At 43.2% G+C, this 70778-nt stretch overlaps 5 protein-coding genes and 1 long non-coding RNA gene across 9 annotated transcripts; 3 read left to right on the top strand and 3 right to left on the bottom strand.

The window, feature by feature from the left end:
* Window positions 1-23225: 23225 nt before the first annotated feature.
* On the bottom strand, window positions 23226-35357 carry enc1 (ectodermal-neural cortex 1). Of its 2 annotated transcripts, none has more exons than XM_053411370.1 (3): window positions 35074-35357; window positions 27147-28962; window positions 23226-23665 (listed from the first exon to the last, which is right to left on the bottom strand). In XM_053411370.1, the coding sequence occupies exon 2, from the start codon at window positions 28954-28956 to the stop codon at window positions 27181-27183; it is 1776 nt and encodes a 591-aa protein (XP_053267345.1). In that variant the 5' UTR covers window positions 28957-28962; window positions 35074-35357; the 3' UTR covers window positions 23226-23665; window positions 27147-27180. The 2 variants fall into 2 exon arrangements, with proteins under 2 accessions (XP_053267345.1, XP_053267344.1); XM_053411369.1 differs by lacking the exon at window positions 35074-35357 and adding an exon at window positions 34883-35040.
* On the top strand, window positions 34547-37397 carry LOC128424924 (uncharacterized). The gene is made up of 2 exons (XR_008333069.1): window positions 34547-34860; window positions 37114-37397. It is a non-coding gene; the product is annotated as an uncharacterized LOC128424924 (long non-coding RNA).
* A 3264-nt stretch (window positions 37398-40661) lies between these two features.
* Window positions 40662-48857, top strand: hexb (hexosaminidase B (beta polypeptide)). 2 transcript variants are annotated; one of them, XM_053410766.1, is made up of 14 exons: window positions 40662-40971; window positions 41065-41216; window positions 42395-42460; window positions 43064-43110; window positions 43216-43326; window positions 43416-43517; window positions 43601-43733; window positions 43854-44034; window positions 44118-44204; window positions 44300-44372; window positions 47107-47287; window positions 47645-47735; window positions 48256-48360; window positions 48509-48857. In XM_053410766.1, the coding sequence occupies exons 1-14, from the start codon at window positions 40712-40714 to the stop codon at window positions 48570-48572; spliced, it is 1653 nt and encodes a 550-aa protein (XP_053266741.1). In that variant the 5' UTR covers window positions 40662-40711; the 3' UTR covers window positions 48573-48857. The 2 variants fall into 2 exon arrangements, with proteins under 2 accessions (XP_053266741.1, XP_053266742.1); XM_053410767.1 differs by lacking the exon at window positions 47107-47287 and adding an exon at window positions 46419-46593 and having other exon boundaries at window positions 40667-40971.
* gfm2 (GTP dependent ribosome recycling factor mitochondrial 2) lies at window positions 48832-56331 on the bottom strand. Its single transcript, XM_053410765.1, has 20 exons — window positions 56057-56331; window positions 55901-55964; window positions 54460-54505; window positions 54287-54384; window positions 54066-54191; window positions 53887-53975; window positions 53670-53758; window positions 53530-53590; window positions 52756-52941; window positions 52579-52659; window positions 52340-52488; window positions 51575-51715; window positions 51371-51470; window positions 51102-51288; window positions 50930-51006; window positions 50700-50838; window positions 50079-50264; window positions 49541-49656; window positions 49257-49439; window positions 48832-49174 (listed from the first exon to the last, which is right to left on the bottom strand). Exons 1-20 carry the CDS (start codon window positions 56096-56098, stop codon window positions 49046-49048), a joined length of 2289 nt encoding a protein of 762 aa, XP_053266740.1. The 5' UTR covers window positions 56099-56331; the 3' UTR covers window positions 48832-49045.
* Window positions 56332-56542: 211 nt separating this feature from the next.
* Window positions 56543-59685, top strand: nsa2 (NSA2 ribosome biogenesis homolog (S. cerevisiae)). The gene is made up of 6 exons (XM_053411823.1): window positions 56543-56703; window positions 57724-57911; window positions 58034-58184; window positions 58324-58503; window positions 58654-58846; window positions 59428-59685. Exons 1-6 carry the CDS (start codon window positions 56701-56703, stop codon window positions 59493-59495), a joined length of 783 nt encoding a protein of 260 aa, XP_053267798.1. The 5' UTR covers window positions 56543-56700; the 3' UTR covers window positions 59496-59685.
* Window positions 59686-63232: 3547 nt separating this feature from the next.
* tor1 (torsin family 1) lies at window positions 63233-70376 on the bottom strand. Of its 2 annotated transcripts, none has more exons than XM_053411442.1 (5): window positions 70073-70376; window positions 67680-67945; window positions 67395-67570; window positions 64654-64781; window positions 63233-64566 (listed from the first exon to the last, which is right to left on the bottom strand). In XM_053411442.1, the coding sequence occupies exons 1-5, from the start codon at window positions 70314-70316 to the stop codon at window positions 64322-64324; spliced, it is 1059 nt and encodes a 352-aa protein (XP_053267417.1). In that variant the 5' UTR covers window positions 70317-70376; the 3' UTR covers window positions 63233-64321. The 2 variants fall into 2 exon arrangements, with proteins under 2 accessions (XP_053267417.1, XP_053267418.1); XM_053411443.1 differs by lacking the exon at window positions 70073-70376 and adding an exon at window positions 69541-69850.
* Window positions 70377-70778: the final 402 nt, after the last annotated feature.

Raw genomic sequence — 70778 nt, 5'->3', positions numbered from 1 at the left:
AGCACATCGGGAGTTCATGCCTGTCTGAGTGAAATATGAAGCTCACATCACCTGATACTTTAGAGTTTGCCAGCCTGTAGCTGTCACATATTCAGATTTTGCAGACTATTATTTATTACTAACACACATTGAAGTCCAAATTAATCCTGATCCTGAACTTAGAGGTTGTGTATTTGTCGTATAAGGTTTCCTCACAGGTTTGATATGTTTCACCATGGAAACATTGAGGTTCTTTCTTATGCATTATTTGTTGTTTACTTCTTCTCGTTTCCATTCCAGTCGGTAGCTCGGCCTTAGCCACAGACAAACCCTCGCAGGTGGAAGCGAAAGGTTCACAATCTATTATTCATGATTTATCTGTAGGATGGGTTCGTTAACAATTGATTACTCCGAGGCGGGCCGCTGAAGAAAGAGAGAAGGCGAGAGAAACTTGTCTGACCCGAGACGGCCTAGATGAGTCGCCGAGTCTTTCTTCCTGTCTCCCACATTAGTTTGATGAATAACACTGACACACACCAACACCGCGGGTCATCCATCAGCCTCGTACCGGCTCACACGCGGAAAGGAGGTCATCAAATATTTACGCCCACGACTCCTCCCTGCGCATAACAGAACCCTGACATATACGCTGTAGTGAATTATTGAAACTCTCCAGCAACTGTACATTTAAAAGCACCCCCACAGTGGTGGATGGGCAGGTTAGGTGGAGCGTCTGCCCGGCATAATGGTACAGATACTGAGCTGAGGTCAGGAATATCTTAGGTTAGGTTAGGTTAGTTTATTGGTCTCCACCAGGGAGAAATTTGTCGTGAAGACAGGGAACATGTTGCATACATAAAAACACATACAGTACAAAAAGAACATCAAGTTAAAAGTCTGGTGGAGTAAACAGACCACTAGACAATCCTGCACATGCAGCAAGCCTCTCCGTCTTTGTACAGAGAGAATCGTTGTCCTGTAAGTAATGGAAGCATTATTCCTCTCACTAATAATAAAACTGTACTTATCCAGTTACCTGAAAACAGAAAAACAGCAACATTGCTAGAAGAAGTTCTATGGGGAGAAAACCACTTCAGCAGTCAGAGGATCAGAGAGGCCTGATTATCTAAGACTAAGAATTTGGTGATAAAACTAAAAGATCCACAACTGTAGGCTAATTGCACTGGGGAAAAAACATATATAAAACAGTAAGTGCAGTATGTCAAAGTTCAACTGGGTAAGGTTTATCCATAAACCATTGACTATTTATAAAGATGCATTACACATTTCCACATCCTCCCACTATCCACGAATGAGGCAAAAAGTCTGAACAATAGCGTTCAAGCGAGTAGAGCCGTGGTAATGAGGTCCCACCTATACACGGGCTCAACCAACTGCAAGTCAGTCCCCGCTGTCAAGGGAAAACATGCCAGATTTTTTTCTCGAAGAACCATGAATTAATTATTGAGAAATCAACGGAAATATTGAAAAATGCCTTTAGCATTAGCATTTAACTCAAGGCACAAATGTACCGGCATAGAAGATCACAGAAGCTGTTCCACCTCAGGAACCTTTAGGAGCTCCATAGGAACCAGGTACTAAATTCATTTCCAGGGAAACCTTTTGATCCCCGAAAAAGTCCCTGCTTGGGGGATAGTGCTTTACGAGTCGGGCTTGCAACACTCAAGATGCCTGATTAGTTTAGTTCTAAAGTACTGAAGTACTCTAGTATTTTAGATTGTCGCAGTAGTTCAAAGGTCTGCTTCCTTACTCTAAGTCTAGCATTTTGTTTGGTATGAATGTGTTTTCTCCAGGGCTTCTCCTTTGCAGCATAAATTGGATCACCTCCATTTCATCGTTTTTATAGCCCCATCGTTGTGTATTCTTTTTGCATTACCACCATGGGGTGGAGTGGAGTGGAGCAGCTTGATGTAGCTCTCAGTTGTTCAGACGTCAACAGGCGTAATTGCCTTATCTCCCCTGATTCATCGTCTGCAGGAACATTTATTTCCTAAGACCAAAAGTCCCATGTAAACTGATTCAGTGGTTCACTGTACATTGGAACCTTCCAACATCGAAAGGCAGTTCACATGGAAATCAATCCACATGTAACAGAGTTTCCAAATTCTCCTTATCAATGTGGACATAGTGTTAAACTAGCCAGGCAGGAGTTCCCACAATGCGTTTTGTTCATGCACAAAAGGTGATGATTAACAGAGTTAATGAGAAACTGGCCTTCACTGGTGCATGTGTGTGTATCGAAAGCCAATAGTCCAGCCCATGAGAAAAAAGAAACACGAGTAAAAGTGTGTGATTCACACCTTAACTGATCCTTGTCTACCTCCTTCCGTGGTTTTCTCAATTGCAAAAGCTGCTCTGGCATCATCCCACTGTGTTGTTGCCCGCAGCCTCCCAAATAGGCGCCCGGCGGTGAGCTAACAAGTAGATGACAATCTGTCCCAGCGGGGGGGACGACAGCACCATCAAATCCCGAAGCGGGTGAAGAGGTTAGGGGGGGGGGGATGTGTATCAGTGGTAGAAGAGGTGAGAGAACACTGGGGTCTGAGCACAGGGGAACCAAACCGCTCAACCTCTTCCAATTAAGACCCAGCGGGGGGGGGGGGGGGGGGGGGGGCCAGGAGCTCCCACTGATGAAGCTGCTCGTACTGCATCAGAAGCTTCTACAATGATATTCCACGCGTATTCCAAGTGTATGCATTGTTACAGTGCATTTTCTCACCTCGTTTTTTTTTATGAATGAACCGTGTGGTGGTGGAGGGGTGGGGTAGGGTGGGAGGGGCCTGTTCCCGCCGCCCGGGCCAATCAGAGGTGTCGTGGCAGAGCAGAAGTGTGTGTGTTACTGGGGCGTTAAGCATCCTGCAGCCTGTCGTCTCTGTGTGGGACTAATGAGGAGGGGCTGGGTTTGTTTGGGTGCCTTTAGAGGACGCCCCCCCCCCCCCCCCCGGCCCTTTCCCAAAACATATGTGAGCGATTATGACAGATGGGGCCCTCGACCGGGGCTGGAGGAGGGAGATGGAAGAGCGCGATGTCAGGTTCTGGAAGGCCAGCGTTAAAATGTGACTCTCAGTGTTTTGGAACTGATATACTGGTGTGACTAATTCAGCTCCGGGACTCTGTTTTTCTGACAATAAGTCAGCTCTTACCATTCTCTCCATCCACCCACAGACAACGCTTTCTTTCTGACTCAGTGCTTTACGGTCTCATACATCTGGGCACGTACGCAAGAGGCTGAAAGCAATGTTTTTACAATGATGTCACTTAACCATTATTCACCACCTTTCTTTTTAAGTGTGCGGGAGAAATATATGAGTCCATAAGCTGTCTCATTATCCCCTGTCTACTTTTAATACCCAGTGTTATCCACACAGTGTTTTAAGTAGTCACAATAACCATTTACATTTATAAACTCTTCATTGGCAAGGTACTGTTTGTCAAACACTCGCTTACTCCTTTCAAAACATTGAACCATCCACCTTACGGAGATGATTGCGTTTCAACATAAAAGGATACGCACACACACATACATACACACACACACACACACACACACACACACACACACACACACACCTTATATATACAGTGCCTTGCATAAGTATTCACCCCCTTTGGACTTTTCTACATTTTGTCATGGTATAACCACAGATTAAAATTTATTTCATCGTGAGTTTATGTAATGGACCAACACAAAATAGTGCATCATTTGGAAGTGGGGGGAAATATTACATGGATTTCACAATTATTTACAAATAAAAATCTGAAAAGTGTTGAGTGCATATGTATTCACCCCCTTTACTGTGAAACCCCTAACAAAGATCTGGTGCGACCAATTGCATTCACAAGTCACATTTGCAAGTCACATAATTAGTAAATAGGGTCCACCTGTCTGCAATTTAATCTCAGTATAAATACACCTGTTCTGTGACGGACTCAGAGTTTGTTGGAGATCATTACTGAACAAACAGCATCATGAAGACCAAGGAGCTCACCAAACAGGTCAGGGATAAAGTTGTGGAGAAATATGAAGCAGGGTTAGGTTATAAAAAAATATCCAGAGCTTTGAACATCTCTCTGAGCACCATAAAATCCATCATAAGAAAATGGAAAGAATATGGCACAACCGCAAACCTACCAAGAGGAGGCCGTCCACCCAAACTGAAGAGTCGGACAAGGAGAAAATTAATCAGAGAAGCAACCAGGAGGCCCATGGTTACTCTGGAGGAGTTGCAGAGATCCACAGCTGAGGTGGGAGAATCTGTCCACAGGACAACTATTAGTCGTCTACTCCACAAATCTGGCCTTTATGGAAGAGTGGCAAGAAGAAAGCCATTGTTGAAAGGGATCCATAAAAAATCCCGTTTGGAGTTTGCCAGAAGCCATGTGGGAGACACAGCAAACATGTGGAAGAAGGTGCTCTGGTCAGATGAGACCAAAATTGAACTTTTTGGCCTCAATGCAAAACGCTATGTGTGGCGAAAACCCAACACTGCCCATCACCCTGAGCACACCATCCCAACAGTGAAACATGGTGGTGGTAGCATCATGCTGTGGGGATGCTTCTCTTCAGCAGGTACAGGGAAACTGGTCAGAATAGAGGGAAAGATGGATGGAGCCAAATACAGGGAAATCCTTGAAGAAAATCTGATGCAGTCTGCAAAAGACTTGAGACTGGGGCGGAGGTTCATTTTCCAGCAGGACAATGACCCTAAACATACAGCCAGAGCTACAAAGGAATGGTTTGGATTAAAGAATGTTAATGTCTTAAAATGGCCCAGTCAAAGCCCAGACCTCAATCCAATAGAGAATCTATGGCAAGACTTGAAGATTGCGGTTCACAGACGGTCTCCATCCAATCTGACTGAGCTTCATCTTTTTTGCCAAGAAGAATGGACAAACCTTTCCATCTCTAGATGTGCAAAGCTGGTAGAGACATACCCCAAAAGACTTGCAGCTGTAATTGCAGCGAAAGGGGGTTCTACCAAGTATTGACACAGGGGGGTGAATACTTATGCACCCAACAGATGTCAACTTTTTTGTTCTCATTTTTGTTTGTGTCACAATAAAATTTATTTTGCACCTCCAAAGTACTATGCATGTTTTGTTGATCAAACGGGAAAAAGTTTATTTAAGTCTATTTGAATTCCAGTTAGTAACAGTACATAATGGGAAAAAGTCCAAGGGGGGTGAATACTTATGCAAGGCACTGTAGATCTTGAGCTTGAGTTTACTTGATGCCTATTGGCTTACATCCATCGCACATTTACAACATTATTTTCTTGTCAATGACTCGCTTGACTAGCTTTTTCGCTAAGGCTAGTGCTTGATTTTGAGTTCCTTTCGTCCTTTTTTTTCTGAACGTCTACACAAATAGTATATAGGTAATAATAGTCATTTGAAATAAATAGAAATAAGGCAGAAAAATAACAACTAATAAAAGTGGAATATGATAAAAATAATAAGACATTTTTCAATGAGAATGGCGTTTGCAGCCAGGCAGGGTCAGATATAGGGAACATCACACTAAGATTGCAGTTCTCCTTATAAAAAACCTGTAGCCCATGTCCACCTTGGTGTAAAAATGTCCGTTTTCATTTGTGAACATAAAGTCATTCATTCCATTATGAAGCCTCAGTTAAGTCTCTGCTATTAATGAGTTATGGTTGGTGGTCTTACATATTTCCACTTCACAGCTGTCTATTTTTTTCTTTCCTGCCAATAGTATATGTAGGAGTTTTACTTCTCTCAATAAACTCTACATTTAAAACAACTTTATTGGAGAATTTGTCAACATACCAGCTGGGAAGTATGTGTCATTTTACGACGGTTATTTCATGAACTGGAGAAATCTAGTTAGGCCTTAATCTCACTCGGGTTGTTCCAGCTCTAGAAGTGTTGATGCCAGTGAACTTGTGTTTCAATGATAACTCGTGACTCATTCTTCAACCCTGCAGTGGCATCTTTCCATCTCATGACTGATGATTGATTTGTTCCATTTTTTATTTAAGACTCCCTTTAAACTGCGAGCAGGAATTTGTACGAGTTTCAAGACCAAACCAGGCCAATAAACAACAAATGACAATAAGCTGCCCAACCCACACTGCTGCAGGATGAGTCATTTTATCCCATTACTTCTCCTCACCAGAGGACGACCAGTAATGAGTAAACAAGGCATTATGTTCTTTTCTCAAAGGCTTCAGACGCAGGCACAGCAGAATGATGCAAAACCAACAGACAAGCAACACCACTTATTGTTGTTCACCATAAAGTTTCATTTCTGGGGAACTGCAGCCGTTTCTCTCTATTCAAATGTGCTGGAAATGGTCTCGAAGCTTGGGGGAAAGGCAGCGGAAATCTCATTACAGTGTACACATGCTGGAAAAAATGTTGGCTCCGGGGCAAATTAAACACTCTCTCCTGAATCGCAATAGGCTTGTTAGGATTTCAGTGTGGAAATGTAGCACAGGGGGAGGAGGCGGGGGGGTGCTTGCTGACAGTTCAGACACTACCTGACTGCTTTAACAAGCAGGGTTAAACTGTAACCTGTGGACCACTGTGCCCCCTCGCAGCAGCGGCTGCACACACTGATTTACATGATATGTGACTGCTGGAATTTCCATCTACAGTCGAGACAGTGGCCTGAAGCTCACTGGTAGTTGTGTTTGTGTGCGTGTGAGTGTGTGTGCGTGTGTGCGTGTGTGCGTGTGTGTGTGTGTGTGTGTGTGTGTGTGTGTGTGTGTGTGTGTGTGTGTGTGTGTGTGTGTGTGTGCGTGTGTGTGTGTGTGTGTGTGTGTGTGTGTGTCTGTGTATAAACAGTCATTGATATTTGGGTCAATTCACATTCCAGCAAGCTGTGATCCGCCCACCGTGACTGTGATTGTTCAGAAGTTTCACAGAGTACAGCAGATTGTATTGGGTGCTAATGAATAGTAGCAAAGTGCTCACCCTTAAGAATTTTATAAATAGTTTCAAAGCTTCAAAAAACTATTGACACTATCAATCGATACTGAGTCAAGTTCAGAGGAAAGAAAATATCAGATCCTTGAGCAGCCATGAGGAGACTGTTCCTCAAATACATCCACCAATCAAACAGAAATGTCACATTCAAATCATCCTCCCAGATGGTTTTGCATCAGTTAAGGCCTGACTGTCGTTCTTTTTGCTATGTCATCTCTTGGTGTCCTTTGGTTAAATGTCACCCGACGGGAGGTTCGGAGCCGCCAGCCGTTTTATTCTTATTTCCGCCAAGTTCTAACATTTGCATAACAATGTGGTGGAGTCACACAAAAAAGAAAATCTCAGGTGGTGAGATGCCTTAAGGCTACAGGAAAATAAAACAAGATGTCTGCTAACACACCAAATACTATAAACTAGTGTAAAATAAGTTGAATCTTTTTAAATTAGTTTGTTTTCCTCATATTTATTGTTAAATTGAATTAAGGGTAATTACATACAGAGGACAATATAAATATTGTATGAAAAGACCAAAACCAACAATGACTCTAAAAAGTATTGTCTATGTATCCAAGGCCTGATATGTTATTGCTGTTCCCTCGTTGCAATAAATGTGAATAATGCGGTTTGTTTTTGAATCAATGCCACATTCTGCAGTTGTAAACATTCACCAGACATGCACCATTTAAACTGTGTTAACTCTTGTTTTCAAAAAAAAAAAAGAAAAAAAAAAGCATATATCTGTGACCCATTTTCATCTTTCATTGGAATAAAAGGGATAAGCTGGAGGAGTCAGAGGAGCGTACAGGGAGATCGATTAGAGCAGCGCTGCTTTTTGTCTTTTCATGCTGGAATATCATCAGACTTTTCCTTTGACAGGAATAGATCGATAAAACTGTGTAGATGTGAGTATAGTTTACTGATTAGTATTTTTCCATGTGATGTTTGCAGTAGTTTTCTCTACTGACTGTACTGGGAAAACACACATTAAGAGGATGTGCAGGTATTTGTATTAAGATTGGATGAATTTTTTATATCTATATCTATATTAGATGCATCGGTGATGGTTCCTGTTTAAGTTTATCTACAAATAGTCAAATGTATACAGGTAATAAACAAATTTAGGTCTGTATGTGTCGCAGGTTCTCTGGAGCTTAACAGGACAACACCTAGTGATTTCCAGGTCAATTAAAATTCTAGTGTCATTTCACAGAGAGTGCGCGAGAGCCCCAGGGGCATTCTGGGATAACGGATGCTCACAGGACAGAGCCATACCAAATCAAACTGCGTTCACAAGCTGATGATAAAAGCCCCAAGAAGATAGGTCTTCAGGACATTGATGACACTGACTAAAGATCCGGTTCTCTCGGTGGTCAGATACAGCGAAGGGGAAAAAAATAATCTAAAAACCTGCCTCAGGAAACAGTAATATGAGTGTTGAGCGGTGACCTTGAGGGATTTCCAAGGTATCGAACTTGCTTCATCACAAGTGGACCAACGGTGGGACAGAGCCATCGCTCTGGGGACTGGGAGAGTGTTATCATTCCATAATGGTAAAGAAGAGAGAGACAATCATTATGTTGTTGAGCTTGTTAATATTCAAATATATACAGGGAAAAATGGCGATAGTTCTTGTTTATTTTATGGATCATTTTGATACTTTTTTCAATCACTAAATCTTTCAATGAACAGGTTAATTTGTGACCCATATGTGCACACAGCTGTCAACCACATCTCCTGGCTTCCATCAACAGAGGGAGCATGAGGGGTTGCCAAGCAAAGTCAATCCGCTGCTGAAGACTGTGAGATGAGGATGAAAGCCCTGCAGGATTTTGTGAGGTTGAGTATTTTTCCTTTGTAACTGATTTTTTTAAAATAATTTAGTCATGTAATGGTTGTTGGTTGGCTGAAAATGATGAAGAATGCCTTTCATACACTTCAATTATAAATGTGTTGTTATTTATTTTGTGTCAGCACCATTTCTAAAAACTGTAGCAGCATGTCCCCTCAGTGTGAGGTAAGGTCAAGAGGTCGCAGTCCGTGGGAGACGGTGCTTTCGCAATGATTAGGGAAGAAAAAGTGTTCCGGCTGATTAGTCATGAACAAGGGGGAGTGGAGCTGTGTGTGCTCCCTGCATGTGATCTGATAGATGGAGAAGTTCTGCTGCTGAAAAAAAGTCAGGAAGAGTTGAAAGTTGAACAGTGGGTCAAGGTCCGGATGTAAATGCAGAAAGAAAGAGAGCAAGGCAGAGGGACACGGTGGGCGTTTGAGATGGATAGAATAAAGATGGACGGTGAAACAAAAACATTTGCTCATTGGGTGAACGGCACATTTTGTTCCTGTGTTAAGTGAAAGCAGCTGAAAACTGTGAAATGCTGAAGCGTGAGCGCAGGGAAACAAGAGATCAAATGTAAAACAAACTGTAAACTGTGGATTTGCAACTAGATGATTGGCAAAGGTACAAAATGCTTTTCATGACTTCGGAGGAGATTTTTCTTTTGTGCTTCACAAATTCGGCGACCTCCCAGCGCTTCACAAGTTTGATATGAGGTGCTCTGTTTCTGAAGATTAAACACTGTGAAGTTGTTATTTAGGATAAGGGGAATTTCTTTGACTGCAGCCACACATCCAGAAAGAACCATTAAATGACTCAGATTTCCCCCAATTCCCTGGAATCAATGTCCATTAATACCAGAGGGAATTTATGTATCTTTATAGGTAACATGAGATATTTAAAGCAAGTTTCACATTTTGGAAACAAGACCTTTTCTCCTTTTTTTGCACAGATGCTGTCAATAATACCTATTTTACATCAGAATTAATAGCAGGTATACACAGATTTTGATTTTTTTTAAGGCGGTTGACTCTTTTCTTACCTCGCTGTCTTGCCAAATTAGTGTGTCATGACCCAATTTAAACCTGTGTGTCAACGCTGATTGTATCTTTTCCCTTTGCAAAAGCCAGATGTTGGTGAGTCTTAGGTGGAAAAGGAAGAGAATACAGCGTAACCCTGGTTCGCTTAGCATGAGGACTGCTGCATGGCCAAGAAATGGTCCAGTGCATCATCTACAAGATAAGATACATTTATTGTCCCACACACATGCAAGGGGGGAAATTTGTTTTCTGCTATGACACATCTGGTGTACACAGGAGGACACACAGAGCAGTGGGCAGCCATGCACGGAGCCCCGGGGAGCAGGTGTTAGGGGAGTAAGGTGCCTTGCTCAGGGGCACTTAGACATTGGGGTGGGGTAGGCACTTTGACAGTGGGGAACATATCCAGGTGATGTCCGTCCAGGTATGTTGTTTTTGTTGTCACTCCGTGGATTCGAACCAGAGACCACCGTCGGGTTTTCTGCCCACAGTCCAAATTTCTACCGCCTCTCATCTACTCCGTAAACAAAATGTTGTTATGAATCAAACACATATGATAACGTCTTTATGAATCCGTTTTGCTTGTACTGGGTTTATGTTTAGATCTGAATTGTGCCAGGATCGCTTTTCACCTGTTGTCAGTGTCAATCATCAGCGGACTCATCTCTGTGTTCAACTTTCATAATTAGAGAACAGAGAGTCGTATTGATATTTTCTCTCAGTGAGAAAGCCAGCGAGGGTATTTCCCAACATGTTCATCTATTCATTTTAAAAACACATTTTCCTACAGAGTATGAAATCTGCCCCCGGCTGTAGCCTGTTGAACAAAGGGAGCACTCATTCCCTGACCTCCCTGCAATGTCTTAAAAAGGTTTAAACCTTTAAGAAATCAGTTGAACAACAGAGTTGAGAATGGGAGGGTTGGGAGGACAGTGAGAGATGAGAAGGGGGAAGTGGAGAGAGAGATCTGGAGAAGAGACAGTTGTGGGAAAAGAGCTTAATAGGCAAGATATAAGGATTTTTTTTTTGCAAGCACATTAACCCTGTGAAGCCTCAGTATATCATGCTAAATCCCCATCAGCTCTCCTGCCTATAGCTATTATCACTGAGGGCCATGTGTGTTATCAGGCTCCAGCACACCAAGACCAAGGTTATATCCCTGCATGTTTATGACAGTGCCCTTTCCAGCAATTCAAACATGCAAGATTAAACAGAGTCCACGTTTCAGCTTGGAACCAGTAGTCACAAGTTCACAGCTGCAGGTGCGGTATTTGAGATAACCGAAAAAAATAAAAAACTCTTTATCCATTAACACCTGTACTATGGCTGCTGATTCACCCAGTGAAAATGATAATGAAGAAAAAAATATCAAAAAAGGAGGACAATCAAAAGAAATTGTCGATAAAACAACATTGGAGTGGAAATGAGCACAATGTGCAGATGAGAATAAAATACAAATTGTAAAATGAACAATGAAAACAGTGAATTCTGACCCCAAGCCCTGATAAAGCACCCCTGTGTCTTTAAGAGGGATTTAAAAGAGAGTGAATCAACCTTTGGTTACTCGGCACAAGTGGCATCACAAGTTCTGAGATGTACCAATAGTCCGGAACGGGCCTTAAAGGTCAACAGCAGAATCGTAAACCTTTCTAATACTGCAAGCCACTGAAGTGAATCTAAACTGAGAGGAAATGTGGCATTTGTTTTGGTTTTTGGTAAGAAGTCTCGATGCTGCTGGAAGACAAGCTGTCCTAGATTCTGTTGGATCAAACGTGTATAGCGAGAGTTACAGCTCTCAAGAGGATCTGAAAATATGTATGACAGCCTCTAGATTTCTACTGGATTAAAGCGAACAAGACTGGACAACCATATTAACATGCTTTTTCAAGCTGACTTCAAGATCTGTGCAGTTATGTGCTACATTTTGGGGCAGAGGGCCCAGATGTTTGAGGTATAAGCACTGACTGCCTGAGGGATAATAGTAAATAAATTACCCCTGTCCTATCAATATTTTATTGCAGGAAATTCTTTTCACTTTTGAGGTCAATGCAGTCGTTAAGTACACTAATCTGACAGGAGTCATTAGGTTTAAGAGAGATTCAATTGAGTGTCATCTGCATGGAAGTTGATTTATGCCTGTGGATGATATACCCCAGAGGTGACATGTGGTGTGAGAACAAGAGACCAAAGAATCTAGTTTATAAATATGAGTATGGAGGATGGACTCAAAAATGAAAAAAAAAGAATACAAATATATCAGGATGAAAGAAGAGACAGGTGAAGTCTTCGAGAGAGCTTTTAGCGATAAGGGCCGACCCAGGTGTCGCTCTGTTGTAAACAAAAAATATCTGATCTCCACAGCTAAATGTATACGTTCCGTCCTGCCTCCTGCGTGCCGCCCCACATCTAAACTTTCTGGGGATTTGTGTGTTGTTGTGAACACGTCGGACCAGAGGAACTACCTACCCAGTTGTCCGAGTTCATGTGTGAAAACGGCTCAAGAGTGTTTGAAGGAGTGGCACGGAGGTTTATTATAATGAGCTGTGGTTGTGTTTGGCAGGGTACAGCAGAATGCTGCCCAGATTCCTGAGATTAATTTATAATCGTGTTCTACACTGTGCTCTAAATATAACAATTGGAACTATGTTATTGAATGCACCTTAACAAAGGGAAGAGCTAGTGGCTGGACACCGGGATGAGATGATGCTAGTGCAGAAGGGAAGTAGTAGACCTGCCTTTAAAGACTGGACTTTTTCTATGCGCATTACCAATGGCATAGCTTCCTTTAAAGGAACAGTTCAAGATTCTGCAGTTGCTCACTTTCTTGCCGATAGCTTGATGAACTGATCAATGCCACTATACTAAATATGAAGCTACTCGATCACCTGATTAGTATAGCTTCCAAGCTTAAGATGGGAAACAAGAGATTCTGCCCCCCTGCACCTATAGGCTCGCTAATCAAAGTGAAGCATACAGACAACACTTTGTGGTTTTGCAGGGTTTTGGGGAATCCACTGAAAGAATATGGGCTGTGACTATCAAAGGGTAAACTCATTTTGAACAGTAATTTGTCTGTTTTGGGAGACGGAGAAATGAAAAAAAAAACTCTCAGCGCTCCTTAAATAGACTATCATCTTCTTCTTTTTTCTTCTCTGCATTGAGCATAAACAGATTTACAGGCTTATAAATCGTACCCATTGCTGTCTGCTTCCCTGCAGACTCCGCGGCTAAATCCTCCCACTAATCTCCAATTAAAATGGTGATAATAGGTGTTTGCCCAACTCAGTGCCCACCACTGCTCCCCTGCTCTGTCCTCCCTTCTTACAACCTCCCATCAAATCTGTCATGGGGGACTCACACACACACACACACACACACACACACACACACACACACACACACACACACACACACACACACACACACACACACACACAACCCCTGTCAGACTCTTTCCAAAGTGCCCGGAGGATTGACCTAGATTGAGCCCACTTCACAAACTAATTTCTGCAAACACAAAGGAGGATTAGCCAAGATTAAGATGACAAGGTCTGGGGATTGAGGAGTAGCTGGCATAGGCCAATTATAATTACTGCCCTGACAAACAGAGGACTGTGGCAAATCCAGTCACTTGTGTTTAGATCTGCTTGACTCCCAAACTCTTATATATCTGAAACCATTCACATTGACTGTACATTAATGGCTATACATGACTCCATTATTGGAAGCAAAAGCACACTATGCACTTAACAGTGGCAATTATTCATCTGAAAGGATGGAGATATCTCCTTTGATTGCATCTCCCTGGTTAACTGATTAAGTTGCACATTTTATTTTGTTATCCTGGTCTGCTCTCGTTTCGAGTTGTTGCAGCACTCCTTCCTGACTCTACACAGGTTGCCTGCTAAGAGTGGCTTATGATGCTTAAGCAATAATTTCCCCTAACATTTTCCATATGTGGCTGTGCTTTGTCGAAAAACACATCTACTCCGCCAGTATGATTCATTAAATAATTCATGAATGCATTTTCGAATATTCACAGTATTCGTGTTGAACAGTGAGATTAGGAAATTCTAATGAAAATGGAAAAATTCAATCCTCTCAGGATCACTTGAATGGCTTAAATTTCGTCTGTGTGCCGTACATCTTAAAGGAGCCTTGGCAGCTTCGTACTGCTGCTCTGAAAATAAGACTTCTTCATGTAGAGCCCCTTTTTTACCAATGATGAGAGCACAAACATAAGCCCCGGCTCCATCTCCTTTACTCGATCCACACGAAGCAAAATGCTGGAGAGGGAAACATCTGTGAGGAAAACACCAGAACCAAAGTTTGATGTGGTCACTGAAGCCGTCAGCAAATCCGCGTGATAAAGCCCCTCTGAAATGCCAGCCCACTTTTCATCGTTTCCGACTCAGCTTTGGGTGTTTTGCAAAGTTTTTTCATAGCCCATCGAGGACTGAGTGTCTGGGTGACTGCGGCTGACTGAGTGTGTCTGTGGGTGTTTGGAAGGGGCTTCAAATGCATGTGCGGTTTGCAGTGTTTCTGTATGTGTTTATGTACATGTGTGTCTGTGTGTGTCTGTGTGTGGTCCAGTGCAGAACAAACGCGGACACTCATCAGCAGAGTTGGCGTGTGCACAGCACATTCGGAGCAGGAAAGAGAGGCAAGGCTTTCATCTTCGCTCATGCCTGCCGAGACCCCAATGGGGACCACATGCCTGAGTCAGGCAAGGAATCCTTTTGTGTGATTAATACTAAAAAGTTTAGGGGTCTCCCGCTGTTGCACCCTGAGATACAGCTCCGAAACACCCATCAGGGGGGCCAGAGGAAGCCAATGAAATCTCTTTATGGCACAGATAACAACCAGGCACGGGGGAAAGGCGGGCAAAGAATGAAACAGTCAAAATCTCAACCGGCTGTAAGACGTGCTGCTTTCCTCCGCTAATTACAAACTCGGTCTCTCTCATCCCCGTCTCCCCACCCACTGCTGTCCCGGCCTCACCTCTGCTCCATCTGTGAGCCCGGCGTTTAATTAAGGAGGCTCTTCTAATTGATAGAAGAGACGGAGAAAATGCAGCTTCCAACCGCAGTCTGACTCCACATGCTTACACAAATGCCAGAGAACTTGAAGTTCTGCGCAGCCCTCGGCCTCATTCATTAGCTGCGGCTAGGCTTGAGTTAAGCACACATTCATCTATCAGCCGGTGAGCATGCCTCAGTAAAAACGCGCTTGCCTGTCTTTAGGCTATCTTTTCTATCTATTTTTAATCGTTTTCTTGATATCTTTTTTTCTAGCAAAGTTGTTTTGGCTTGCAGATTAAGATCTTAGCCGGGGGGTTGTTTGTGCAGACATGCTGTCAGAGTAAGAGCAGATCTGACCTTTATCTGACAGGTAGTTTCAGGGGATCAGGGAGGGTCAGTGTGCTGAGCAGGATGAGTAATACAGCTCGGATCATGTCTCCCACCTGCAAGATTACAACAACCAGCTCCATGTTGTTCATTCGAAAAAGTTAGAGGACAAAATGCATTATTGTCAGTTTCGAAGTATAACTACTTTGACGTACTTGTACTTTACTTGAGTCTTTTCTAATTTATGGATTATTCATTTGTCAGTAAGTTACTATTCATTTGATGGTGATTCCAAGCGTCGTTCTGTATGTGGAACGCTTATCCTGAGAAATGTTCAATATGAATAAAAACAAGATATTTTTGATAATTTGATTATTTCCATTTCATCATTTAAACTGAAACAGCTGTCACAGGCGTTGCAGCTGCTGATCTCCGTCATGGCAACAACATGCATGGAATCACTTCTGCAAGTTGTCTTAAAGTAAAAGCATGCTTAGTATTGAGCTTTTATTTTGAAAAGTTGTAAACTTGGGTCTAGAGATTGTGTCACTTGCTTAACAGGCCTCTGAAATAGTCAATATGGAATGTATTAAGAAATAACAGCAGTTCGGTAAATCTTTTAAATTTATATAAAAACCACCCACGAACAGTAATGAAGCAAATTCGGTTTCATTTTATGAAAAACATTGATTGTAAAATCTTCACTGCAGATGAACCAGGTAGGATGAACACAACGTTTTCTAACTTCACTCTGAAGCATACACTGTTCATAAAAAGCTCTGCACACAATGTCCAGCACACAACCAATACAAAAAGTGAGAGTGTATTGTAGAACTGTTTGAGGAGGACTCAGTAATGACAAGGAATAATTCTGACGTAGCTCTGGAGCCTCTTATATTTCCATCTCATGACCCCAAATGCCATCTCTTGTGACTTTTCAAACTGTGCATAGAGTAATTTAAACTTACTGGTCCTCAGCAAACCAATAAAGTTCTACTCATGCATGGGTGCATCAGTATTATCAATTTAAAAATCTATACATAATATTACATGTAATCACACCAGGCCCTCTTTCTCAGACACAGACGCGATTTTGAATGCAGAGCTTGTAATGCAGTATTTCTAGGATATAATTCTTCTTCCACCACATTTTTGAAGGATTTCTCAAGTCATACATGTTATCGGAATGATATAGCGACTGCAGCTCAGCGCTCACATACTCTCATGCAGTGTCCTTCTGCTGAAAGTGAGGAGTTGTGGAAGATAACAGTGCACTAGAACACCCGCCTCCTCACTTGTGAATTCCCCTCCTTAATGAGAAGGCAGCAGCTAATTGATTGTTTTGGCTTCCCATTCACGTCGAGAGAGAAAAATGTTTACTGTTTACGCAGACATCACCCGAGCTATGCCACTTTAGCGCTGAGGCGAGTTCACGCCATCAACCCGCCTGAACCTCCCTCCCCCACCACCCCCCCCTCCCCCCTTCTCTCTAGCCAACCTCAAACCACACCCCGGGTTAAAATCCGTACAACAGCAGAAATTGCAGGGGCAAATGCCTTTGAGCCACGCTGATTAAAAAGACCCAGCAACCCCGTTTCAAAGAGAACGTAAACAATGTTATGAGCACGCCGCCTGCAGTGACTCACCCCAAACGGTTATTACATCTACCTCGTCGAGCCGCACCGCGTTTCATCTCCCTGCGGTCTCCAGCGCCGAGATAAGCCCTGAGATCGCTGAGGTAGGCTAAGTGGCCTTAAAAGCATCCCTGAGCGGTTAATAAGTATGTGCTAATGACCCCCAAACACATCTTATCAACATGAAGAAGTCTGATAAAGCTGTGGCACATCCAAAGGGTGAAGTTGTGTTGTAATTCACAGGCTCGTAAATCCGCAGCTGTTGGGGGGAAAAAAAATGAGAGCAGGTTTTCGGGACAGTTGCATGCAGGTATTGAGACGGCTGCTTAACAAAACACATCCGTCTTCTTATCTCCAGTCTTAACCAGGCATCGTCACCTCATCACGAACCCACCCTGCCTGAAATCCTTCACCTCTATTGTGCCAGGCTTCTCCGCACACGTCTCACTTGCTTTTGTCTCACGTACTGTCTTCAGCTTTGAAACTGTCTAACAAGTGTGGGAGGCAGCCGAGGAGGATTACCATGGCTCCAGATGCCCCTTCCCAGAGATAAAGTGTGCCGGCTCCGACTCCGATAAGCAGGAGAACGGTGGCACCAGTTCCTTCCTGTTTTCCCCTTGTCTGGTTCCTTCCTGTTGCATCTCATCTGTTTATCCAAACTGATTGAACAAAAATTATGTGAGCTTTGTCATGCATCATCCATTATCCACTTTGACATTTTGGCTTATGCTTATACGCTTTCGTGCCGATCCTGTCTCTGAGAAATTCCTTAAAACATATTTTATCAAAATGTAGCATCATTGTGTTTAAATGACTGCGGGAACTTTGATGCCATTTGCATTTTTCAGAGTATGGTTTTTGGTGTCGCATCCCCATTGTTGTCCACAGTGCCTCCGTGCAAACAGGGGAAGCAATAAAAATGCATTTCTTACACCACATCCATGTCAGCCAACTCTGTTTCTCATAACAAGAGATGATCCGGGTTTAAGCTCATCCTCATCACTTGCTGGTGAATCTGTAAATGGCGTCGATCCGGACCAAGCTCCTTTATCCTCCTTTTTTCTTGCTGGGGTGTTTTTGTAAAGACTTTACCGGATTTGCCGCACTTGAAGACGCCATATCTTTGCCGGTCAGCTCACAGCGGAAGTAAGAGACAGCGTTCGATTGAAATGTATGTCAATACCTATTGGCTGTAAATAAAAGTGGGAGTGTCCGGGGGGCAGAGGGCTGCTTCCTGTGGAAACCTGGCAAACAACCAGTTAAAGAGCAGCCTCAGGTCCCTTTCAGTTGGCCAGCACCCCACACCAGAAAGTATTTACTAGTATTTAGACAACTTATATTGAATGCCCACAGGCGATCACAGTCTATGGGGCATTGTACGAGTAAACTATTATTACCTAATTAAATTATGTTTAACATTTTTATACAGGCTTTTTTGCCCCAGTGCCCTGTATTAACCTGCCACTACCGTGTTCTCATCAGTCGCGACACTTTGTCTCAAGTGCTAATCAGCTAATGTTAGCATGCTAACACGGCAAACCGTGAACGAGGTAAACATTATATCGGCCATGTATCATGTTTGCAACTTGTTATGTTTACTAGCAACATTTCCTTGAATCCCCAAATGTCCAAGTATCCCTTTAGGTTGAAGTCTGTTGCTGTTAAATGTCTGGAGTTCTTTCAAAAACAGTCAAAGGCGAGTAGTCAAGGTCAGTCACGTATTTGTTGCACCCCAGTGTACCATTAATTACGGCAGTTTTCTGAATGTCCTCATCCGATGGAAAATCACTTCAGGTGATGTTCAAGCAGTAAATTGGCTCCTGGCCGCATGGGAACCCAATCAGCACGGGTTATCGGCCAGTTTTAAGGATGGTGGTCAGCGGGATTACCCAGGGAAGAGGCTGAAGTAATGACACGAGTGACAGACAAAGGCACGGGGGGGGGGGAGAAAGAAGAGAGGTGCCATTGTGTATCAGAGCAGACCTCCTCAGACCTAATTACCTCTCATTCATTTTCATTCACCCTTGTTATGATAACGCAAGGGGAAGGCGGCCTGCTGTGGAGGATAAAGAGGACTAATGAAGGTGTGTTACTCATGCAACATAAATCTGAGCCACAGCAGACGAAAAGCTGGAAGAACTCCACCTTGTTAATATCGCTGCAGCCAGGCGACTCACTGCAGGTTCAGGAAATGCTCTGATAAGAGGAGGGGAAGAGCTGGAAATCTTGGCTGATCTGAGTCCAGCAGATTATATATATTTTCCCCAGTATTTTATTTCCCCAGTCTCCCTCATGGTCCAAATACAAAGGGTCGGATGTAGGGCTTTTACTTTTTTTACAGGAAACTTAAGGGACACATTAAAACAACAACTATTGCCATTGCCATTACATGTCCATAAACACCTACTCATAAGTACAGAGCTTTTAGTGTGACATTTCAAAAGAAAAGATGTTGTTCGGCTCGTATATGGCAAGTGTGCTCAAGTATTTATAGGATGTAGTTTTTAAAAACTGACAGGAAATTTGTATCTGAATTTAAAGTTGTCTTTTCCACATGAAGATTTTTGTGTTATATTCAATCTCAGGACATCTGGTAGCGACACACTGGCCCCTGACACATTCCCCTGGCCTGAGGGGGACCGGTCTTCAGTTGTCGGCCGGAGTGCTGATGTAACTCAGAGGTCAGAGCGAGCATGAGCCTGTGGACGGCTCTCTCATTTAGAAAATATCACCCACTTGAACCCAGTATCAGTGTGTGTGTGTGTGTGTGTATGTGTCTGGAATTGTTTAAAGCAGCTCCACCCTGTATGTGCATGTTTTTAAGGGTGGTTGGGAGAACTCAGCAGGCTTCTTCATTTTTGTGTACACCTTTGTGTGCCTCCGCCCCCACACACCCAAAATCCTCAGGGAAAAGCTCTGGATTCTGACTGTGTTCTGTGTGTAATGAAGACCATCGAAGACATCCTATGGCACGATGTGTGCAACTAATATGCAGTTCATTTTATTTGAAAACATCTATATGTGTGTGTGTGTGTGTGTGTGCATGACTGAGCTGCAGCTAAAGCCTGATGCGTTGCCAGGCGACGGCGACACGGAGGTACACTGTTTTATCACACTCGGCCACACATAGACTGCCCACACAAAATACAAGACTCTGGTCTGTTGAGCCAAGCGCTGCATAAGTTAAGAGCACCCAAAGGATTCACAGCGTTGACGGGCTGAGCCATCGGTGGTATGTTCTGGGAGGGGGATGCGGGGGTGGAGGATAAGACCTACTTCCTGGCGGACAGGAAATTCAACTTCCTGCCTTGATTAATGTGTGGGGGGGCTGCTGGATCACAAAGGGCCGCTGAGGGGGCCCTCCCACACAGAGCTCCCACCCCCCCCCCCGGTGTCAAACTGGTTTTTTCCCCCTTTCCTGTTTCTCAGACATGCTTGAGAAAGATCATCTTGTGATTGAATTATCTCGAAATAGCGCAGACAAGATGGTTTCAACATCCCATGCACATATTGTGGACAGCCAGACAAATGCTTGTTTATTTCCCAAGCCTCCCCCCCCACCCAGAGTGATTGGGTGTATTTTGTTTGTGAGTGCACGAGGGTCAGGATCCAGACAAATTGGTGTTTCTCAACTTGGTGTCAACGGTCAGGGGTTGTGTCAGGGCAAGGAATGTAAACAGTGAACAGAGCTGGAGGAACACAGCTCACTAATGGGATGTTAGAACTGTTGCAAAACCAGGAGGGGGGGGGGGGGGGGCGCTCCACCACCGCTGAGCCCGCTTCGCAATGCATTTCACTGATGAAAAGTGTGAGAGGGGGGCGTAGGAAGTGAGAGGGGAGGCAGGCCAAGGGGGGAGGGAGGAGGAGAACAGCGAGAGGTGCCTTTTTAAGATTTCATGTTCTCCTCCAGCCCCCACAGTTTGCCAGATAAAGGTTGCCGTTGCCAAGGTGACTTGACAGAGAAAGGGAAAGTATCTGGCCGTGTGTTGCCTGTTTCGTGTGCAGGAAGCCTCGGAGCCAGAGGCACAGATAAGATGATTTCAGTCCCGCATCCACAGAACAAAAGCTGTACGCATGATATACTGCCTGAAATACCTCTGGACTCTCTGGCTGCTGCATTCACTCCAGAGCCGCCGAAATATGTGAAACATGCAGAGATGAGAACGCACCCATACGCCGGGTTGAAGCTGCTTTCCCCTGCTAAATCCGCACAATCATATTTAGGTAGACGGACAAATGATCTCAGAATCAGAAACAAAGAGGCAGAGAGCTTTACAGTCAAGAGGAAAAAACTCTTATGTTTATTAGCCATGAATTTCACATTGTGAAAAAAATCACATGTACAAAATAATGTCATAAAAATAGAAAATAAACTCTTACATGACAAAAGAAAAAAGCAAAACCGATGCACACTGACAGGGTCGCTGTCGAATTTACATCACGATGTGAAGGAGGATGCTGTGCCCCAATCGGAGCCGGCTGGATTTCCAGAGAAAACAGAGAATAAGAGGAGGGCAAGAGTGGAAAGGGGAAACGCCACTCAGCAATTAGGAGTGAATTTAAGGGGCATTCATTACTCGCTGTTGTCAGGGTAACTTGTGCTCTATGGGAAAGAAATGCCCTTATCTGATTGGTGGGGGCCAGAGGATCTGTGTTCAATGGCCGGAGGAGGTGAACATTAGGGAGCCACGAGGGTCTCTGTGAAGTCCAGAGCCCGTAGATAAAAGGATGGACTGTTGGGTGGCTTAAGAAAGAGGGGGGGCAGGAATTTACTGGGCTGTTTCCCGGATGATCTCCACCGATCTGAATTTATTCATGAATCCATGAGGAGGGACGCGAGGAAGAAACAATACACATTGCACTGAGACATTACCTCTTACATTGAAATTCAATGAGTCCATTTTATATCCAATTGTAAAATGTCAATGTTCAGGTCACATAGACAGACACACAGAAAAAAACACACATTAGATTTACCAAGCATTTGATATGCATGTGTTTAAGGACATTCTCACTGTTTGTTCCTGAAGAACCTGCAGGGATTTTTCTTTTTCTTTTGTGTGTCCATCATTAACACTATGATGAAAAGCACTGCGGTGTCTGCCCTTATCAATGCAAAGTTTGCTGGATTCAACTCTCTCTCTCTCTCTCCCCTTAATGGTGAAGAATACTGTGGATTTACACCCCAAAGAGCCAAGTTAGCACATGTGACAGTTCTCCAGCTGTCTCGAAGGACAGCTGCACAGGCCATCGCATTCTTAACCATGTCAGGACTCCTCTGTGATGTCCCTGATAGTCACTGGATCACACACACCGCACCGGTCCAGCTGCCTTATGGCTCATATCTTCTTTTCTGTTTTGGTACAACGGTCAAATTAGGTTAGGACCGAGGTCAGAGCTTAAAGAGAGTCTATGTAAAGTAAAAATGAATGCTTCTTTCAACCTAATTGAATCTTCCTTTCCAAGCAGAAGCATAAACTGCTTTACGTCATCAGTTATCAGAGCCATTCTTCCTCTTCCGTCCGCACTCTGACGAGTTGCCCCCCTGCCCTCTTTCAAAATACCAAGTTGCTCCTGCATAGGACTGACCTGTGCAAAATGCAGCCCAACTGAGGTCAAATAAAAACACAACACGTGGCCATGCACGACACAACCCAAACATAGTTTCACACATGAATGCAGGCAGAGAGGAAATAAATAGGATTAAAACATATGAACATAACAGAGTAAACAACGTCATATAAATTAAGACTACATTGCAGCAAGTTTGAAAAAGAAGAAACCGATTCTATTCTCAGTTTAGGTTAAGGTGACAAAATTCCGGTGACCATAGAGAAGAGGTCATGCCAGTTGCACTGAATCACTACGAGTGGACATGCTCTAAAAGGCTTTATCTATGACTCAGCAAGCAAGCCACTGCTTTTATCTGAAGTAGCGCAGCCGCTCTTTTACAGCATTGAGTGTACAGCTGAATATGACAACACTGAATTGTTACAGTGGGTCTGTTAACCGGCACTCAGAGGGCGTTAGTGGGTAGCCGCAAAAAAGCAAACATGTACGGTCATGACCCTCAAGGCACATTGACCCCCCCCCGCCCCCATGGCCACGCACAGATCCCCCCCCTCCGTCCTCCTCAACTGGTGTTCGGCATCAACACCTCGCAACTGGCAGTGACAGCGGACTGCCAGAGCCTTCATGGGAGGAACACTGAGAGGTTTGTTTTTTGTGTGTGAGCTGTTAGAAGCACGCCTTTGAAAACAAAACAAAAAAAGAAATGCATACAAAGGGTAAAATAAAAGAGCTTATCAGAGGAAAGAAAGGGAAGGTTTACTCCTTCATTGTGCATTTTATAAATCAACTGTATTCAGTCCAACCTAGTTGCTTTCTGTTCCTCCGCACACCCATCGCTGCATTCTCCTTCCCTCGATCTAAACAGAACATTCATCATGCTATGAGTGTTTATTTTATTTTTTTCCAGTTTTTTTTTTTATCATAGAGAAAAACCTCAACACAGAGCCACACAAGCCTGCCATGTCTGAAAGGGAAAGACGCAGGTTGTGTCGTATGCTTGCAGTCCTCATGTGGCAGCATGAAAGCCTGATATGCTGGATGTGTACAAGGCTGATCCTCAAATTACAAGCAGCGGTTTGTTTGGTTTGTTTGCGTGAATTACTGTCCCTGTGCGTCTCCTCTTCCTTCCCCGCAACAGGAGGTGACATCATTCTGGCGAAGCGTCCGGCTTTACGCGTTAAAATGAATGTGGGCGTCTGTACATCACCGCTCAATGTCTCTTTCAGAGGATGAGAACGTGTGCTTCTTCACAGTTGGAGTCCAGAAGATGATGCAAAACAGGGAAATCTGCGGGAAAGAAAAAGTAAATGACTCATTAAACAGGCTAATATGACGTATGAAGATGACTTTTTTCATTATTCCAAGAACAAAGGAAGTAAAAAAAGAGAAAGAAAATGAAGGGGGAAAAAACGCTAGGGCATAAAGCTCCTGGGTTATCTCTCAACGTTAATGAAATTCTTAATTATTCTGTGTTTTTCCTTTTTCAAAGTGGGGGATTTAACGAGGGTGGATAAAAATCTAATCAAAACCTGGACAGAGAAATCCATTCCAAGGCAATAGCTTCCCATTTGATACTGTTTTGAGCTGCATTGTATGAACTTCTTATCCAACACGAACCCAAACTGCAATAACACTCAACAATCACCGGCGAAATTTAAGAATTTCTCCCTGATTAGGTCGGAACAAGGATTTAACACCCTGAGCATCACATTACTATATATCCAAGTTACTGTCTTACATCCTGTCTCTCGAACAGATCTGGTAAATTGTTCAACTCTGTACAGTCTGTTCTCAACAAGCCTTTCTATCCGAGTGAAGGTTCTTCTTCCCTGGTGCATTAAAAACAACTATTGCTCTTGCACTTATCTCTAACAAAATGACCTCCCTAAACCATCCAATCGGTAGTGGCAAGGGGCGGTGTGTACAAAGGGCAGGGACTTGATCAACGCCAGCACATTCCCCATCCATTTATTCCCTGTAAACAATGATCCAGGTGCTCATGCAGGACGTTGGTTCAGCTCAGTATTTATTATTCGGTCTGAAATTTGTCTTGCCGTAAAACTAGACTGTGTGTCCAGTGATTTTCTTGTTTTCCTCTGTACCAGCACCGTGCAGGTTGTTGACAAAAGAGGAAAACTATCCTATTTTGCTTGCCTCGACATGTTTTGTTTTGCCGAGTCATCATTTGGGGCATCGTGTATTGTTGAAGTTAAAAATTCATTTCTACTTTTGTACTCTAGTACATTTTGGGGCCTGTACTTTCTCACGTTTACTTGAGTAAAGGAGTTGACTCAGTACTTCTACTTTTCCCAGAGTTTTTTTTTTACACAAGTATCTACTTCAGTAAAAAATTTGAGTACTTTTGCCACCTCTGCATACACAATTCATTTATTTTAACGGGCATTTAAAGTGCCATGAGGCTGATCAGCTTTATTCAGCTCAGTGTGTGTAGAGACTGACTCGTTTGTGGTGGCGCTGCATTCATTCACTTGGTTCTTATCCCTGGACTATTTGGCAAATGTCAGGCCATATATCAGTATGGTGTTATGAGGCAAGATGCAGTGAGCTTTAAATTCAAATTCTAGAGTTGTAATAGAGATTCAATGTGACGTTTTCCTGGCCCTAACATTGCATTTGAGTTCAATTCATTATACCGTCCTGTCGAAGTGAAGTGGTCGATGTCGTGCAAGATTTACATTTATAGCTTTTTTCGTGCATTAAAAAAAACTAACTAAAACAGTACTGTCCTTACAGTAATGCTACAATATTAACATTAATAACGTCAGTCAAAATTAATGTGTTATTTGAATTGTCCGCACCACTAGCCCCAGCTAAAAGCTTTCCAAGCAAACAAAAGAGAAGTTTGGAATTGTTCCCCTGGGAGAAATCTAGAACTGTTTCTCTCGCAGTTACAGTCTCCTTCTGTGAGGTCTAACATACTTCCTTTCCCCCTTTCATTCCTAAACAGTCAGCCTTCTTTTCTATTCCTCCACATTCTGTCTTTTCAGCGCGTTCACTGAGTAGACAGTCAGTTGCCATGACCGGCAGACCCACAAAAAACAAATTCCATATTAAATTAGTGGCAGGATTATATCCTTCACCGAGCCCTGTGTTGCACTGGCTTAGAGATGGTTCAAACCTTCAGTGTAGTCTCTCCTTTTCAGAGATGAGCCGGTGAAAAGAAAGGGAATGATAAGTCTTCAAAAAATATTTCATCCTGTAGAGAGGAAGGACATCGAGGTATCGGAGCAGTGAAGCTGCTCTGAGCTGCTTCCTGGCTGAATCTAATAGGAGAGTACTGGACAGTGGGGACTCACTCTAGAGCTGAGGGCTGCCAACCGTTTTAACAAAGACAGAGAAATAAACGGGGACTGTCTGCCTGTTTTATGTTTGAGAGCATGGGATTAGGATGTAAGGTTTGTGTGATGTGATGTGATCTTCCTGCAGCATGCAGGAAGATCAGGTTTGCCAGATGACTACACACGTTCTACATACGCCTGCACCGCTCATCATCATAGCAGGGGAGCGGGGTTAGAATGAGGCCAAGAAGACATCGATGGAACCAGAAGAGACTGCCGACTTTAACCGTAAATCTTTAGAGGGAGACCCTGACTATCAAGGATGACGTGGGTCTGACTGGGCTTTGGCAGTGTTGGTGGTTGTGGGGGGGGGGGGGGGGGGGGGGGGGGGGCTCCTCATTTCCTCTTTTGACACTTCTCCCAGTCACCTCCACTTGGAACTGATGATGAATGTTTTCCGACACTGCGTGAGTCGCTGGCTGCCTCCCTCACGCCCCAACGCAAAGACCAAGCCCCGCAACAAAGGAAGGTGACTGAGAGTGGATTAGCCTCGCCAGGGTGTTGTAGCCTGCTGGTGTGGGGCTTGTCTAATTGGCAGACCCCCTTTTGCCTCTTAGAACGATTTCCCCCACAGGAGCAATAAAAGTATCCCATTCTCTTTCAATTACCTCCTCTGTCCTTCAGCCCATCCCCATAGCGACATAACTCACTTAGCTAACACACACAAGCCCCTATCAATCCCCCGGCCGTCCACCCTCCCTCTGCTACATTTCCCTCCGCTCTTCTCCTGAGAAGACACTACCTACCCACAGGGACTAACAATTGGATATCAATGCCTGGATTGCAAGTATCAGCATTTAAAATATGTTGGGTGATGTGCATATATAAATTGCAGTTCAGGAATATTTTATTCGTTTATTTTTGTTCATATTCACACTCATTTTTCTCCATTTAACTTTATTTTTGTTGCATTTGTGTCCATTTGTAGGAATAATCTATAATGACTTACTCTTGTGTGAAGGCTACTCACAGCTCAAATTGAACCCTTGAAAGTAAAATGTATTGACTTTAAAATGTGCTGCTTCAATATGTATCTCTGTGATTCTGATGTTTGATGTTTAAAGAGATATTGTGGAAAAGGGAATATCAGCCAGAATACAATTATCTCTGCCCCTTGAAAATACAAAGTAGATACGTACGATCTTAGTATCCGCCTACTTACTGCACCAAACCAGAAATCCATGAGTGAAGTTATAAAAAAATTGCTACTGAATCACTGTTGTACAGATCGTTTAGCCTAAATTTTCAAAAACACATTTAGTTTGTAGCATCACATAAAATAATCTCACTTCTTTGAAGCGCCAGATACCCAGATTATTAAAATGTTCAAGCTCTAGAGCAAAGGGCTTAAATTGTTTTCTCCACATGCAGTAGAAAGCAGACAAAGAGACATGATAGGTCGGACATACCTTATGAAAACGGTGCAGGTCGAGGGTTTGGGGCTCAAGCAGGCAGATGTTTCCAGGTGCTGACGAAAGCAGTGGGGATGAGCGAGTACGGCACAGTAGTGATGCTGTTCCAAGCATCCAGTGTGGGGTCATAGCAGTCCAGAGTTTTACACCGTTGTGTGCCAAAGTACCCACCCACCACATAGAGTTTGTTCCCCGATGCTACAGCCTGGCAGCTCATCCGCTTGGCTGTCACATCGCCCACTTTAGTCCACTGGTAGGTGTCGCAGCTGAATTTATACGCCGAGCATGCTGAAAACTCTGTATCCCCGCCCATGACGAAGATCTGGTTTCCCAGCACGGCGGCAGCTGTGTAGCGCCAGGGTTGCGGGCAAGACGCGGGCACTGTCCATCGATTCTCCTGCGGATCGTAGCACTGCACCTTGGGCAGCTTGTCGTGGGTGACGCTGGTTCCTCCGAAGGCAAACAGCTTGAGTTTGACGCTGACTACCGCTGCATTGCTCACGCCTTCTCTCAAGGGAGCCACCATGGTCCACTTGTTCGCCACTGGGTCGAATTGCTCCACCTGTTTGAGTGACACGGACGGAGAAGCCGGGAGGCAGCCCGTTGCTGCAGTGTGGCCCCCTACTACATAGAGGCAATGTTTTAACTCTGCAGAACCATGGCCAAACCTAGCGATGAGCATTGGAGCTGCTTTGGACCACTCCTCTTGGACAGTGTCGTAGACCCATACATCTTTAGACACACCGTTCTCCGAGCCTCTCCCGCCAGTGATGTACACCTTACAGCCGATGGCGCAGGCACTGAACTCCTTCCTGGGGCTGGGGATGTCGGCTTTGGGGATGATCTCTTTGGCCTTCTGGTCTACCAGGTACAACTTGTCACACATGAAAGTCGACCCTCCGAGAAGAAAGAGAGCATGGCTGGTTTTTCTTGGTCGAGCACAGGGGCTGTTTACAACACCATCATTCTGCAGGATTTTCAGCTTACAGCGGATAGCTTCATCCACCAGTTCCCTGCTCTTGGCCTGGGCGTTGATCAACTCTTCTGTAGAGACATTCTCCATCAGAAAGATGGCCGGCAGCAGGGCGAGGCGGACCGTTCTCAGAAGCTCCGATAGGTGGCAGTGCCTCTTTTCCACATCATAGTTGATCCAGTTAAGAGCAGCTTCATAAACAAGTCTCTCATCTTCGGTCTCTAGCTCCTCGTGTGACAAAAGCTGCACCACCATGTCTTTGGGCAATTGGAGGAAGTCCTCTGTCTTGCAAATAGCTGGGAAGTTGCTGAGGCACATGCCCCAGGAGAGCTCTGACAGCTTGGTACACTGGTGGGCATCAGAGAGTAACAACATGCCAAGACAGTTAGTCGGATGAAGGTTTCTCTCTAGGAATTCAGCACAGGCATCTCGGATGTCCTGAAATTCCAACATGTCCCCTGCTTCCAGAAGTGACTCTGCGTTCTCCTCGTTGATGACTACACGTGACGAGTATGCATAATCCAGCAGAAGTTCTAAAACCTCCGGGTGGATGGAGTCATGGAAGTTGACTTCGCTGGCCTGGCTCTCCATCAGCCCACCACTGAACATGGCCTCAAAGTAGCGGCTGCAGGCAGCCAGCACTGCACGATGGCAGGGGAAGGAGCGGCTGCCGGCATGAAGCAGGACATCCGTGAAAAGCCTTTGCTGCCGCAGTGAGTTGAGGTGCATGAGGACACTGTCGGCATAGGAAGACTTGTGGAACAGGTAGATGTTCATAGAGCCGGTGCTGGCTCTTGATTTCCGGTTCTCATGGACGCACACAGACATTTTCATTGAATCCTGGGAGAGAAAAGACAAGAAAAATCTTTCTTTAATGCAATTACTATTTTGAGTAAATTATTATACAGTGTCTGCTTGCTGTAGAACATTTAGCAGTCCTCTTCGAAACAATTTGGACATTTTACTATCGTTAAAATGATTTTCTTTTGAAGAGAAAGCAGGTTTTCAGTAATAATATAGTTAAGGAGTTTGTTAAGGAAATCATTTTGTCATAACAATTTATCTTGTATGATTAGACATCTAACCAAATTCAACCAAGATCTCCCCTGCTGGTAGAATGTAAAAGACTGAAACTCAAGTTAGTGTATTTGTGAAACTTGATTAAAAGTCTAAGTGTAAAAAGCAGGTTTTGTTTTTTATTTAGGGCTGCATTATTACATTGCATCCTCAGCAGGGGCTACTGCAGGTTGCCACACTGTGATGCAAATGCTAAAATATTACATTGTTGAGCCCTAGCATGTTCCTTTCTAAGAAATAGTTAGACATTTGATGATTAAAAGTACGAGCAGCATGTATCTGGTAATTGTGAAGGTAAAGAAGATAACAATTGTCTTCCCTTCAGAGAGCAGGAGGCTTTTCCACTGTCATCTCTTACCAGTACTAATCCCCCTCTAGTTGAGATGCCATGATTTATAAGAAAAAAAGAGGTAAAAAAAAAAGGGAGAGCAGGATTTCTTTTAAGCTTCTGAGAAATGCACAGAATTTACTCCTTCTCCAAAGTCACAGCTCCAATCCTCACAGTCCTTGCCCTGTCCTCGCTCGGGGCTCACTTTCATCCCACCCAATTTCAAGACATGTCAAGTGCCTGCGGCCGTGCGTTTCCAGAAATACAGAGTCGCTGTCTGACCTATTAAATCCACAACTGACAGATTCTTCAAGCAGACGTTTAAAGGTCTCACCCTAACCCTCTATAGTTTTGGGGGAAATTATTTGAGCAGTGAAAGAAGATTCCTAAATCTTAACAGTAAACCTTCAGAATGGATTATACTCATCTAATTCTGCAGGCTTCAGTCGATTCCACTGACGAATAATGTTCAAGGCAAGGTTGTTAGGAAAACATCCTTCGTCATCCATGCTAACTGACAAGGTCAAGTCGAACCACAATTTTACTGTGCACACTCAAAAGAAAGAATTTCCCTTCAACACTTCCAGAGTTCAACCATTCAGAGGTGTCATACACCCAGCTGCGGAGCACATTTTCCATTTTCCACCAGTTGCACCATCTGCTACAGAATCCCCAGAATGCTGTCACGTGAACACACAATCAGGCGTCCCTTGCACCTTTGGCTTCAACGGAGCTGCATTTCAAATAACATGATCAAAGTACTGTTAAAGGTAAACTAAAGCAAAGAAACAAGAAACTTTGTGTTTTTCCTCCACAACACTCAGGTTGGTTGTTGTGTTGCTGCTGCCTCACAAACCTGCCGCATGCAAAATGATGTATCTGAGCTAATTACAAAGCATTATTACAAAATGTAGCTCCTGCTAAACACCGGAAAGTTGGGCCGGGCATCGCATACGTGTATGGCATCTCTTTTTCATCTTGAGATATTTGTATTCTGTTCATTTGGGTTGTGTTATGATTCCGTCACTTGTTATCAACCCGCTCTGTCACTGTGCATTTTACTAGGGATCTGGAAGGAGAAACTCCGGAGAAGGTCCAGAGCAGGTCACTCAAACATTTATATTCTCGCCATCAGGCCCAGTTCAGGGCATGTCTGAAAGCCGGATCTCTGAATGCTTTGCTCATTACACAGAACCTATCAAACCAACATATTTCTGCCCTGTGTAGGATTTTAAATCTGCTAATATGGAAATTAGCGGTGTGACATGTAGCACAACATCCTCACCGACCTGTTCCCCCATTCAGCTTTGTTTCCAGACATCGATTATGCCCTGGGACGACCTACCCTGCCAGCATACTGGTGGAGCAACAACAGCCCAACTATCATTCCATGCATTCGTACCTTTTATGCCTTTACAGTGAGGCTGAATAGTGCAAGGAGAGAAAGATACTGAGGATGTAAGATGCCCGATTTCAATTTTATTATGAACCACAACGATAAAAAAAAGCACATCCTGTGGTTATGTCATGAAATAAATCTGTCCAATTGAATTCAAGAGACGCGAGCCAATAAAGCGGCTTCCGATGAATAGTTTGACTCTTATTTATCACTCTCTTGCCCTTGGTGAGATTAGAAGATGGATCCCACTCTCATGCATGCTGAATATAAAGCAACAGCCAGCAGCCTGTTAGCTTAAATTAAGACTTGGAAAGGCTATATGTACCAACAGCTTTCCAGTTATAATTGACAATAATAATAAGAGGGAGAATATTAGTCAACTTAATGAAATGCAGGATTTATTGCATTCCAGTGACAATACTAGCAACCCGTCATCTCATAGCCTCTGGCGCAACTATAATGAGACTCTCACCTGCTACACATGTCACATTTCACACGCACATACACACACCCACAACCAAGACTGGAGCTCAGGTATTCTGGAAGTCCTAAGTGGGTTGATTTAAGGAATTGACCCAAATAAATAGGCCAGTGATCTTGCAAGGGTTTGCGTATCCCAATGATTTGCATGTTAATAAGTATCCCCTTCAGCGGTGCAGGACAAAGGCACGGTAGCTGTTGCACATGTTCGAATAGATTAATTTGATGACAACGGCAGTGCTTATTACGAATGTGGTCATTTTCGTCTCATGGGGGAGAACAGTGATGAGACTGAAAACCAAAGACTTTCCTGCAGTGAGTAAAAGTCACTGTTGCTGCCCTGTTGTTGCTGAAAATTGGGTCTGGATATTTTCTGTTTTTTATATTTCGGGAACGCAGCATGGGATTGTCCAAAACATACGGCACATCAACTCCAGCATCGGTTCTTATCATCAAAACTCTCAAATCTCGCTGTCCTTCCAAGTTTCCTTCTTTATCATTCTGAGATATGTGTCTGACTTTTAAGCGAAACTCCCGCTGTGCATGCGTGAAGGGCAAACTGCGAGAAAACTCTGAAGCCAAGTCTCTGAAAACAGAGAATCAGGAATTTCTAAATGTCTTAAAGTCTTATTTTTCAACACAGCTTCTAATCATCAACCCCACCTTTTATAATACCTGATATTTTTCATTTATTACCTCATGGCCTAAATCATGATAATGTGAGTTCACACATTGCTGTATTATCCCGCTGCCACTGTCCCATTCGAATACATACCGCCCCCACACAGTAACCAGAGGTGATCTGCTTACATAATCTAAGTTTTGCATTTTATCAAACAACCAACAAACTCTTTACCAGAGTTAAATGAGCTCACTCATACATGCAGTGAGTGCGGGAGAGCTAGAGAAGGAGAAGAGCAGAAAGCCCCATACTTACACCATTTGCATTTCAAATTATAAAGCCTGGGAAACAAGTAGGCCTGCAGGTCATGAAAACCTTTCGTTCATCCATTTGTAATTTAAATGTGACTTTGTCCTATGTTATAAATAAGCTTGTTCCCAACATTTTTTTCTTACAGATGTTTCACTACTTTCTCACACCTATATATTCTAGTAAAAATATGTATACTTTACCTATCTGTACATGTATGCCATATTTCATTCTATTGTTCTTCTTGTTCTATTGCAGGGAAGTGTGCTTCTTCTGCATCCTCAAATAAACCACATCAGTGGTCGGTAACTGGGTCAAACCACCATGTAGGACTGTTACAGACACAGATGGACTGACCCTGCAACCGGTGCAGATCTCAGTCATGTCATGCTTTTATTTAAAAAAGTTGTGAACTTGGGTCTGAAGATTGTGTCGACAGTCCTCTGGAATAGCCAAAAGGCAACGTGTATAAAAATAAAAGCATCTATTTAAACCCAGTTTTCTTACTTCCCTCTGCATCATTGACGGTTTAGTTAAAGGCCCTGCAAACAGTGTTCAGCAAACAAACAATAAAAAGTGACAGTTTAAGCAGGACTAGCTCTGAAGAAGCTCCGCAGCATTATCACAGGCCAAGCTCACGGGCAGGTTTAGAACTGCTGTTAATGTGATCGTGACTGAGAAAACGGGTTACAGCAACATCAGTGTTAACATCCTAAGTCAAAACACAAAAGCTATGGAGGGAATTGTCGCCGACTTAGTTTGACGTAGTAGCCAATATATTATTTTATTATAATATGCATCACGTCCCCAATCCAGAGTTTATAGTAACTTGCAGCTCAACATGGAAGCTCTGATGACAGCCTGCTCTCTGTTGCTGAGGATTTCTTGCAACCACCCTGACCAACGTCTGCAGATTTAAGCAGTGAAGCAGACAGCGCAGTCCTGCAGCACCAGTCAGTAACTGGCTGAGTTTTTAGTCATATCGAGGGAGTTGAAAATGACAAACTTTGAAAGAATAGTGAAAATGACATGTTGTGTTTTCATTATTATAGAAAAACATTTGAATTGTTTGCTTAATGTCGCGATCTTACCACTGACATTATTATTTTTAAATCTCATCTCTAACCAAGGATAAATCAATGACTTTTTTTCAGCTGCATCCACTGGAGGAAACGTAACATCCTCAACATTTTGGTCACCTCACTTTGCTTGAAAGATCCTTTGAGGTATGATTTAAAAACATTTTCAAATGGAATGACAATTTGGTTATCAATTACCTAACTTGTACTTGAACTTTCCACATACTGGACTTCACCCGGTTGCTCGTGTTGCACTCATAATGTGATAGTGGGGCTGTTTGGTTTTTGGCCTCATCTTGCGCTCTCATTATTTACCTGATGAGCGTACGCATTCACTTCCATTCCAGTTGTAATAATTAATGTCAAGAGTGGTTACTAAGGCGTATTCATTGTAATGTATAACTTTAATAAATATATAAAATAAAACCGAAAACATAATTATTTTGCCACGTAAACCAACAAGCACTGAAATGCTCATGAATTAAATGACTGACAAAAAAATGATCTGATGGTTTCAGTCGTTTTCAAGCACAAATAGTCAAAGGGACACTACCCACTCTCTGCTTCAGACCCTCGTTGCTTTTCTTTGTCACATATGCGAATAGCTTTAAGTGGCTGGCTGCTGGTCGCAGACTAAACATGCACATATCAATGGAGTGTCACTGATCAATACACCAACAAATGTTATTACTAATTCCAGCCCCGAGGCCAACCAGAAGTAACGGTCAACGACCAGTGTCCATGGTAGTTAGCCCATGATTGATTTCACAGCCCCAGTTTCTGTGACAACACCCCAGCCAGTACGTTCACTCCAACGTGCCCCGGGAGTGTGTGTGGATGTGTGTGAGAGATGTCCACACCGCCAGAAAGAACACGGTGTATGACAAGGAGAACAGACACATGCACGAGCTGCGGACTGACTGTGGCCTCGCCTGGCTGCACTCTGTATAAAAATCATTGCCAGGTGTTCACAGTCATCCGTGGGGCTGCAGGGAGAGGGATGGAGGGGGGGGGGGGGGACTTCGAAAGTAAACAACCGGCTTATATGGGCCAAGTGTATACATCTGCCGTTTTCAAGGGGAGGGAGGGAGGGGGTGGGGGGCGGAGGGGGCTGAAACGATATTCAAAAACAAGAGCAGAGCAGCAACTATCGATCTGCTCGTCTGCATCCATCTTCATTCAAATCGAACCGAATGAGATTCAGTCTCACGCCAGCTGTCCGCGGGGGAAACTGGGATTAAACCAGCCCCACTAACTACTGGCTATCAGGGGATAATGGAGGAGAGAGGGGAGACACGGTCACACCTGATGTCGCCTTCAAAACATCTCGGGCGTGCATGAGTTCGGAGGAGCGAGGCGCTCCGGAGAGGACACCCGGGAGGAGAGGAGGAGATTCGGGGACACATTTCACACAAATACACGCATACAACAATCAGTGTGCTGGGTAGGTGGCCGCAATAACATACCCCTGACATGATCACAACAATCTTTTGTGTGTTCGCCTGTGTCCTGCTGCGCGCTCTCTCCCTCTTGTGTCTCTGTTAGTTTCCCATCGTCAGGGATGCAGCAGCGGCTCCATGAAAACCACGGTGTGGGTGTGGAGCAGCCCGCGCTGGGAGCTGATCGCTAGTAAAAAGAAAAAGAAAGAAGAAGGTACCTCTTCGGGTGAGAGCAGGAGGTCAATAGCGCCCGCGGTGTCGCCGGAACATGCCACTCGTGAAAAAAGCCACGATGCGATCCCTGCGATCGGGGGGCGGAGGGCTGGGGGAGTGGGCTGGTAAGTCCGTGCTCGTTCCCGTGGAAAGCCGGAAACTCGGTCGCGCTGAGGCCGCTCTCCTCCGCACTTCAGGTCACACGTGTGCGGGTAGACTCGCGGGCATCGGGGCTTCCGCGCGCACTGAGAGACGAGGCTGCTGCTACCGAGGTCGGGCAGAGTTGTGCGGAGACCGGACTCTGCTGCTGGGTGACAGTCCTCCTCCTCCTCCTCCTTCTGGTCCCCCCCACCTCTCTCTCTCTCTCTCTCTCTCTCTCTCTCTCTCTCATCAATGGGTGTGTTTACTGTGGGGGGAGGACCGCCACCTCGTGCAGGACACGTGGTGGGGGAGGGGAGGGAAGGGACAGGGATAGGAGGGTCTTCGATGTAGCCCCCCCACCCCTACACGCACGCGCACGCAACACACTAGTGATGGGAAGCTCGGATAATTTTACCGCCTCGGTTCTTTGAATCTCGGAAGAAATTCCTGCATGAAATTCCTGCATTAAAATAATGTATCATGACAGTTTGAATGATTTGAAATGGTCATTTATTATCACACTAGCATTTACTTATCACGGCAAACAATTACGCTGCACTGAACTCTAAGTTAAGTACAGAAAAGTTAAAATAATTAAACCTGTAATTATTACTTGTGAACGAATATCATTCACGTCTTACAAGACCTAGTCACGCGAAATTGAACGAGGTAAACAAATCCTTTCTGTTTCCTCTTCTGAGCCTATGCAGGTCAAGTGAAAAATGATCCAAAGACTCGTACCCGGCAGATGAACGTATGGTTCACCTCCCGACCGTGTCTTCAGATCAATGATTCGCTCTTCTGCCGGATATGATTCTTTGGACCCTTTTTCACGTGACCTGCATCAGCCTATGCAACAGTCCCGATGCGCGGGCACGAGAAAATTAACGAATCTCTATCATGTACCCTATGCCATACCCTGACTTGCACCTCACATAAAAAGGTAACCACATGCTGAGGGATGCAGGCTGCAAGAGCTGTGATTTGTCCACTTGTTGGCATTGCATTTCCAGCAAACAGTATTTCCGAAAATCTCCTAGGAATTCCAACCTTAACCCGTTCTTAACCATACCCAAACCATAGTTACACTTGCCCATCCCTTACATTTACCCTAACCTTTATCTAAAGCTAACCTGAGCCTAAACCTAACCCTAACAAAAGGTACAACTTGCCTAACTATCAAACGTAGCCTATTTTAACCTAAACCCAATCTTTATCAAAACCAAACCTTAACCCAGCCTTGTCCATATTTTCTGCTACACACACATAAACTTTCCTTAACCTGTCCTGAACCTAAACGTAGCCTAACCTTGGAGCATGTCTTCACCTTAAAGTACGTTGATTTTGGTTACTTGTTTTTGCCCCCATACACATTCACACCTTCTTGTAATTACATCTTTGTGAGGACACTCATAACCATCAAAATTGATTGCCTAAACCTTTCCATATCCTTACCCTAACCCTAAAAGTAAGTCGTAACCCTCAAACAGCCCTTTGAAAAAGTGATGACCGTTTAAAATCCCTTCTTCTTCTTCATTCTGTTTATTGGGGGGTGGCAACCAACATCAGGGTGCATTACGACCATCCACTGTCTTCTTCTTCCTCTTTGTTGAATCCGCTGTGATACTTTTGTCTCTCTCTTGTCAAATTTGTCCTTTAACTGCTTAAGTTGTCTTTTACCTCAACTTCATCTTCGTAGTAGTCACATTTGAACCAACTCAGTCATTTGAATGAGGCTGCCTGGATAGGTTTCAATCATTTATTTCATTAAAAGTGGCAGAATTAGGGTTTTGCTGTCATAATTGTCAGTTTTTTTACAAAGGCCTTTACCCATCTCTAGTTCGTTGTCCTACTGTGTTTCTTTCCTCGCATGACACTACGCTTGTTGTTGTTGCATACAACAGTACAAGACCCTTTGGATTGGATCAGCTGTCCGGGCTTCGCTGGAGGACAGCTTCTCACCCGTTGGGAGGAATTAGATGTTCCAAGTGGGACCTGCTGTCCTTTCCTCGGTGTGCCCAGATCACGCGTCCAATCCCATCCTCGTCGCCAAGTTTTGTGATGGAAATTCTTTGTTTAAGAATAAGAATTCTCAGATCGGCCTGTGTTTTGTGAATTTATTCAAGCAGGAAATACAACAGAGAATATAACAGAAAATAACAAAGAATAAATCTAAGAAATGTAATTACATTAGACTCCTCAGTGTGGTTTAATGATCAGTTGTAAGGTCCTACATTTTGTTTTTAGAAGAAAAAAAAAAATGTATTACCTGCCACCAGACCTTGGTCATGGATATGAAGTCTTATGCTTATGTACTTCACAATTCAAATTAATCTTAAGAATCATTTGCAAAAAAGTGTAAAAGGTTATTTACTTATTCTAGGAACACATCAATAAGTACGCAAGAAAAATTTGACACTTTGTTAAAGCGTCAAGTAAAGTATGAGGTTAGCATTATTATTCTTACTTAATTGTTCTATCGGCTTTAGAATTTATATGATTCATTGGCAAGACTTTGTGTCAAATATTGGAGGAAGGGAAACTAGAGGGATTTTTTTGTGAAGGGTCACAAGCCAAAAATCTTGGGAAACACTGGTTTCATTTGTTTTTTATAAAACTGTAAATCAGGACATACTCAAGTAAAGTGTGAATAACTTGAATACAGTACTTAGCAAAAAGTTCTTAGTTACTGCTTTTAAGATGCACATTGAAAATATAAAACGGTTGTTGTAAGCAGTAGCTGTAAAAAGTATTTGACCAAGTAAGAGCAAACCTACCACTTGATGCCAAAGACCAACAGGACTATTAAGACATTGCAGCGCTTGGTGGGGGTAATTGGAAACGATGAGCTCCATTTCCTTCCTGGATATCATGTGTGAGTCACATCTGCAGACTTTGTTGATCATATCAACTCTTTAGCAGAACCTTGAGAAAATGTCTGTTTGTTTTTATGTCCAGTGCATGAGTGGTTATTATATACTTGCATTTTCTTTTCTTTTCCCATCAACTGTTTATGAGGAAAACGTAATGCACTTACTGTACCTTCATGTTTAGGATAATGCAGCACACCGATCCTGAGAGAAGTGTGTTTGGCTGTGAAGAAAAATTGCAAATGGTTCATATATGTGATTTGAGAGACACCTAGTGGAAAAAATGGCTCATCACTGGGATCCTTTCTACCTACAGTACCTTGCATAACTATTCACCCCCTTTGGACTTTTCTACATTTTGTCATGGTATAACCACAGATTAAAATTTATTTCATCGTGAGTTTATGTAATGGACCAACACAAAATAGTGCATCATTTGGAAGTGGGGGGAAATATTACATGGATTTCACAATTATTTACAAATAAAAATCTGAAAAGTGTTGAGTGCATATGTATACACCCCCTTTACTGTGAAACCCCTAACAAAGATCTGGTGCGACCAATTGCATTCACAAGTCACATTTGCAAGTCACATAATTAGTAAATAGGGTCCACCTGTCTGCAATTTAATCTCAGTATAAATACACCTGTTCTGTGACGGACTCAGAGTTTGTTGGAGATCGTTACTGAACAAACAGCATCATGAAGACCAAGGAGCTCACCAAACAGGTCAGGGATAAAGTTGTGGAGAAATATGAAGCAGGGTTAGGTTATAAAAAAATATCCAGAGCTTTGAACATCTCTCTGAGCACCATAAAATCCATCATAAGAAAATGGAAAGAATATGGCACAACCGCAAACCTACCAAGAGGAGGCCGTCCACCCAAACTGAAGAGTCGGACAAGGAGAAAATTAATCAGAGAAGCAACCAGGAGGCCCATGGTTACTCTGGAGGAGTTGCAGAGATCCACAGCTGAGGTGGGAGAATCTGTCCACAGGACAACTATTAGTCGTCTACTCCACAAATCTGGCCTTTATGGAAGAGTGGCAAGAAGAAAGCCATTGTTGAAAGGGATCCATAAAAAATCCCGTTTAGAGTTTGCCAGAAGCCATGTGGGAGACACAGCAAACATGTGGAAGAAGGTGCTCTGGTCAGATGAGACCAAAATTGAACTTTTTGGCCTCAATGCAAAACGCTATGTGTGGCGAAAACCCAACACTGCCCATATTTGAATTCCAGTTAGTAACAGTACATAATGGGAAAAAGTCCAAGGGGGTGAATACTTATGCAAGGCACTGTATGTTATGATCAGAAAAGTGTTAAATTATTAAGTGGGGTTTACATGAACTTATTCAAAGTTTATTTGCTGCAGGAAAACTGATCAATTGGAACTGCAACATCATTTTACATTTTTTATTAATTTCAATTTTATTTTTATTAAGTTAAAAGGCTACAAAAATAATAAAATTATAATAAGCAGGAGTAAGAATCGCCTGTGGAAACTAAAATCACAAATAAAGGAATAATATCTTAAGAAGAATAACAGGCATATTATCGATACATCAGTTACAAATTTAACTCTTTGAGTTCTGTGAAAACGCATTAAGTCAGAATAACATGATTTGAACTTCTAAATTATCCATCAATTAGTTGAAAGCGCAATTCAGAATGTAGAATTACCATTTACTAACTGAAGATAAATTACTAATAGAAATAAATAACTAAATTAAAATGAACTATTATATAGGTATCATATATTATCTTACAGGGTTAGGGTTAACCCCCTAACCCTGACCCTTTATTAACAGACCAGGGATAGGCAGCACAAAGCCTTTCAGGAAGTATGGAGGCCTTTCACTTCCTATTTTAAATGGATTGCTGTAAGTAATCTCATGGATCCAGAGGATGATTGACAGATCATATAAAGTCGGTCGTTGGTGTGGATATGAACATGTTATATGAAGAAGCAGAGACTTTCTTTTTTGTTTGTTTTTTATCACTTATGTGTACTGTCAGTAGTTGGTATTTGTGTCTGATTATGTGCTTCGGATTGTCATTATTTTCTTTTTCTTGTTTTCTTTATATTATTAGTTGGGGGGTGTTTCGGGAAACGTTGATACAAATTGCTATTATTAATGTACTGATATTTTTGTGGGTGGGGGTTCAAGGGGAAATGGTGAGTCTACAATATTGTCAATCTAGTTTATTATATTTGGAAAATAAGTAAAAACATGTGGTGGGGGAGGCGACTGATCAGTCAAATCAAACATTCAATAGCTAAATTTCCCTCTGCATCAATAAAGTATCTGTCATCAATCCATCTAAATAAGATGGATTTAGCCTTATCTTACACAATGCATTGAAGCCAACTTAAAATGTATTGTTTCCTGTCGCAATGAATGGAACAATGCAGAGAGAACAGCTCGGTGCGCTCATCCGGCGTTTTGACACACGAGGGCCACCGTAGCTCCCCTCATGTCAGTAGGGGAGGGGGCAGTGATTTTTGTTTTAACGCACTTCACCTTTAAATGTTTGCGCGGAACTGACTTCCGCGACAAGTCCCGCCCCGCCCGCCTCCGACAAACTGTTTTGATGTGAGCAGGTCTCGTGATTCCGCCGCCGTCCGCCAACATGATCGCCTCTCTGAAGTTCGCTGCGCTGGGGCTGCTCCTCTGCGTCTGCTCGGGACTCCAGCACAACCTGGTCCTGGAGGACGAGGAGGACCAGCCCGTGGTCCAGGCTTCGAAGTCCGGTTCCCTGTGGCCTCTGCCGCAGAAAGTGATGATCTCGCAGGTTCCATTCAAGCTGATCGGCTCCAGCTTTCGATTTGTCGACGCCAAAGACTCGTCCGCGGGCGCGAGCTGCAGCCTCCTGCAGGACGCGTACAGGAGGTGAGCGGAGGGATGGATCGGTCTCCTGCAGGCGGTGTTCCTACGCGATCAGAGGAGAGAACGTCTCTCAACCTCTGTGCCTTTTGTCCACAGGTACTATGAGTACATGTTCGGCAGCTCTAAGAGGCAGGGGCAGGCCAGGAGCAGGAAGCCAGGTCGATCCGAGCTGACGGAGCTGCAGGTGCGGATCACCTCACCTGACTCCGACTGTGACGGCTACCCCGGTATCACATCGGACGAGTCATGTGAGTCTCATTCTCTTCCTCATTGAACTCATGTCTCATAACAGTGGCGCAAGCAGGTACAAAGTTCGAGTACTCGTGTGTTTGACCTAAGTTTTTTCCATTTCCTGAGATTCAATACTTATCTCTAAAGCTGCTTTAGAGATACTGAACACCGGACAATTCTAGGGTCTGTATTCACATATAGCTTTTCTAGTCCTGATGACCACTCAAAGCGCTTCACAGCACAGTATCACCTATTCACACACATTCACACACTGCATCTATGTGTTGAGCCACAGGATCTGAGAAGGCACATTTTGAGTAAAACCTCCGGATAATGTTCGACTGAGCCCATGTGAGAAAACACCAGGAGAACCTCCAGGAGATTTACTAGGAGCGATTGGGGGCGTTGACGACATTTACACACTGTGTCGTGCACAGCAGAATGTATATGCTGCACCCTGCTGCCGCCCGCTGCAACCCCCCCTCACTGGAACATTAATTTCTGCGTTGTTCCTCTCGACCAAATTGTGCGAACATTCTCCGGAGTTCATGTCTGACAATGGCTGCTGTGCTTCCACTGGACTACGTTGAGTTACGTTCTACAGGAAGACCATGACCTCAGTGGAAAGTGACTTGCTGCTGAAACACATTTCTTATTATTGCATTCCATTATAACCTTCTTGAAGGAGGATCTCATACAAAGTCTGACGTATTAGGCTGTATTCATTTTAGCATAGCGCATCTCGACCCCTCAGACTTTAAATAAATAAATGAGATACATCTAAAGTAGAGGCAAAGTTAAGTGTAGTATCACCTCAGCCAATAGTGTTATTACACATTGATGCAAGTATTCATAATGTTATTGTATATAAATAACAACACTCAGTGGCCATGTGTACTTTTACTTTTGCTACTTCAAGATTATTCACTTTTTCTGAAGCATGTATCTTTTTACATTTTGTTGGATGATGTTGCATCAGGGTATCGGAGCATCCTACAAGCAGAGAAAGGGAAGATGCCGTTTTCCAGTAGATTTAGAGATAACCTGAACGGCAGATACGAGGATTAGCACGGTAACTCTAGGACGAACGTTTAAAGCCCCCCCTTAAGACCCTGACTTTAGTACCACAATGACCCCACCTGCCGAGCTTGGACTATAAATATGCATGCAATGTATAACTGTGTTCTGTCCACAGATGAGCTGTCTGTGGATCAGCCATTTGCCATCCTGAAAGCACCGACGGTCTGGGGAGCCCTGCATGGTAAGATCTCCTCTTTTTGTTATTCAACCATTATACAGTGATTATTTTACTTCTTTGTAATTGGATACAATATTTCTGAATAACCATCAAGTCAATGCAGTCATTTTTTCCTATTGACTTAATATATCATAAAGCCGGGCTCAGTGTAAATCAGCACTACTCAAGCTCACTAATTATCATCTAGTATTTATCCATTGTATCATATTTAATGTAAAAACCCAAGAGTGGTGTTGATCCTATCATATAAATGAATTAATGATACGATTCAAATAAAACTCACTTCTCACAACATCAGATTTTTGTTACATTACTATCATGACCCAAGAATTCAAGATTACTATGCAATCATAGAACAACTCAATAGATCCTGATTTTTATTTGGATCAGCAACAAATTCCACACAAATTGTCACCAAGATCCATGAATTATTCTCTGAGGAATCAACAAAAATGCAGACCACAACATAGCCTCCATGATAATGAGAATATGCTGGTGTGGTGATAAAACTTGGATTCTGTGGCATTATGTGTTTTGTGACAATGTAGTGCAAACTCGCTCCTTCTAAATAAAAATTACAGTTTGTGTTTCTCATGTGTTTTTAAGGTCTGGAAACCTTCAGCCAGTTGTTGTATGAAGATGAATATGGAGCCGTAAGTGACAACATGACTGCAATCTAATTTGACATTCTAACTTGCTCAGGTGTGCTGTACCTACATGACACTGGTTTTAACTCCATTCACCCTGTGTTTTTTCAGAAAAGCATCAATTCCACAGCAATCAGTGACTTCCCCAGATTCGCCCACAGAGGCATCCTGCTGGACAGCTCTCGGCACTTCCTGCCAGTCAAAGTCATCTTGGCTAACCTGGTGCGTCAGCGAGAGCCGCATATTTTCATTACAATTTTTATCTATCATATCAATACATCAACACGCTGTTTCTGTGTTCATTCAAACAGGAAACGATGGCGATGAACAAATTTAACGTTTTCCACTGGCACATTGTGGATGATCCATCCTTCCCTTACCTGAGCCGAACGTTCCCACAGCTGAGCCAGAAGGTCAGTTAGACTAGTTCTTAGGAAAAAAATGTAATAGTAGGACACTGTATGAATAAGAAGCTCATTCGCTAAACTGTTCCCAGGGAGCCTACCACCCATACACTCACGTGTATACACCTGCTGACGTGAAGATGGTGATTGAGTTCGCCCGCCTGAGAGGCATCCGCGTCGTCCCGGAGTTTGATACCCCAGGACACACACAGTCGTGGGGCAAAGGTGAGTTTTGCAAGGAAACGATTTGAGTCAGCCCCCCTTCCCCCCCTTTTTTGTTTGCATCATTTCACAAAAGTTTGAGGAACGTGAAGAACTTAATCCAGCCTCCATCGTTCCCGTTAGGTCAAGCCGATCTGCTCACACCCTGCTACTCTGGCTCCGAACCCTCCGGAGCCTTCGGGCCGGTGAACCCCATCCTGAACACCACGTATGACTTCATGAAGCAGTTCTTCGCGGAGATAAGCTCCGTGTTCCCCGATGCCTACGTTCACCTCGGGGGGGATGAGGTGGACTTCAGCTGCTGGTGAGACACAATATTGGAAACGTCTCCGCATTCGAGACCCGACAGGCTGTGAACGCTGGCTGATGTTTGTCCTCTGCCTGCAGGAAGTCCAACCCGGACATTACGAAGTTCATGGCTCAGCAAGGCTTCGGACAAGACTACAGCAAACTGGAGTCCTTCTACATCCAAAAGTGTGTTACTCATTTGTACACGAGTAAACCGCTTGTGCTCCAGGTTTGATTCCTTATTCCCTTTTCCTTTTTTTCTCCCTTGTTTTATCTGACAGACTCTTGGATATCGTCGCCTCTACCAAAAAGGGCTACATGATCTGGCAGGAGGTCTTTGACAATGGGGTTAAGGTAAAATAGAAATTGTGTGTAATTCTATATCAGAACGAGTGTTTCTGTGTAAAAACAAACAAACAGAGCTGTGTCCTAATCCAGGGGCTGCTTCCTGAAGTCCTACAAAGGCTAGTTCTTAGAGGAGTAGAAGCGAAGAAAATGCCAAACCAAAATAAGACGTGTGGTCTTCTGTTACTTTGAACAGGTCGCCTGGCTGCCCACGTTAAAGCTAGCTTTTTAGCTTCATATCTTGTCTCAATTAATCCTGGTATAGATTGGCTTGAGAAGGATTCAGCCATTGAATAATTTGATGTTCAGGGAAAGGATTTGTTAGTAACTTATATTAAGGAGCCTTTGACACAGGAGACAGCTTAGTCATGCGGATGTCGCGCAATCAGTCTCCAAATGCAGAATGCGTCCCTTGAATTGAGACACAGCTAAGATTTATCAAGCATTTTTGGGGGTTATTTGTGTTTTGCATATTTTATCCTGTGTTACAATAGTTTGACATTTTGGGAAACAGTTTTACTATCTTGCCAAAAGTTGGATACAAAGATTTACCACTCCTGTCCGAACACAAAAGTGAAGCTGAGTCAGCAGCCGGAAAAAAAATGTGCAAAGGCTATTAGATGGGCTGAACAGCAATTGTGTCTCTGTCCAAAGATAACACAAGTTTAAAATGAGCTCATTATCCAAACGACAAAACCTACACAGGTGGGCTCGTGATGATGTTTCTAACATATGACAAATGCAAAAAGCTAAATAAATGACAAAAATTAAAAAGCGGTGTCACAAAAGTAAAAATAGATGTCAAGGGATTTCCACAGGGGAATTTATACGTTGTGTCAGGGACCTTTAGGGGGGCACATCCCTGTGTCTTGCATTAATGCATCAATATTTTTCTATATATATTAATTTAATTCGTAATATAAATAGTTCTAATGAATTACTAGTATGAAACATGAGCTTGACACCTGAAAATATGTTTGTCAGAACAGTGTTACCTTCAGAAGCAACCCAATTAAATTAGTGGTGATATCTATTGTACAGTAATGATTGATCAGAATGAACAACAGCAGATTTCCTTACATTTTTTAGAAGACCTTCAGTCAGTTACTGACAACTACTAGTTACTTAGTTATGGGTTATCACTAAGGAGTCCCCTGCCAGGAATCTGGGCCCAACAGAAGCTGTGTTGGTATCTTAACTTTGTGGTCTGTTCACTGCGTCCTTTCTAAACCTGTTCTTCCTGCTCTTGATCTAACTCTCTGCACTTACAGAGAGGGAGATCAGAGTAAACATTTTTTCCTGTTCAACTGGAACCCTATCAACTGGTTTTTCGGGTGTGACATCATTATTCGGGCCGAGCTCCGAGGTATAATGGAACACGGCACCAGATCTGATTCACTGAGACAGTGTGAACAGCACAAATCACATGGAATCTGATCTATTCAAGTCAGATTTAGTCCACTTTCATATGTGGTTCCAAATCAGATGTCGATCAGATTTCTTTGAAACGCGACCTCAGTCTGAACAGCCATGTGACCCGTATGGTAATTCGGTACGACTTTAAGTCACTCCACATAATAATGTGCAAGCGAAGTCTTGTTGAGAGGCACTGACAGGTGTGGTTAAAAGTAGCCTCCGACATCCTGAAAGTTTGGATGAAATCTGTTTTCATTGAAGCCATTCATGTCAAGATCCCACACACACCTCTGTACTGTAGTAGCAGCCACAAAAACACAAATAAACTCTCAGCTTTCCTTCTCTTCATTCTTCTTCGCCTCCTCCTCATCTGCTTCCACTGCACAATAACTTCCAAATGAAACCCTAAATGCTCACATGGCCAGTTCAAATTGGACTCTGATACTGGCCACATTTTAAAGATGATGTGAACAGCTGCACAAAATAGAGAAAATCTGAATTGAGCACAAAGGCTTGTAGTGTGAACGAGTGAACATATTTCCCAAAATGTTGACCTATTTGTTTTCACCTTTTAACCAGTACCAATGACTCTTGTAGTATGTAATCTAAGAACAGTAGTTTGGCCTGTAACAATTCCAGCTAGGGCCAGATACAGTAGTGCATGTGTGGATCGGCAGCGGCTCTAACGAGGAGATGAGCAAGGTGACATCAGCAGGATACCAAACCATCCTCTCCGCCCCGTGGTACTTAGATTACATTAGCTACAAACAGGACTGGCAGAAGTACTACAAGGCTGAGCCACTCAACTTCAACGGTCAGTTTTCTCTTTTCTTTACGTATGTCATGTCAAATCAGCCCTTTTGATTTAGGAACTATCTGGATTTCAACAGGCTTACAATGTTGCACAGGTTGGACAAGGATTAGAGAGTCAGAGACGGACCTGCAGTGACCCGGGGCAGTGTGGTCGCTGGTTCATGGGCCGAAGTAGTTCACAACAGTGGAGGACCAGGCCGGGTGTATTTCAAACAATAGTCCAATACACTGACGGCTCAAATGAACCCAGTTAATAATGAGCAAACAATTTTGCATGGCGGGGATGTTTGCATTTCCCCCTGTGTGGGTGGGGGACTGGAACCCATGACAATCATAAGGCAAAATAAGTCGGGTTTGGTCCTCCATGTAAATGTCCTCAAGCAGAGCGTGTTCTGCAAAATGAACAAGCAAAAGTGAAAAAGCTCGGGACATTGTTTTGTCCTCGTGCCTCCTTCCTTCCCAATTTCTGTTCATCTCGCCAATTCTAATACATGCATGTATGTGTGCTGTGTAGCTGAAACCAGACACACTAATCCACGTTTGGAAAGGGACGCAGAAGCAATACCAGGAAGAGATGGCAAATATTACGTCATCAGGGTACCAGACCCTGCTGTCCACTCCCTGGTACCTGAACCGTATCTCCTACGGACAGGACTGGATGGTCGCTTACAAGGCTGACCCCCAGGATTTCAAGGGTTTGTGTCTGCATGATCTGTTCAGCAAGAGTTTTTTGTCCCATCCATGTTGCAACATTGCTTTTTTGTAGTATTCACATGAGGGATTTTGGAGTTCGCATCAGTCATACAATTGTTTTGATCCTCGGTTTAATTCTAGACAGATCTGAAATGTCATAAAGTTGTCAGTCTGGTGCAAATACGTGTAAGCCTGTTGAATGAGCAGAGGGAACGCATGCCAATGAATCACCACACCACTGTAATTCAGTTCAATTAAGCATGGTATTTCTTTTTCTTTCTAATCGAGTGGAGCTTTTAGTTTTCTCTGAACGTCGGTCGTGCCGCATGATCTCATCACATGTTACATTTTGAAAACAGGAACCGAAGCGCAGAAGAAACTTGTGATTGGTGGAGAAGCTTGTCTGTGGGGAGAATATGTGGACGCCACCAACCTCACACCCAGACTCTGGTATGGCTCGTGTGCTTCCTTTCAAATGTGAGAGATTTTTAAAGTACTGTCCTGCAGCGGCCAACAACCATTCAGATATAGTGGAGGAACAGTGCCCTGAGCAGGGAATGAAGCCAGACCTCCCCCCCTTTGCTTCCAAAACCAGGGGTTGGGACCTCTTCATCGATTACAAGACACTTTTGACCTTTTAGATTTGTAATAAAAGGCCAAAACAAATAGAAATTTTAGATGTGAGACAAATGTATCTCAAGAATAATCTGCCTTTCATTATCTTTGTCCCCACGTGACACCATGTGCTCAAATCACTATCCTTGGGGATCGAAGGTCACAAGACTCTGTGGCTGAGAAGATTGGAAAGTGTTGTAATCATTGTGTTACAATAAGAGCTTCTTTGTTTTGGTAGCCGGGTTCGCGTGTCGTGTGCTTGTATACAACCTTTGATTAACTCTTATCAGATACATAATGTACCTCGAACCTTCACATCACGTCAGACTGATTTTCTTTTGTCCATCACTCCCAGGCCTCGGGCCAGTGCAGTGGCAGAGCGGCTGTGGAGCGCCAAGAACGTGACGGACATCAACGACGCCTTCAACAGGCTGTCCATGCACCGCTGTCGGATGGTGGAGTAAGCATCTGCAGCCTCGTTTTAAACCAGTCATTTGTTTCTAAATCAGTCTCCACTCTCCGAATGCCATATCATCATCTAACTAACACCTGTAAGAGTCTCATGTGAACCATACTTTATAAAACACATCCCTTTCTTTTTGCGTCAGGCGCGGGATCCCAGCTGAGCCGTTGTTCTCCAGCTACTGTCGCCATGAGTACCGAGGTATCTGACTGGGAGGGGAGAAGCTGACCATTGGGGACGGAAAAGGGAAAAGGAATCAAATCCATATGCAATCAGCTTCATGCCTGCTTTTTAAAACTGAGAAATCAAATGCGGAGCAAGCTTTTGTCGAGACACTGATTTGACTCTGTTACATTGAGACACATTGCCTTTCCAATCCGCTCTACAGAAACTTAATCATACCAAACAACCCAAATGAGCAACTGCATTCTTTTCTTTTTTTTTTTTAATGAATGTTTGTACATCTGATTGTGAATAAAATGTTGAGATTTTAAGTGCTAGTCTCTTGTTTTATTAAAAAACTGTTATTGGTTGCACATTAACTTTACACATATATATTCACACTCTAATTATATTTTACTCAGTCAGATGTGATAGTCCTGGAAAAGTCTGTTTGGGCAGCAGCTGTTCCTCTGTCCCGGAAGCCCATTGGTCCCATTCCTGATCCATCCCAGAACATGAATCACAACAGGCCGGACATTCTTCTGAGCAGGATGTTCTGGTCCTGAGAGTTCATGGCCTCGTAAGTGTCCAGCGCCAGAGAGAAAGTGGCGTTGCCGGATGTTATCGTTCGCAGGATGGTGGAGTAGCCCTTCAGCAGGAAACAACAGAATTTAAGATAAATGACACAGAAACCCTTCAGGCGAAATGTTTCGAGTCAGATCTGATCTCACCATCATTTCCGCCAAGGGCACGGTTGCTAGCAGCAGCTTGTGGTCGTGACGACTCTGGATGTCGCTGACGGTCCCTCGTCTTTGGGCCAAGTCCCCCAGCACGGAGCTGAGATGCTCTTCATCCACCGTCATCTCCAGGGACATGACCGGCTCCAGGACCTGACCTCCTGCCAGCCTCAGGGCCTGCAGCCAAACAGACACACGCACACACACAACTGTAGCTCATCTATTGCCAACCCCTGTTAGTTGGCCTCCGTACGACATGTGAGCCTGTAATGCTTTACCTTCAGCATGCAGCGGGACACACAGGCGGACACCATGGCTGGAGACGTTCCTGGTTCCATGTTGACATTCTGGATCAGCGTAGTTACGCCCTGTAAAGGATAACCTAGCAATGGACCTGGAGGTGTAAGCAGACAGTACAAACAAAGAGTGAGTGTCAGATCAGTGCAAGGTTTACTCCCAAATCACCCCCCCCCTTCTTTGCAGGCACTAAATAATGATTTTCACTTAGCTTCTTACTATGAGCGATGGTGCTCATCATGAACACAACGTTCTTCCCAAGTTTGGACAGTTCTGTTTATTTAATGTGTGTGATGACTGCTCTGTGTGGTTGAGCTGTCATGTTTACAGTCACTGTACTGTGTACTTGTCTTGTAAAAACTTTAACACTCATACAGCCTCTTTTTCTGAGTTTAACCATATTGTTTATTTAGCCATCCATATTTAATGTTCTTCAGAAATACATTTGAATTGAGTTTCCAGCATCGGTTTCTGGGGCCTTTTTAATAAAACTCTATAAATGTGTGGAGTCAGTGTCACCTTGAAGATATGAGCTGTGCACTCCATTCTCCACTGCATCTTTCAGCTCTTTTGATAGTTGCCCCTCGACCTCCTTTGTGAATGCTAGGTCACATGAGGCAGTGGTAGAGGACAAGTCCGCAGGTCCCACCTCCAGCTCCACTGTCACAACATGTCTTCTCTCGCCAACTGTCCGGTCCAGAGTATCTTCATTATCAGCAGTGAGGAAAATCAATAGAGGAATAGCACGTGAGAAGAGACACTGTGAGTGAGACTGATCTGTCTGCTCTTTTGTTTCATCCTGCTACAGAATGAACAGAAATATATAGAAATAGCAAATCGTGATAATTACTCTCAACCCTGCCATTAACCATTCTGTAACAGGATTAAATGGTGAGGTCCGGATTGGCTGTAGCCGTCAATGATTTGTGTAGATATTTAGCATGCAAGAAATATAATCGGGGGATGTGAGCCTCTCAAATCGTGTCTTGGAAGAGTTCTCACACAGTGATCTGTGACTGCCGCTCGACCGCCTGTTTGGCTCCAATCTGGGGCTTTTTCAGCGAGTTCCAAAATTTGTCAGCGAGTAGAAAATCAGGCTAAACACATGTCGTGTGAACGATTGAGAAATATTTGCTGTACCTGTAGTCGAGGCCTCGTGGAGCACGGTCTCTCGGTAAGCCACCTGTAGCGGTCCAAGGTGAGTCTCAATGCCATACTCTCTTCTGATTCGATCGTGGATGATCTCGATGTGCAGCTCTCCCATCCCACACAAAACAGTCTGAGGGGGGAGAGTGAAGGACGTCAAGTTGAGTCATGGTGGCAGATGCACTTACTAGAGAACGCCCTGGGTAGTCCGGTGATGGTAATACCTGGCCAGAATCAGGGTCCACCCTCACTTTAAGACTGGGGTCTTCTCTCTGGAGGTTGTTCAGTGCATTCTCAAGATCTATCAGGATAAATAAAACACAAATATGTGAGTGGCTACAAGGACGTCTCGGTAAACAGCTGAGCTTGTGCACGTGTAACCAAACTATCACTGACCAGTCTGTTTGGCCATGGTGGGTGGTTCTATAGTGCAGAAGAAGACGGGTTCGGGGACCTCCACTCCTGAAAGCACCACAGACGCATGTTCCCCGTGCTTCGTCCCTGTGCTATTGTCCTTGTGGGCTCTGCGGGCTGCCGCTGTGGCTGAAGCCTTGGATGAGACGATGGTGTCCCCGGTGACTGTCTTGAGAGAAAGCAGGAAACTTAAATAACCTGAGGAAAATCTTTAATGTAGCAGAGTAGGAACATGGGAAACCACGTTGTACCTGCTTCAGTCCCACAGTCAGTGCAATGTTCCCCGCCGTCATGGAGGGGATCTCTACATGTTGATCAGCAAACGGCACCAGCAGCCGGCTCATCCTCTCGCTGCAGACAACATGATGCAAAACTGTTTATTTTAACATCTCATACGGGTCCAAACCGATATGCAGGTCAGTCCGGGTTGCATTACTGTATCGAAGGTGACGCACATGCTGTTCCTGTTGATGTTGTGGACGGCGGTCTGTGCTTTCAGAGTACCAGAGTAAATCCTGAGGAACACCAGAGGACCCCGCTGCTTGTCATGGAGAACCTTGAAGGCCAGAGCACAGAGGTCATCTTTGTACCACCGCCTGTGGGATGATGATGAGTTTTCAACGGTTACCATCGAGACAAAAATGGCAGAATGTATATAGGAAGATATTTTCAAACAAGCAAGTTATATTTACTGAAGTGTTATTGCTCTTTTTTAGAATGCACACACCGCTACAGAAGATTTTGTGCTCGGAGGAATTTTTTCTAACAAATGTATCCCCATTAAAATTATATTGATAAGAAAAAACAACCACAGTTGCCAAAATGAGTAAGTATACAGAACACAAGAGCATCACAGCAGAGGCAGACTACCTCTCTACGTTAAAGAGGTGGCTTAAAATCTTTCTTTTTCATAAGGCTTTAGAATAGAATTTAGAATAGGCCAACTCACATATACTACCGATATTGGAAATACAGCTATCACTACATTTGTCATTTATGCTCCCTTCGTCTGTCAGACATTTTGTTTAGAATAAATACTTTAAACATTGATACACCTCAGCGTTGTAAATATTGTTATTTGGTTATTTGGTTTAAAAAAAGGGGGGGGGGGGTAGTGCTCTCTCATTCTTGTACAGATTGCAAAGCCCTATGAGGAAAATTGTGATTTGTAAATATGATCTATACAACTGTTACAGTTCTGGTCTAAGTTCGTTACTCACACCAGGTCGTGGTGCCGTTCACTGGGGGCCGGCAGGTAGGCAACGATTGCATCTAAAAGAGGTTGAACCCCTTTGTTCCTCAACGAGCTCCCACAGAGAACCGGGACGCCTTTACGGGCCAGAGTCACCCGCCGCACAGCCTCTTGTAGCTGGAGACACATTAAAAAACGGTTTACTCTGTTTTCACAAGCAACGGGTGCTGCTTACAGGCTTACAGAATGGAATTATACATGACTCACTTTGATTGAAGGAACTGCATCAAAGTTATCACTAAAGTCAGTGAGCAACAGATCAGCAAACTCATCATCCAAATCAGCGACCTGGGAAAGAGAACAAAAACACAAAACGTACATTTTTAAATATCTTCTTGAAGAAGTTGTATCCTGATTGCTGAAGATGATATTGATGATATGTACCTGTTCAATTAAAGCTGCCCTGGCCTCATTGACCTCCTGCAGGAGTTCTGGCTCATCCGATTGGTCGAGAGGTTTGCTTTCAAACATTCGTCCATCATCTCCTATCGACCTTGGCTTCCAGATCAGCTTCTGGTTGGTCAACAGGTCAACCACACCCGTGAAGCTCCTGCCGCTGCCAACAGGAATCTACAAGACAAGATACATGAGACAAATGAAATTCACAGAAATGTACTCATTAGTTGTTTTTTTACACATACACTGATACAGTGTGAGTGCTGCTTCAAGTCTTTTTTTAAATAATTTTTCCTATAACCTTTTGTTATTATTTACGTCTGTTTGGGGCTGATTGGTAAACAAATATGGTCAGAAAAACTAAACTCTCCATCACATGATCCCATATGATAAGTTGTGTCCTGAAGAAGTCACAAAGAATGACAAAGTTCAAAAATGTATTTTTCCAGGTTACCCTGCATCATGTGGGAGAATGGACACGACCTGAAGCTTATAAAGATGTAAAAATTATTTAGGATTATATGGTAGAGAAGGACATCATGAAGTCAGAAGTTTACATCATACGGTGAGTACTGCATTTCCTTTTGTAGCCAATAACAGTAAAGACATGTTCTACAGCTAATTAAGATTAACCAATGATCATGGTGGTAAACATAGCATCATGAGGAAGTCATTATGAAATGGCATTATTACAACATAATATATATGTAAATACAGACATATTATGCTTTCCATTTTTGCTTTATTTTTCTGAAGGCCTACCTGCAGGAGGACTGGGTTGGCTTTCAGCTTCTGTCTTATGCTCTCGATGGAAAAACTCAGACTGAGAGAGAACAAACAAAAAAAATGTCAGTTCAACTTTGAGAATAAGTGGTATGTGGTTGAGCAGCTGAGTCACTCACTCGGCTTTGGGTTTATCCATCTTATTCAGGAAACAAACACAGGGGATGTGGTGCTTCTCTGCTTGTCTCCACACCGTCAGAGTCTGAGCCTGTTTGAGTTTTCAGGGAAACAGAAGAAACCGTCTTCAGCGTGCAGCCGATTTTAAGATATGGGTTTGTTTGTTTGTTTGTTTGTTTGTTTTTCATAAAAAGGGAAGATGTTCGACAACAGGCTTACCTCAACACCGGCAGAGGCATCGAACACTGCAACAGCTCCGTCAAGAACACGAAGCGCACGCTCCACCTCAAGAGTGAAGTCAACATGTCCTGCAATCACACAAAATGACTGGTTTGAGTGGATCATTCCCACCGGGTTATTTCTAATCTCACAAGGATGCTTTCATATAATATGTCTACCTGGGGTGTCTATGAGATTTATTCTATGACTTCTCCAATCGAACGTGACTGCTGCCGACTGTATGGTGATGCCACGCTCCCTCTCTTGAGCCATAAAATCTGTGACCGTGTCGCCATCGTCGACGTCTAAAAGCAAAAAGAACAGAAAGGGACTGAGAGACAGAAGCAAACAGGCAGGGTACTGGCTATGAAGAATTATCACATCTGGTTCTCCTGCACACCTCCCAGTGCCCGTGTGTAGCCAGAATAATAAAGCATCCGCTCTGTGGTTGTTGTCTTTCCCGCGTCGATGTGGGCCATGATGCCAATGTTTCGGATCCTGCAAATACAGCACACAGGTTGATATGGAGCACAGTCTAAAGAGCATTTCAAACAACTGAATGCAGTTACTTACTTGGAAACATCCGGGTTGACCACAGCCCGCAGTGATTTGACATCATCTATGAACATGAAGTACAGTGATGATGATCTGACTGAATCAGTGATGCTGTGTATATATATTTCTAGTACTGACTAGTAGAACTACTACAATTTTATTCCATTATCTTAAAGGTTTAAACCTAAAGTAAAAAAAATCTAATACATGAGAGCTTGTGTTGTTCAAAACCATCTAAAGAGGATAAGTTCAGTTTCAAACTGCAGATTTCCATTTTGAAGCATCTGTGGAGCGTTCACTCATATTGTATGATCGCATGAAGCACTTTCCTCAAATTTAACTGTGAAAAAATCTGACATAATCATCATGGACACAAATCTCTCAGAGAATGCGCCTCAACTTCTTCGTCAGAGTTGACAATTCCACATCCACAACCTTGGAGCCTCCCTGCACAATGTCTTCAATTTCGATCACCATGTTTATCCTTAAACCAGATATGCCTTTTCCCACCAAAGAAACATACACCATCTACGTCCATCACTCAAATGATCTGCCACTGAGACCCTGATCCATGCCTTCATCACATCTAGAACTGACTGATGCAATAGCATTCTTTGTGGTGCATCTTCCAAAGTCCTCAATAAACTCTGTTGTTCGTCTCCTCACCCGCTCCTGTAACCACATCACCCCTTTAGAATCTTTTAGAATCTCCACTGGCTCCCAGTCCCTCAGTGTATCCCATTCACCCCCCCCCCCCCCTTGCCCACACAGCCCTACACAACCAGGCTTCTTCCTGCCTCACAGACATGCTCCACTACCACACCCGCCGACGTAGCCTTCACTCCTGTGTCACAAACTTTCTCTTCATAACACACAGGACAAGGCATCAGACCTGGAGCAACAGAGCATTCCCATTAACTGTCTCCTCCATCTGGAACGCTCCCCCCCCCCCCCCCCCCCCCCCCCCCCCCCTCCACACACACACACAAACATCAGAGACTTCACCGACCTGTCCCCTTTCCAATCTCTAGTCAAAACTCACCTCTTCAGAACTGCATTCAATGGGTGACCATTTTTGTTTTTTAATCTTTGGTGCGTTTTTTGATCATTCGTAAATAGTCTTTAAATTTGTATTGTACAATTACCATGAATTTACCACATATTCTCCTAGTCAGCGATAATCAACTTCCCATAAATGCTCTGAAAACAATGGGGAAATGAACATCTACATTTCATTGGCTACGGGTCAAACCAGACTGCTGATGAAGATCATGTGATCAGAAACCGCAGCTACTAAATGGACCTAGAGGTACTGGGATTATTCTGTCAACAAAATAAAAGATTTACAGGAACAGAAGTTTTAACAAATAACTGAACGCGTTAATTGGAATCAGCTTAAACAACCAATTGATACATTAATTAAAAACGGTCAGTGAATCTGATTATAAAAACAACGTACCTGGGAGGAAGCTGTAGTGTCTCCTCGCTTGATAACTCACCCTGCATCGTATTAAATATCTCCCCTGTGAAAGACAAGGACCCTGTTATGAAGACAACAGGATTTTGATGCAACGTGACACTAACAGCCCATGTTTGAGTCAGATCCTCGTCTCACCAACATCATCCTGCTGAATGTGCGAACCGTCCTATCACACATGTTTAATGTCTGCGTCTCTTCCCAGCTTCTTCCTCGGGATGAAACAAAGCTTCGGGTGAGCCATGGTGGAGGAGCATTAGCTCAGATAACCGATACATGTTCTGTTGTGGTTACACCGTGGAAATTAAAAAGAAGGAGGCGGGAAGAGTGGGTGGCTGTCCTTCAACACAGAGTCATGTTTAAAGCTGTCAAGAATGTCACGCTCTCATAAGGTCCAGGTCCAAAATAAGTCCGTAGGAACTGACGTGTGACGTATAGAGTTCCGGGTTCGAAACCAAAAGCGGTTGTTAATATTTGCGACTTGAAAATTATTTATTGTCTATAAATAAAACAAAACAATGATCATTGACCCAAAAGATATTTTTAATTGATGATACTATCATCCCTTCGTACAGTGGACTTGTGTCGGGATCAGCCGTCTCTGTGCAAAGGCGGACAACTCGCTGCCTCAGCGTGACGTACTTCCTTTAAGTTTCTGCTCCGGGGATAACAACACCTGAAGAGCCCGAGCCCCGAGGAAGAAAACACCAAGTAACCTGCGTCTGGGTCGACTGGGACCAGCCGCGACTTTTTCACTGTAACATCAACACCTAAACAACACAATGGTAGGAGAGCGGCCGCCTAATTCTCCATTCCTTGACTTCTATTGCGAAGTTAGCATGCTGTGTTAGCATTAGCTTCGGTTCACATGTGGCAGGGGGACGCTTCGTGCGGAGCTCCCGTGTGTAGGAACGTGTGTCTGTGTATTTCATGTTCATGTGGGAGAGGTTTCTCGTCACGGACCGATACGGTTGTGACAACCCGGCGTGTGAGCACCATAACTCGTGTTTGTCAGTTTCCATAAATGTACTCGGTTCCGAGAACAGTGAGAACAGCCGAATTGTTGTGGGACGTGTTGTTGGCAAACGTGCTGCACGGCAATTCACCTGTAAACAAGGAACTGTTAGATGTTGACTGCAATTAAACCATTTTTTCTTTATTGTATTTTATTTTGTGCAACCGTCACAAACCGGAATTCATTCACTTAAACAAGAGTTTCACATTTTAGAAACTGGGACCAGTTTGTTACAAAGAATCCACTACCACACAAGATGCTGATCCTAATGGTTACTATTAATCCAATTATCAACGTGACTGTCTTTACAGGCATAGCGAATGAGCCATCTTTTACACCAATGAGATATCTTACTACTTCCTAAGTTAGACCAGAATATACTTTTCCAATATATATATATATTAATATGTCTTATTGTCCTTTTTTACAGCTCTCTGATTTGTGTGAATACACAGACAGGATGGCTACTTAATTTTGTTGCAATGACGAGAGTAATTCTGAATTTCAGTGAGAGGGATTGCACCAGTTAAGATCATGAAAGCAAACTGTGGGACCCACGATTAATATGAAAGAAAGTTTAATGATTTCTCCAGGTTAAATATTTGAACGCAACCTGACCCAAGTTCACGAGTCAGCACAAATAAACAGCTGATCGATCCATATTAGAGCTTTTTAAACATCCTCCTTCCTGGTGATGTGTATTTGGAACTGGAAACTAGATTTGTGCATTTATTATTATTCATCTCAAGATTTAATTAAATTGGATGTTTCTTTGTGTTGTCTTTTTTAGCCCCAGAACGAGCACATCGAGTTGCACCGCAAGCGGCATGGCCAGCGCTTGGACCACCATGAGAGGAAGAGGAAGAAGGAGAGCCGTGAGGTCCACGAGCGTTCGCACAAAGCCAGAAAGTTGATTGGAATGAAGGCCAAGCTGTACCACAAACAGAGACATTCAGAGAAGATCCAGATGAAGAAGACGTGAGTACAGGGGGAGACGTTGGGTTTGTCTCTAACGGAGCTGGTTCTATTGTTGGTTTAGAAAAAACAACCCATTAGAACTCAACTAACAGTTGAATTATAATGACTTGTGTCTTTGGCAGCATCAAAATGCACGAACAGAGGAGGACCAAACAGAAGAGTGACGATAAGACACCAGAGGGAGCAGTGCCAGCCTACCTGTTGGACAGAGAGGGACAGTCCCGTGCCAAGGTTCTGTCCAACATGATCAAGCAGAAGAGGAAAGAGAAGGCTGTAAGTGTCCACTGTTGTCAGTCTCCCCACTTGTTTTGGTAGAATTCCACAGTGACGATTTTTCTGCTTTTATATGAAACATAATGCAAGTGATATCGATGTGTGTAATGCAAATACAAATGTGTAATGTTTTGTTTAGGGCAAATGGGAGGTGCCCCTGCCAAAGGTGCGCGCCCAGGGCGAGACAGAAGTGCTGAAGGTCATCAAAACTGGAAAGAGACAAAAGAAAGCCTGGAAGAGAATGGTCACAAAAGTCTGCTTTGTCGGCGACGGCTTCACTCGCAAACCTCCAAAATACGAGCGTTTCATCAGACCTATGGTGAGATATTTATCACAGCTCGAGTTCAATGTGACATTCTACACTATGGCAACATTTTATCTGCATTCAGGTTTAAAGTTAAAGTTCAGTTGTGCATGTCTGTTTTAATTGAGGTGCCTAAATGATCTCTTTCTCCTTTGTCCACTTCAGGGTTTGCGTTTTAAGAAGGCTCACGTCACACATCCCGAGCTGAAGGCCACGTTTTGTCTCCCCATCCTCGGAGTGAAGAAGAACCCCTCCTCACCCCTCTACACCTCCCTGGGAGTTATCACCAAGGGAACAGTCATAGAAGTCAATGTCAGTGAACTGGGCCTGGTCACACAAGGCGGAAAAGTTATCTGGGGTAAGTGCTCACATCGCTGGGAATCCATAAACCTGTGGGTCAGTGTATTCAGATGCACTGCAGTAGTCTGTTTATTCCCACATTTGGGACAACTCTGAAACACTTGCGTAAACAATAAATCCAGACTCCATCAAGTTATATGTTTTTGTTGCCAGTCGGACAGTTTGGCTTGGTTCTCATAACGGGTCAGTTAATAAAAACGCCTTGACTACTTCTGTGAACTAAGGCTGTGAGGTGGAGTTTGGGGCTTTGTCGGGGCCACACCATCTGTTGCTAGACTCACTGTTCTTCTAGTTGCGGCAGTTCTCTTTGACTCTGGCTGTATGTTCCGAGCGCAGATTAATTGTGATATTGGTGTATGCATGATGCATAGAAGTCTAGATGTGTACCATGTGTATTGTACACTACTGTATTTCTGGATGAACCTGGCATGGTTTACGGTCTAGGCTGGATTTCTGCAGGGTGATGTTTAAATGGACATGACAGCCGCTTGGAGGATAATTGATCCTTTAAATTGTGATACTTAATGATAATAGTTTGTAATATGACCATGTTGTAACTGAATTTCTTCTACTTCCCAGGTAAATATGCCCAGGTGACGAATAACCCCGAGAACGATGGCTGCATTAATGCAGTTCTGCTGGTTTAAGACTCTCTCACTAGACTGTGCCTGGTTACTCACATTTACACAAAGAACACAAAGATGCAACAAGTAAGGAGCTGCAGATGAACGGGACATCAGGAAGATCGTGGATGCAGTTTTTGGATGCTCAGAGGAAAAGAATATGAGTTAAATGTTGTTACATTTGATATAAATAAACTTAATGACGACAGATTAATTTTTTCTTTTTGTTTTTTGTTGTCTTCTTGGTTATTTGTTATTATTTCATGATATAATATATTTTCTTTAATATAGAAGGCTAAATTATGAAAGATCATTTAAAGCACTTCCCAGTACAGGTGGCGTTCACCCATTCACACAGTGCTTCTGTATCTAGTGCTTTGTATGACAGTCTTTCATTCAGCTCATGTTACAGGTGGACTGACTTCATTCTAACCTCTGAGCCACAGCCGCTCATGATAAGATGGTCTTACTGGAAATGGGCGGATTAACAAAGTGACTCAGCTGTAATTAATGTATTCCGAAGAATTCTTTCTTGACGGCAGCAGATCAAAGCCTTATTTTCTACAAAAGCCGCAAAGTGAAATGGCAGAACAAGGGCAGTGCTGCCACAGACAAACTGACAGGCAGATTGTTGTGTTCCAGTTGAGGTATAACAGGGTCCTTCTATTTAAAACTGCCCATTACCGGAAAAAATATCTGAGCAGATGTACGGTACATTACACTTGGCAGAGTAGTTATTTTTAGGGAAACGAGTGGGCCAACACACCAGACAAGAAAGGGAAGGTATATTTGAAATGTTGCTGCAGTTATTAACAAAATAATTGAACATTGTGCCTAACCACATTCTGTTGAAATAGAACTCCCTATTATCTGCTGTCCATAATTCACCTATAAATCTACGTACGTGCTGAAAACCTCTCGGACTGATTATTCGTCCTCTTCCTTTCAGTGTATGAGGGGGGACCTATTTGTTTGACGGAGGAAAAGTGCAGGAAGCCGCACCATTACAACCGGACATGTGGACAGCACCACATATCCGCCTGTGGATCATTTACATGACAAACTGCAATACAGCTTCAACAGGGCACTAACCTGTGGATTCATAGGAGCAGCACAGGAGGCATAAAATCAAATTTTATGATTTTATTGTATCAAGACCTTTTACTACCAAGGTGTCCTCTTTGACCTCTGTATTTCAGCTCCATGTAAAATACTGCACCCCCACCCCCTCCACTGCCATCGGACCGCTGCGCCATCTAGCTGCATCCCATCCCATGATATCTGTTGCTTTCTCTTCTTTATTTGAGCCTCGGAGCTGAACTTGCACTTTGCACTGTGGCGTTCAGCTGTTTGATTGTTACATAACTCAGACGTGAGTGGTGGGGCTGATATTTAACAACAGTCCACCAAATACTGCTGTTTCACTTCCTTAAGAACCACAGCATATACAGTGCCTTGCATAAGTATTCACCCCCTTTGGACTTTTCTACATTTTGTCATGGTATAACCACAGATTAAAATTTATTTCATCGTGAGTTTATGTAATGGACCAACACAAATTAGTGCATCATTTGGAAGTGGGGGGAAATATTACATGGATTTCACAATTATTTACAAATAAAAATCTGAAAAGTGTTGAGTGCATATGTATTCACCCCCTTTACTGTGAAACCCCTAACAAAGATCTGGTGCGACCAATTGCATTCACAAGTCACATTCACAAGTCACATAATTAGTAAATAGGGTCCACCTGTCTGCAATTTAATCTCAGTATAAATACACCTGTTCTGTGACGGACTCAGAGTTTGTTGGAGATCATTACTGAACAAACAGCATCATGAAGACCAAGGAGCTCACCAAACAGGTCAGGGATAAAGTTGTGGAGAAATATGAAGCAGGGTTAGGTTATAAAAAAATATCCAGAGCTTTGAACATCTCTCTGAGCACCATAAAATCCATCATAAGAAAATGGAAAGAATATGGCACAACCGCAAACCTACCAAGAGGAGGCCGTCCACCCAAACTGAAGAGTCGGACAAGGAGAAAATTAATCAGAGAAGCAACCAGGAGGCCCATGGTTACTCTGGAGGAGTTGCAGAGATCCACAGCTGAGGTGGGAGAATCTGTCCACAGGACAACTATTAGTCGTCTACTCCACAAATCTGGCCTTTATGGAAGAGTGGCAAGAAGAAAGCCATTGTTGAAAGGGATCCATAAAAAATCCCGTTTTGGAGTTTGCCAGAAGCCATGTGGGAGACACAGCAAACATGTGGAAGAAGGTGCTCTGGTCAGATGAGACCAAAATTGAACTTTTTGGCCTCAATGCAAAACGCTATGTGTGGCGAAAACCCAACACTGCCCATCACCCTGAGCACACCATCCCAACAGTGAAACATGGTGGTGGTAGCATCATGCTGTGGGGATGCTTCTCTTCAGCAGGTACAGGGAAACTGGTCAGAATAGAGGGAAAGATGGATGGAGCCAAATACAGGGAAATCCTTGAAGAAAATCTGATGCAGTCTGCAAAAGACGTGAGACTGGGGCGGAGGTTCATCTTCCAGCAGGACAATGACCCTAAACATACAGCCAGAGCTACAAAGGAATGGTTTGGATTAAAGAATGTTAATGTCTTAAAATGGCCCAGTCAAAGCCCAGACCTCAATCCAATAGAGAATCTATGGCAAGACTTGAAGATTGCGGTTCACAGACGGTCTCCATCCAATCTGACTGAGCTTCATCTTTTTTGCCAAGAAGAATGGACAAACCTTTCCATTTCTAGATGTGCAAAGCTGGTAGAGACATACCCCAAAAGACTTGCAGCTGTAATTGCAGCGAAAGGGGGTTCTACCAAGTATTGACACAGGGGGGTGAATACTTATGCACCCAACAGATGACAACTTTTTTGTTCTCATTATTGTTTGTGTCACAATAAAATTTATTTTGCACCTCCAATTTGCATGTTTTGTTGATCAAACGGGAAAAAGTTTATTTAAGTCTATTTGAATTCCAGTTAGTAAAAGTACATAATGGGAAAAAGTCCAAGGGGGGTGAATACTTATGCAAGGCACTGTATACACAGTGCTAGTGCATCACTTAAAACAAGTTTAATAAAGATCAGTGCAGATTTTATAAAGAGCCTGTTAGCATAAATTATATAGAGTTTACAAATGACAGTCAATACAGTATGTCTCACATTTGAAGTTTCAGGCTGGATGCACTAGGTTCTACAGGAGTAGAGTAAGTAAAAGGTGTGAGAGACATGTTATCATTTTCCTACATGTATCATAATGATGTACAAATACAGATCCCCATGTCTGAAATTCAAGCTAAAGGCCTCATGTCAAGCACATGCATGCATGTAAAGTTATTCATGTCAGACTGACCACGTGTTCATACATGAATCCGACTACAGTCTGCATGGCGTGTGATCAGGGACTTAGACATATGTTTCAAGTTCCTGACTTTTCTATTTGTGTTTTCATTAAAAGAGTGGCTCAGATCCAGATCCAGCTCACATGTGTGGAGTGTGCCCCGCCTCTCACTCAACGTCAGCCCCAAGGACCCTCAGGATAGGATAGGATGGATAATAGATGATGGATGGGTGGGTTCTGTTGGCAGGTACATTAGGAAAACAGGCTCTGAAGTAGAAGATAGACATTTCTCTCAGTAAAGCAAAAACACCAGTCATTAAAGACTGTAGGTTTTATCGTCACCTTCTTGTCCAGGAGTCGTGCTGTGCATATCAGAAACAGTGACACAGGTAAAATTTCTTATTTTATTTAAGATTTGTTTTTCAGGTGGTGTAAAACAAGACGCTTGCAGACGTCAGCTTCACATCCATACCTGCACAGTCACAGATGTAGCTGGAGCTTTTTTATAGTGTCAATGCAGATTTTGAAAAACCAACAGAAGACTGTTTCACATTGTTTAGGCAGGGCTGTGTATGACTATGAAAAGAAACTGCAATACAGAAAAGTATTGATTTGATAAAAAAAAACAGTCGGTAAACCAGGGCATACTATTTACTCCTTTTAAAATCGCAGTAAAAGGAAAATTCATCTTATATACAGTAGCATTTTAATTCTGTATCGTGAAACATCTGCATTTCCTTTAATGATAAAAATATTTTTTGGTAGCTTTATTTTTTTGTGTTGCAGTTATATTATCCTGAGTTCATACACACCTCCAGACATTGTGTGGAAATATGTTCTGTATCATTACCCCTAATTAATGTTAACAAAAATTTCAATAATGTACTATATCACTCATACTGTATTTTGCAATGTTCTGACTTTCAAAAGTCTGTTGGTGATGCCGATGACATACAATACAATTTTTTGCATCATATAGTTCTGTATTTGAACAGTGAGAGTTTCAGTCCGACGATTAATGAACTCGTGGACCTTTATAAAAAGGACAGCAGATACTACGAAAATCATGACAGTAAGAATTAAGGCAAGTGTTAACCAGGAAACCACGAATATAGATTACACATTAAAAAGGGGCGTGTCATCGTTTCAGGGCACCTTTAAGACATCAGCAAAATGACGGCCTCTTTAAAACTCACTGATGTGTGACATAAAAAAAACAGATGAAACCTCTTCATCCGTTACAAAGGATGGCCGTCTTATCTTATTGTTTCCTTCATTCAGCTGGCACTGTGTGCTTCCATTAGCCCCGTCATTCAGTGTAAGCGAGATGTAGCATAGAAGATGATACGGGCTCACACAGAAACCTCTGAAGAAGCCCCCTACAGGTGTCTTGACTCCCCCTCTTTAGTCATTTGGCTGAGAGCGGTTCTCATTTAAAAAAGTGCAGTGTTTGAAGGGAGCGTCCATCCCGTGGGGACGTTACAAGTAGTAGTCCAGCTTGCTTTCTATCGTCTTGCAGCCTGTCGCAGCGAAGACCCTTTCAGTTTTGGGGAAATAGATTAAATCCATGGCCACCTTTTCTGCCAAACGCTGGTTCGGCTTCATTCCTCTGGATTTCATCTCGGCCATGGTGCACAGGACGATGTGCTGGGACTCCAGAGGCAGCAAGGGGACGAAGAAGTCCACCAGGTTCTTGTCAATCAAACTTGTACGGTAAAATCCACCTAGAGGGAGATAGATGTTTTTTTTTTTTAATGAAGTATATATTCTGAATGATAATGACACAACATTTTCATGCAATTTATACTTACTTTGTTGGTCGTTGAACACTGCCCTAGAGAGCAAGGATTCCAGGTCTCTCAGCTGGATTTCCTCTCGAGTTTTTGCTGAATTCCAGAAATCTAAAGCCGTTTCGACGATTTTGTCGGACCCAGCATTGCTTTGAAGAAGATCAGAAAGCATGTTAAAATTTGCCTTGAAATATCGGTTGGCAGGTAGGAAAGTTGTATGAAGACAACACAAACAAAGATGGAGGAGAACGAACGCAACAAAGAACGAGTTCACTCCCAACACGTGTTGTAAACAGTTCTTTAATTATATAATCACACTGAGAAGTGGAGGGACTTGATGTGGATGTTGACAACAGCTCTGGGGGAGATTATCACCTTGAATATTACAGATAAGGTAGAAAGACCTTTTATCTATTTGTACAATGCTTTATTTCTTTCAGTACATTACATTTCATTTAGCTGATGCTTTTATCCACAGCGACTTACAATATGTGCATTTAAACATGAGGGTACAAACCCAGAGCCCAGTACATTGGTTCTGTCTGACATCTGTGGTGCTTCCACCTGCTGAACGCAGAATAAACTGTAGGAACCAGTCTTTGCTGGAACATACACGACACAAAACATTATTTTATAGTGAGCGTCTTCTTTTCATTAGATGAAGCACTGCAGCACCTGAAGTCCTCAGCATCCACTGTGGCAGCAGCAACATGGTGGAGATCGGCAGCTTCGGCTGGTCAACATGAGGACGACCTGCACCAGCTTCATGTTTTCCTTCCTGAACTAAAGATGGACTGCAACTGTTTAGAGTTGGCAGTCATAGCTAAGTGTCATGGATAATAGTTATTTTCTATATTCATTATGGTTGGTTAAAAAAAATGAACACTTATCAGAACAATGTTTATCTTTTACTTTCTGATTTGATACACTTTAGATAAAAACCAAGTGTTTTACTTTTCTCCTTTGCCTTATGAGACAGAACACGGTCAGCACAGCCGTGTCCTTCAGGCTCATCAGTCCCTAATAAAATGACAGGAAACCTAAAAGTAACTCTCAGTGTTCAGTCTGGTTGGATTCCAGTTGTGTCTCAGGTTGGACATCCTAGAGGAACATTCAACACAAATACACAGATATGTAAAGTCATACATGTGCCAGGTTAAATTCTTAACGAAAAGTGTATTACTTCAAAGTTCATCAGATCATAATCATTTCAGCTTAAGAAATATGTGGTGGACATCAGCCTCAGGTTCTCTGTCTATTCTAGTAAAGTTACACTTCCTGTAATTTATTTATTTGTGACAAAAAAAATACATTATTCTGCATGTCCACATATGTAACACAATATTCAGTAAAGTGTGCCTAAGATTAATAATGTTAAAACTGAATGTAGCAGACAAGTTTAGTTTTCACTATAACACGTTACAACATATCAACATCAATACTCTGAATAAAGAGCTTCAGGAGACGTAATGCTACTTTAAACAGCTCCTCTTAAAATGCATATGTGAGTTTAAATACTCAGTTTTCAGTTGATCACAGTAAATCTGTTTCTGCAGAATAATAATCTGTGTAACGGAGTCAAGTCGAATGGGCTGGCGAGTGAAACAACTTTACATACCATTAGATATCTTACGTGGTGGAGCTTATTCTCCAGACACACACAGTCAGCAGTCTCAGTTTAAAAGATTCATCCTCATACACTCTAACGCTTCTCTCTGCTGGGTGAACCGGTTCATGTCGGTGTGTGTTGGTAATAACTCCTGTACGGTCCCGTTAGCATCACCATTACTGCTGGTATCTTGACTGCGGGCTAACGGAGCTAAGCTAACAAGCCTGGTACAGAGACACCTATACCTGCGAATCACTACTACCACATAAATAAAATACTAAACCTTACTTACCACACAAACGGGAGCTCAGACGTCTTTAACTTGTCCATCAGGAGAACAAGCCGAACATCCAAACGTGTTATTCATTCGATATGTGAAGGAAACTCGGGTCGTCTTCAGTGAAGGGGATTAGCCTGTTAGCTCAGGTGAAGACAAGCAGGCAACAGGCTAGGAGCTGGAGTCGCGAGCTGACTGTTACGTCACGTGATAATTTTTCATAATATCAAACCTCTATATAATTTAAACTAGTGAGTTAGAAAAAAAGTGACAAACTGTTTTTTGAACAGGCTGTAAACAGGTTTAAATCTGCTCTAAAGTCAGGCTTTTTAACATGGAAGTCAAACGGAATTGTCTCCTTCTTGGAGCCAGCCTCCCGTGGCCACCCAGTGACTACTGTCACATTTCAGTCTGTGGAGCGTGTTGAACATTTCTTCTTCGATATCCTCGGATAAAAGCAGTGGTCGACAACTGGAGCAAACCGTGAATCGAAATTGGGGAAACATAATTTTAACTCTGTGATTAGCTTTGATTTTACCATACCAGACTGACACAGACATTCAAGGGTGCTGATCACCGTCACGGCTGCAACATTCATTAGATCCCTTCATCTTTGCACCTTCGTTGCAGATGAACCAGGCAGGATGAAAGCAAAGTTTTCTAACTTCACTCTGCAATATACACTGTTTATAGAAAGCTCTGCACACAAAATCCAGCAACAATAAAAAGTGACAGTTTACTGTAGATCTGTTTGAGGAGGACTCACTAATGACAAGGAATAATTCTGAAGTAGCTCTGGAGCATTAACACAGGACAAGAGAACAGCCCATAAGTAGGTTTAGAACGGGCACTCTGGTCCGAATTTTTGCCTCTCACCTGAGGAAGATGAAGATTGCTTTCCGATATGAAACTCCATCCAGATTCTCATAGTAGTCCAGGAATGGCTTAATGCCGTCAATCAAACCAGGATGCATCTTGTCCATCTCATCAAAGACGAACATGGAGCGTTCACAGATGGTGACATTCCCTTTGATCCACTGCTTTAACTGATACTGAGGAGAAACAGCAGCAAATTTTGGTTAACACAGAAAGGCTGAAAAAGAACAATGCCACTGTGTTCTAACTGATAGTGAAAGATGTCTTACTTGGACTCATACATACCTTATAGTGCTCATATTGACTTGAATGTGGGAAGTGATACGTGGATGCAAATAAATGAAAAAAACTGCTCTTGGTTCCCTCCTTGTAAATGTTGTTAGCAATCAGCTTGCTGATAAAGTTTTTCCCTGTGCCGGTCCACCCGTGCAGAGAAAGCACCAGGGGCTTCTTCGGGTTGTCATTGTTCATGAACCCATCCACGGCTTTCAAGATGATGCGTGACGCGATGTGCTGTCCAAACAGTTTACTCCTCAGGTCAGCCTCGAGACCTAGAAGGTACACAGCAGAAGGTCAGCAGGATGAGTGTCTGCAAACACCTGACTGAAACATCTTTCTCTGAATATTTAGAAATTATCCATTTAGCTTCAACAATGAAAACACTCATATATAAGAACTCAAACTTCATTTGTGCAGCAACAGTGTATCGAAGGCCCTGTTCACACCTGGTGATAACATCCATTCTGAGATATCCATCACAAGTGGACCATGCTAAGTTTATCTGTACATCATTTCTGGGTGAGAAGAGCAAAATAAATTTGCTTTTAGCCATTCAGATTTGATAGATGTGTCTGTTGTCAATGTTTGTGTGTCAGCACGAGCGAAAGATGGAGAGAGCGAAAACAGGAGAGGCTGAGTGGATCAGTCCGTGCAGCTTTAAAATGAAATAAGATTTTACCCATTTGAAAACATTGAGAAGTGTGAAGATACTTTTGTTCATTGAAACTGTAGCGAGTCAGAGGACGTCAGCTAGTAGTTGTTGCTCCATTGGCCATACACTTCCCAGACCCTGTTTAAAGGGGGTCTGAGTGATCGGATCGCAAATGTGTTCTCAATGTGTTGCGGGTGAGTTCACATTCAAAGTTAGAGCTGTCCTGTATTCACAGAACTGTGGATATAACCCATGCATTTGATACAGCATGGGATGCTGTTACAAAAATGCCAAGCCTCTGTTTAGAGTTTTACCCATGTACAAAATATCCTGACTGAATATCGGTCATAACAGCAGTTTTTTAAAGATTTCCAAGTCTCTTAAGTGATCTACAATTCAGCATTATTCTTAAACTTTCTGGAGCTGATTTTGACAATTGAGTTCCACACTTCTCACCGGAGATCATTCCCACTCACCAACGTTACATAAAGAAAGAACAGGCAGGATACGGCATGTGAATGAATGCATCGTGTTGCATCATTCTCCCCACTCCAAATCAGTGTATCATCAAACTAATTTTGAAGCTGCTCTTTCAAGGCTAAAAAAGTGTGTGCAGAGTTTTGCTGTCAACTAGCATTTACATAATGGCGTTAAAGTAATCTCATCGAAAAGTCAGGCATTAGAGGTAGGATCTAAATTGACATTAAAAATATATATAAACGTTGCTCTGCTCTCAGGTCCTGAGGCAGGCTGCTACTGCCGTATATTGGTACAGCACTGCATTTCATGATTCAGCAGGACAGCGATCTTTGCCAAACCACCAGCTGAAGACCCGACTAAAGGCAGAGAGCGGGAGGAGGCTGACTTCAGTCAACTGCAGAAGATTTTACTGAAAATATCAAACGTGAGGATTGTGTTTGGTTCCATGTGTATTTGTCCTTTGAACCCATAACCTGTGCAGGGTAGTGTGTGCTGTCAAAGACTTCCTCTCACACCATTCATTGTATATCGATGTAAACCTGCTGGAGTTTTTTTTAGAACTAAGTCAATATGATGAAGCACAGAGTCTGAAGGACAGTGGGAGGGGGTTTGACGGATTAAAATGAACCCAAACTCACGCCATGGCACTTCCGCTGTCATTTAAATTGTATATTGATTTACACATTCGCCCCCCCCCCCCCCCATGTCACGTGAATCGCAGGTGAACGCGTTTACCTGTTGCATTGAAGGCTATCCAATTCGGGTCGCAACTTTCATGGAAATAATTGTAGACCGTCCGGCTCACGATCGAAGTGGCACCGATCACAAGGGTTGTTGTGAAGGGATCGAACGCGTTGACCAGCGCGCAGGTTGTCGACAAAACGTGCAGCAACAAACATATACGTGCAACTTTCATCGTCTCGACATCTAAATCCCGCACATCGGTTGTTTGACGTGTTAGAAACCAGCATTAAAGCCACGGTGTATCCGCGCCGAAGTAACGACCGCCTTCGCAACGCCGAACTTCCGCATACGTCATCAAGAGGTGACGAAAACAGGAGGAGGCGTTCAACGAATCGCAAATCCGGAAATGTTTGAAAATAATGCAAAATAAAACAATTTAGAAGCCAACAGCCAGTTTGTGATAAACGTCAAACCATCGCAGCACTTGGGAAGCTAACAGACAATGTAGCACATACGCCTGCTTGGCTAACGCTAGCTTAAAGCAGTTGAAGGGTGACATAAGAGTAGAAATGAGTCCTGTTACCTGTCCGGTTGAACACAATCCACTCGGGGTGGCAGCACTCATAGTAGTAGTTGAAAATGGTTCTGTAGTTGGTGATGAATGCCGTCAGGGTCGCAACCACGCCGAACGCGATAGTGGTGCTGACGGGCTCTATGGCCTCGGTCCCGGCCCCGGAGCAGAGGAGCAGCCACAGCAGCAGGACCGGACTCCGCGTCGGTCTCATTTCACACACAAGTCTCCTGTTTATCCACAGAAACGTCCTCATACACAGTCAATGGTTCGAACACGTCTGACAGACAGAGTGGGTGAACTCTGCACTGGAGGGGGGTGCAGGTTGTTAAGAACACGCGCGGTGTCGTGACGTCACGGACCGAAGGTCCGTCTGTTAGTGGCTCACCTGTTGGTGTTTCTTTAGTTTTCCTTTTACCGTAAAGGTAAAACACCAGAGAAGGGGGGTAAATACACCTTGAGATTGACACCTTTTCACAAAGTGGACTTAGTGATTCCCAAGTTTCAAAGAACGCTTCACAACCAAGCTGTTGTCTAATAATAACAATAATAATAACTGTAATTATGATTTCATTATTATTTTTTAACACTTGCCACGCACAGACTAAGGCAACCAAACTTTGTTGTGCCTGAGCAGAAGCCAAATGCATGTTATGAGTTCTGTCGTGTTCTTTTGTCCCAAATATGAGAAGGGCCGGTCTCGGTTTAGTTCAGTATT

The sequence above is a fragment of the Pleuronectes platessa genome, chromosome 19 (genome assembly GCF_947347685.1).
Source record: "Pleuronectes platessa chromosome 19, fPlePla1.1, whole genome shotgun sequence".
NCBI classification, from domain to species: domain Eukaryota; kingdom Metazoa; phylum Chordata; class Actinopteri; order Pleuronectiformes; family Pleuronectidae; genus Pleuronectes; species Pleuronectes platessa.
This window is presented reverse-complemented; position numbering and strand designations above follow the sequence as displayed.

Coding starts and splice junctions, on each gene's coding strand:
- hexb (XM_053410766.1), top strand. CDS start 40,712: ATGATCGCCTCTCTGAAGTTCGCTGCGCTGGGGCTGCTCCTCTGCGTC. Junction 40,972..41,064: donor CTGCAGGACGCGTACAGGAG/GTGAGCGGAGGG, acceptor TTTTGTCCACAG/GTACTATGAGTACATGTTCG. Junction 44,373..47,106: donor TCTTTGACAATGGGGTTAAG/GTAAAATAGAAA, acceptor TGTGCTGTGTAG/CTGAAACCAGACACACTAAT.
- gfm2 (XM_053410765.1), bottom strand. CDS start 56,098: ATGTGTGATAGGACGGTTCGCACATTCAGCAGGATGATGTTG. Junction 53,591..53,669: donor ATGGATAAACCCAAAGCCGA/GTGAGTGACTCA, acceptor GTTCTCTCTCAG/TCTGAGTTTTTCCATCGAGA. Junction 49,175..49,256: donor TGCCCTTGGCGGAAATGATG/GTGAGATCAGAT, acceptor TTCCTGCTGAAG/GGCTACTCCACCATCCTGCG.
- nsa2 (XM_053411823.1), top strand. Junction 58,504..58,653: donor AGCGTTTCATCAGACCTATG/GTGAGATATTTA, acceptor TGTCCACTTCAG/GGTTTGCGTTTTAAGAAGGC. Junction 58,847..59,427: donor AGGCGGAAAAGTTATCTGGG/GTAAGTGCTCAC, acceptor TCTACTTCCCAG/GTAAATATGCCCAGGTGACG.
- tor1 (XM_053411442.1), bottom strand. CDS start 70,316: ATGAGGACGTTTCTGTGGATAAACAGGAGACTTGTGTGTGAAATGAGA. Junction 67,571..67,679: donor GTCAATATGAGCACTATAAG/GTATGTATGAGT, acceptor GTTTCTCCTCAG/TATCAGTTAAAGCAGTGGAT. Junction 64,567..64,653: donor AGTGTTCAACGACCAACAAA/GTAAGTATAAAT, acceptor ATCTCCCTCTAG/GTGGATTTTACCGTACAAGT.